General features: G+C 36.5%; 7 protein-coding genes across 7 annotated transcripts; 3 read left to right on the forward strand and 4 right to left on the reverse strand.

The window, feature by feature from the left end:
• Positions 1 to 12,289: 12,289 nt before the first annotated feature.
• Positions 12,290 to 12,591, forward strand: LOC115926537 (dynein light chain LC6, flagellar outer arm). Its single transcript, XM_030991330.1, has one exon. The coding sequence runs from the start codon at positions 12,305 to 12,307 to the stop codon at positions 12,572 to 12,574; it is 270 nt and encodes an 89-aa protein (XP_030847190.1). The 5' UTR covers positions 12,290 to 12,304; the 3' UTR covers positions 12,575 to 12,591.
• A 9,249-nt stretch (positions 12,592 to 21,840) lies between these two features.
• Positions 21,841 to 32,910, reverse strand: LOC579985 (2-methoxy-6-polyprenyl-1,4-benzoquinol methylase, mitochondrial). Its single transcript, XM_030992160.1, has 7 exons — positions 32,718 to 32,910; positions 32,045 to 32,197; positions 31,081 to 31,332; positions 30,450 to 30,556; positions 24,084 to 24,172; positions 23,464 to 23,575; positions 21,841 to 22,706 (listed from the first exon to the last, which is right to left on the reverse strand). Exons 1-7 carry the CDS (start codon positions 32,908 to 32,910, stop codon positions 22,605 to 22,607), a joined length of 1,008 nt encoding a protein of 335 aa, XP_030848020.1. The 3' UTR covers positions 21,841 to 22,604.
• LOC115926797 lies at positions 27,617 to 43,318 on the forward strand. Its single transcript, XM_030992159.1, has 4 exons — positions 27,617 to 28,178; positions 29,116 to 29,935; positions 36,788 to 36,791; positions 43,306 to 43,318. The coding sequence occupies exons 1-2, from the start codon at positions 27,768 to 27,770 to the stop codon at positions 29,887 to 29,889; spliced, it is 1,185 nt and encodes a 394-aa protein (XP_030848019.1). The 5' UTR covers positions 27,617 to 27,767; the 3' UTR covers positions 29,890 to 29,935; positions 36,788 to 36,791; positions 43,306 to 43,318.
• Positions 33,527 to 52,362, forward strand: LOC115926796 (HEAT repeat-containing protein 6-like). The gene is made up of 15 exons (XM_030992158.1): positions 33,527 to 33,696; positions 35,273 to 35,377; positions 35,902 to 36,042; positions 36,837 to 36,952; positions 38,323 to 38,437; positions 39,098 to 39,193; positions 40,222 to 40,445; positions 41,397 to 41,655; positions 42,958 to 43,154; positions 44,194 to 44,323; positions 45,357 to 45,456; positions 46,121 to 46,607; positions 47,328 to 47,493; positions 50,907 to 50,999; positions 52,132 to 52,362. Exons 1-15 carry the CDS (start codon positions 33,532 to 33,534, stop codon positions 52,345 to 52,347), a joined length of 2,610 nt encoding a protein of 869 aa, XP_030848018.1. The 5' UTR covers positions 33,527 to 33,531; the 3' UTR covers positions 52,348 to 52,362.
• Positions 52,363 to 52,565: 203 nt separating this feature from the next.
• LOC115926459 (transcription intermediary factor 1-beta-like) lies at positions 52,566 to 53,762 on the reverse strand. Its single transcript, XM_030991185.1, has one exon. It carries the CDS (start codon positions 53,760 to 53,762, stop codon positions 52,566 to 52,568), a length of 1,197 nt encoding a protein of 398 aa, XP_030847045.1.
• A 5,993-nt stretch (positions 53,763 to 59,755) lies between these two features.
• Positions 59,756 to 61,591, reverse strand: LOC115926460 (tripartite motif-containing protein 2-like). The gene has a single exon (XM_030991186.1). The coding sequence runs from the start codon at positions 61,589 to 61,591 to the stop codon at positions 59,756 to 59,758; it is 1,836 nt and encodes a 611-aa protein (XP_030847046.1).
• A 7,221-nt stretch (positions 61,592 to 68,812) lies between these two features.
• Positions 68,813 to 71,174, reverse strand: LOC115926461 (tripartite motif-containing protein 2-like). The gene has a single exon (XM_030991187.1). The coding sequence runs from the start codon at positions 71,172 to 71,174 to the stop codon at positions 69,345 to 69,347; it is 1,830 nt and encodes a 609-aa protein (XP_030847047.1). The 3' UTR covers positions 68,813 to 69,344.
• Positions 71,175 to 72,089: the final 915 nt, after the last annotated feature.

Below are 72,089 nucleotides of genomic sequence, written 5' to 3' on the forward strand. Positions count from 1 at the left end.
GGAAAGCAACAAAATCATAGAAGCAGACTGGTGAAACTTTGAATGGAATCTGACGGAAAAAATGAGAAAGTTATGATTTTTTGAAAGTTTTCAAAAACCTACATGCTCTTCAAATTGGCTGAATCGGTAATGTTTCTGTGATGGAGAGGCAGACAACTTTACCATTTGTTCCAACACATAAAATTACTAACATTTCAATTTTTCAAAAATGTTTGACTCGGGAGGATTTTTTTCTCTTTAGAGGATTTACAGTATGATAATATGCTATCCAAAATATATTTTGAGTAGTGCCAAAAAAAATGAGAAATACAGAAATTAATGATACTTTTGTACACCACAAATGGGAGAGTTATCTGAGAATACCACAATCCACTGACCAAAATGCCAATTTGAGATTCGCATACTCTAATACATGTAGGTGATCTCATATTTCAAACATTCATAACTTTCTTATTATTGGTCTGATTTATTTCAAACTTTTGCCATTCTGTTTATCTTAGATTTCTGCTTTCATACAAACGGCCTTAGATTGCCCTTTAACACATGTATAGTGTGTACTTTATCTTAAATTCTGAAGATTGACTTCAAAACTTGTACAATGCAAGTGCACAACATGCACAGAAGATGTTCATAAACTTTAACTGTAATACTGCTTCATAAACACGATCATTGATCAATGTCTAACCATGTATATATTTTAACAATCACAAATTTCGACTCCACAATGTAAGACATTCAGGTCATAAATCTCTCCTTGGACAACCTACATTGCTGACATTTAAATTTAAAAACAAGAAGCTGAAGTGTTGTATGTCTTTTTGAACCATATCACATGTTTATTTAACAAATAAATTACCCTTTTGTAATTTTTAATTATGTGCAAAATTTCTTTTTCTTGATTTACATGTGTGTTTCTTGAGAATGTGACATATTAAAGCTTACAACTTAAAAGTATTCAACAAAGGCCCTTATTCAACCAGTCCACCTTTCATTCTTAGATTACAAAAAACAAAAATACAAATTTACAAGGGGTATGAATTATTTAGTTGTTTACTGTAAGTTCAAGACTGAATCTATCTACGGTACATAAATGAAATTCATCCAAAACTCAACTGACCCACAGATCATTTTTTTAAACTCTTGAAGCCCTTTTTATCTTTTTATGAAATATGGTGGAAGGAATAATTTTTTTAGGGTAAAGCAGGATAAGGTCTTGAAAATGAATAGTCATAGGAAAGGAATGCTATCCCGGTGAGCCAGCTATTTCTTTCCTTTACTGGTATATATATATTTATATGGAATAATCCTTCTTTTTTGTTGGTATTTGTGGTTTGAACTGTCTATGCTCCCCACAGCAATGTACTGGATCAGCAATTATGTGGTTGAAAGGTGGCATGGTTGGTTTAAAACAAGAAATTAATGTTTGACCCTGAAAAGGCATCTGCACCATCATAGGGCAAGGGGGAGGGGGGACAAATGAATTATGAAAGATAAGATACAGGCTCAAACATTACTCTGCAACTTAATTTTAGACTGGTCTAGTGGTCTACATCTAAGGCATGGGATTAGATTGAACGGTAAGCCTACTTGTTTTACATGCTAATGCAGCATGACAAAGACAAAGAACTTGGCTTTTTTTTGGTTTTAAACTCATTCACTGAATTACATGTACCGGGTATGTCCTTTCTTTTGATACTTTATACATTATTTTACAAATTAAAAAATACATTGCTTTTGTATGCAGGGGTAGTGTTGCATTAACTCACATTTTAGTATTTCAATTTTTATTGAAATACATGTAATTATTTTGTCACACACACAATTTCAACTCATTTAGTTGGAACATCTGATAAGTCAATGATCTAACACATTATCATGGAAAGCAGATTCCTCGTTTTCAAAAAAATGCCTCTGTTCACCTCGGCCTAATGAACAGGTCGACTTTTGTCTGCACTTTTAGGGAAACTCTTCTCTGAATTTTGAAAGTGGTCATCATTCTTCCCAAAACTATGCCATGCCTTTATTAACCATTTTGTGATAAAATGACAAGAAAGGGACCAATCTTGTCACTAACATGTCAATAAATTAAACAATATTCCAAACTATTTTTAATTAAACAAAATAGTACTGAAAGAAGTGTTGGAGAAGTATGATTAGTCCGAGTACAATCCATGAAGTCCGGTGTCTTTTTTCCAAGCTATCCCACAGCATTTTAAATGGATGCAACATTAATATCCGCACAATGTACTTGGAAGTAAGAACAAACAAAGGGCTGCACATATATGATTTTGAACACAGAAAAAGCATGATGAAGCATAGTCAGTTAGTTGAACTTTGAAGCTGCATGCAAAATAACTTGAACAAACAAAACAATCCAACTTTGGTGAAGAACTTCAATGGAATGTTAGAGAATGAGGTGGCAAAACAGAAGCTCAGCGAATAAAACAATCATGACTGCATAGCCAAAAGCAAAGGTTTAGAGGAAGTGTTTGTCTGACCTTTTGGGCACAGATCTTCCCATAATCCTCCTCCTCCTCCTACTTGGTCTTTAGGTTGATCCTCTGAAAGATACCATGCAGTTTCCTCGCTTGATAACAAATTATCCATCTCCAGATCACTAGGCAAAGCGTTTTCAACCTTGCTATTTTTCTCATTGTTTTTTGCTGCTTGCGATTGTTGCGTTTCTCCCAAATTGAACTGTTTTCGCTGGATTTTTATCTGAGCTTGCAGGATTTCAAGAGGATGTGCCTCCTCGACATCTTTGTGTTTCACATTACCATTTACAGCGTGGGTGGACGTCGAGATAAACTGACAATTTGCTTCTCCGGTGGAAGATACGGTATTGTTAGACTGCGGTGGAAACATGTTGTGTTTATGATCCGCACTTAGAGGATGATTGTTGTTGAGATGCGGGGGACCGAGGGGGGATTGGTTATGATGCATGATGGGGGACGAACCTTGCGGAACACAATTTCCAGATTCTGGCATATCTTGATTAGTAGTACTCGACATTGTTGTATCAGGAGAAAACACGCTGTCCAACAAATCTTGCGAAACATGCTCGATTTGATTTCCATCCGCTATTGACATTGCCATACTTATGGAGTCTGAACACGACATTTTCACATCCATTCCCCATGAGTTGGGAGCAGAATTTGGCGTTTGGGTGGCAGAACGATATCCCATGTCGTCAGCTTGATGGGAACCATTCTCGCTGAGTGGTGTGAACACAACATTGTCAACAGAAAGTGGACCTTCCATGGATTCTACACTGGGCGGATTCTGAGTTGATCTCTTGCGGTACTTTCGCTTTGGTTTGACAGGATTCATGCTGCACGAGATGAGCTGTTCGGTGGAGAACTCGTCAGACTTTCTCCTCCTACGCCCCTTTCGTGGTTTCTCCTCCATTCTCCTACCAGACATCTGCATCGGTAGACTCTGCTCTAAAAAATCATGGTATTTCCCTTGAAAGTCTGGCATTGGCATGGGGTTAGCACCGTTGAAGTTGTTTGGAAATGCAGCGTAAGAATCCATTGGCATACAGTTTGGAGGAGCCGTCATCATGCAGCTACTTGGTGCAACAAATTGATCTCCCATGCTGTTTACTGAAGGGGGACCACTTCCAAAACCCGAAAGAGCATCGGATTTAGACCCAAACCCCGATGCCCCATCAAACTTGGGATTCTTTCCACCCAGTGGACTCTGAACTTTCTGCCCACTATTCTGTTTAGGCATGGAGCTGTCCATGTCGGCAATGATGTTACGGCAGGCAGCTGAAAGAGCAGCGATGCAATTCTGTGACCCATAATTATCGCTTGAAGAGTGGCTCAAATACTCAGCGTGCTGAGAATTTGCAACCTTCATCAAATCATCCTGCTTGCTGGTATCCTTGATAGACTGAGTCATTCGCTGTAAATGATGCACAGAATTTTCATTACCTTCAACAGCTTTGCCTTGATTTATATCACAGTCTTGAACTTTGTCACTTTTGAGGCGTGCTTTGTTCTGAGCAGACTTGCTCACGTTTGCAGTACTATTCGGCGTGTGAGGTGCTGAGGAAGAAGAAGCCCCTTGGTCCGACTGGCTTTGATTCGCTACAACTCCACTTCCTGATTGGAAAGATCCTGAAACGGACGTACTCGGGGACTGCATATGAGAGTTTGCATGTGAAAGGTTTACATTAGAGTTAACTACACACTGAGGGTTTTCAGTACCTGCTGAAGATGCAACACAGCCTCCACCATCTAATAACTCATCGATACTGGTGGGAGATTGGAAAGTACTGGAACCTGCACAAGAAGACTTCGCAGGCTCACCAGTACCAGACACAGGTGTAGCCCCTGTGGGGTCCGCGATGAAGTCTTCGGCTGTAGGATTACGCGACAGTCTGGCAAGCTTCTCTAATTCGGCACTGAAAATGCGATCCTGGTTCAATTGCTGAATCATCGCTTCGGTTTCAGCGGCAGAGATGTTGTTTGGGAATTCAGCCGAGGAAGAATCTACCTTTTCCGGGCAAGCGGTTGAAGGATACGGCGCAGAGCCAGTATTGGGCGCACTCGGTGCATACACCCCACTCGGAGCCGACAGATTATCCATCGAGGGACTAGGCTGTACTGACCCTGAGAAATTCTGCGGTTTAGGCGTTTGCTGCTGTTGGTTCGACATGCCCATGTTATTGTTGTAGCTCATTGGTTGTTGTTGTATCTGCATATTGCTGTTATGCGGAAGTCCATTAAAAGGCACATTTGTAGACATGTTGGTTTGATTCTGAGAATATTGGGCATAACCACTTTGTGACGCACTATTATTAGCTTGCCATCCTCCCTGCATCCCCATTGTATTCGAAGCACTGCCTGCAGTATTTCTCACTGTACCAACATTGGTTTGCATATTGCCTGGTCTAGTACTAGTCCTGGAATAGCCTGAACTGGAGTTTGGCATTGGTCCATAATGTCTCAGTTTTTGCAGTGACCCTGGTACTTGGTTTCCACCCGACATGGAGTTGTACATGCCTCCTCCCGACACCGACGAGCGTTGATTTGGCATTCTCATTCTCGCACCCATGGAAGAGCTGTACATTGCCTGATTGTTCCCATACGCCTGGCCCATCATAGCACCAGAATTCACACACTGATTCCCTCTAATTCCCAAATCTGACGATGTGGTCCCATCACCACTCATGTTCAAGCCGGCGGAAGAATGCATCCCAGATGTATTATTGGCAGCATACATTTGGGTGTTGGTATTTTGAGTTTGAGAAGATGGATACTGCATCCCACTGTGGTGATACTGGTTTGAAGCAGTTTTATGTGGAAAATGCGTGTTCACTGAATGAGGATTAGAAAATGAAGCCTGTCCCAATCGCGTTTGATTTGTTCTATCCCACATCTCACTGGATTTCATCATTGAATTTGTCCGATTATAAGCGGCTGACTGCTGGTGTTGAGAAGCATATGGCCCTGCAAAGCCTTCTCCATAATGTTGAGATTGATTAGACATGTTGGGTTGTGGATAAGAAGATTGTGCCATCCCAGAGTTTCTATTCGAATATGCAGGGTCTGTTGAAGAACCAGAGTACGAATTCGAGCGTTGCATATTCGACAAAGAATTGATGCCGACATTCGGGGGGACGGATGACCGTCGATTGGGGGTCGAGGCGCCCGTCGATGAATACCCCGATTGCATGGCTGTATTTGAGTGACGATTGTATGCGCTTGCTTCCATATTCGGAGCTGGAAAAGTACGATTATCTCCTCCAAGAATATTTGAGTTCATCCGCTGAGATTGATTCTGCGATTGTCTCTGATAAGAATTGAGAGGAGCTGCATAATTTCCCCCGAATTCGGCAGACTCGTTGATGGAAGGTATATGCGGGTATGCCATGGCTCCGTAACTGTGCTCGCTAGACGGACGGGCCGCCGCGGGATTAGCGTTCGTTGGATAAGAAACTTGTCCTCTCCCTCCACCTCCAGTAAACTGACTAGCCGCCCCACGTCCGTACGAGTAAGCTGACATCGCATCGGCCGGCCAAGGCGGGGCTCAAGAAAAGCAGAAACTCGCTACTACTTGCTCACGATCGAAAATTTCCGGCGCGGCCGAACCGCCGATCTGAAGCGAAATTGAATCATTTGAACGAGACGCTTCAATTTCGATGACTGACTGTAAAGATGATTGTACCTGGTCGACGCGTTCGTCTTCTAGTACTGTTCCGGGTGATGCCACTCAAACCTTAGGTTGTATAGACAAGGCATTATCTCTATCTCAATGCAATCAAAGTGCTATTAGCGGAGCTAAATCCCGATACACGGCAAGTCATTATCAGCTTGCCCGCCCGTGACAACTGGCCTTTGTAAAGCTACGGTGAGATATCAACCTTTGAATGCACGAGTCAACAACGGAGCCCATTCTCCGAGAAAGATTGGCAGCTAAGCGTAGTGTAGCGGAACGCGAGCGGGGCTCAACGAGAACCTTGAACTTTTTTGGTGGAGTCATTCAAACTTTTTTCCCCTCTTTGCTTTTGGTCTTTCCATGCACGTACTATTCAAATGGAAAGAGGTTTTGTTCCGCATTGCCAGTTTAACCAATGCAAGATAAAAGACTTTGGCGCATTTTCAATCAGCAAAAGTATGATTGCATTCAAAGACAGAATGTCTTTCGTCGTGTCAAATTACATGCCGTGGAATACACTAAAGTTTGTTCGAACCATTAAAACAATCAGTATCCGTTTATAACAGTGATACACTTTCAATTCGTGTTCCATGATTAATACATGCAACAAGTTTTTCATGTTAGTTATTCTGTTTCGTTCACGTTTCAATATATTCAAAATGAGTTGACATACATGTATAACTTGTTTGTGAATGCTATCATTTTTTATTTCCAGCCTCAGATTTGGGAGAAGATTATCCTATACATATATCAGTGGAAAAGTAGATAAGCATTATTTGAAGGTGAGGTCTTAATGCCTAATTGCCCCTCTATTCAGAGTTTGAATTGGAAGGGGAGGGATTTCTTCACCCCTCGGGGGCCAAATCAGCCCCGATTATTGTGGGGAACACAAAGGGACCCCCATCAGACGTGTATGGCAAAGAATGGCTTCAGTCGACGGTATGCAAATTCGATGCGCTGCTCAATTCAGTCCATTGTATCTTGGGACTTTACATGCAGAAAAGGGTGCTCTAGCATGCATTGGGATTTATATACGACAATGATATAAACCCATATCGATCTGTGTTATAAAACTATAAATACCTTCACCATACAAACTCAGTTGGCACCTCTCCAGAGCCAACGTTTTAGACATTGATTCGCGTCTTTACAAGACTTCCAAAACAATCATGATTTTTTTAAGTTCTTCAAAAGAAGGCAAGCCATGAACCATGGCAGGCCTATGATATTAGGCCTATATAAATAATAATCATGACTGTCATCATTGTCTCCCTCGGTTAGCTATGGGTTGGAAAAAAGATATTTTTGACTCTCATTGAGGCTTTATATTTTTGTTTAGTTATTTAAACGAACATTATGGGGAAGCAGGGTTTAGATATAGGGCTTTCGTTATTTGGACACCAAATGAGAAGCCACTATTATCATTATCATCAATGCTATTATCATTATTATTATCATTATTATAATAATTATTACCATTATCATCATTATTATTTTTGTTATTATTATCGTCATTATTGTTAATATTATTATTATTATTATATTCATCATCATTATTGATAATATTTTTACTATCATCACCACCATAATCATCATTCATTTCATGAAGCTTCAATTCACAAAGATCGTCGTCAGAACTCTGTGTGGCTGAGCAGTGAATAAATCGTTGCCACCTCATTTGAGATCAACTATACATGTATATATTGAAGCACATGAAATATAAAATAACGAAGGACCTAAGACAACCATATGGACATCTCGTAATAACCGTCGTCGGTCTAATTATCTATCTTCTGTTGATATCATCTACTACTACTACTACTACTACTACTACTACAATGTATTCCATGGACCATCTCCCTTAGCAGGTGACCCAAACTTGTCGTCTCCACTCTCCTCTATTCCATGTTTGAAACGCTGTCAGATTTAGTTCCCTCATATCTCTTTTGATGTCACCATTCATGTAGTCTTTCATATTGTTAATCATATGTATATATTTATAGAGAGGGAGAGAGGGAGAGATAGAGAGAGAAAGAGAGAAAGAGAGAATTGTCATTTATAAATAATTATGATTATATCGTCCTTCTTATCCTTCACTATCACGCTATTATCATTTTTTAGCAGTCGATTTATTTTCATCACACGGCAACTTCATATCTTTTTTCAATTGTCTTCCTTTCTACCTCCTCCTTCTCATTATTATCATCATTGTTCCCCCTGTTTCTTTCTTCTTCTCAATCCCAATCTCATATCTCTCACTATTCCTTGTATCCACTCCATTATCATGTATTCTCAGCATCTTTTTTTTTTTTTTATTCCCATGTGTCTTCCTTTTCTGCATACTTTGCTCTTCATTCATACCAATGTCATATTATATTCGAATATTTTGTAAAATGTAAACGGAAAAAAAATAATTAAAAATCACTATAAAACAAGAAATGTGTTACTTTGAAACGTCAAAATTGTGTTTTCTAGAACTGCACGCTTTGTGCTTTTGTTTTGTTTTCAAGGATATGAAAGACAGGTTGAGGGATGGCGCTCTTCAACTTCATGCCAATAGATGTTTGCTCTGCATTGTCTTTGCTTATGATCATAATTCGAATGAAGTTCAGTATAACATTTCTCGTAGGCTAATTGATTAATTTCGACCTATCCATAAAAACTGATCTAGTAACCGAGCTTCATGATTATACTAGAACTGTAACAAACAAGCATTCTAAATTATTAAGGAAGAAATAATAGTAACTATTGTTTAGTTAGCGAATCACCAGGAAGCTGTAACATATCCGACTTTCACCTTGGTTTTGCAGGCATACTTCGAATGGCTAGATGGCGCTCTTTCACATCATCATACAGATCCTGATACAGATCGGAATTCTCTTCACGTCTTAGAGATGAAAATATTCAGTTATTATTTCTAATATTATTTTTTAAAGGTGAATTTAACATGGATGCAATATCGCAATGCGTAAATGTCATTGATAACAATCACACAATGTCAAGATAGATGTTAAAAATGTCACAGAAGGGTCAATTTGTGATAAAGGTATTTTACTACATGTATTACTAATGCAAAGAGCATGTCGCAAATTGATTATAAGATGCCAAAAACATGTTCGCAACTCTTTTCGAAAAAATCAACTCAATTGCAATTTCAATATCATATGTACCATACCCATCATATTTGGATTATGTAATACATCACTGTCACGCTCGCATTTTTAATTAGGTGACGCACGCACAAGGCTATTCTATTAAAATTTCTATAGGGCTTTTAGGATGATTTTTCTAAAGGAGTTTATAACTTTCGTGTTCAATAAGTGATTTCAAGTTCGGTGTTGGTGTTGGTTTTTCGCAACACCAATATCTGCTTTCGACACCGAACTTGAAATCACCCAATATTGACAAACACTGGGTATTGTGACGTCAAAGCCATTGTTACGCGCACTTGCTTTTGTGACGAAATATGCGACGCTTTGTGACGTCAAACCTGACGAAAAGTTTGTCAACCTTTTGACTGTTAAAAGCTACTGTTAAAAGCTACGAAAACGCGCATATAATCCTGCGCACATATGCATAATAAATTCTCAAAATGCGCGCAATGTATGCATAGCGCATGTACTATGTATAACGTATTTAACTATGCTGAGCTGATTCGTAACTTGGAATTGGATGCATGAGGAACAGGTACCGTATCCTAGACTTGACTCTAGACAACAGCAAATAGAATTTCAAAGATTCGTTGATTTTACAACTTTTTACAAAGATCAGTTCAAAGGACCAGGCAGTGAGGTTTTTGCAATCTACAGTCATCTTAGCTCAGAGCTTATCATTGTCCATAAGGTTAAAGGTGAGCATAAATAAGCAACGCCAACAGCTTACTGCTTAGTTCATGACTAGCTGAGACTCAACCGCGCGACTCGACTAAGAAAACTAAAACTTTAGGGTGTAAACCTTTGGTGCAAACCTTCAATCTCATGCTGCTAGATAATGATCTGACTTTTGTTAGACGGTAGATCTAAAGTTAGTTGGTTTAATAAACCTTGGTCTTATTTATTTGTTAGAGTTTAATCACAACCAAGGCATGAGACCCGAAAAGTAACGGTAGGGGGTTTAGGCCTAGACTTAGACCGAAAACTTCAGTCTCTCTAATCGTCGGTTGTTCCACTGAGACTACGTCTGGCTCCACTAGACCTCCGATTACAGAATGACAACAAATGTCAGTTTTATTAAAGAAATGACCCAAATCAGATGGTTATTGCTGTCTAGCCTAGACTCTACTCTCTAGATCTATTGAATTAGGCCTAGGGGTCTAGAGTCTATCTATTCTAAATTTCTAGCGGATGACACCCGGATGAGATCGGCGCACGCCGATTCCATTTTTATTTGACTTTGAAGTTTGATGTCAATGAATGGCGCCGAAACTAAAAAACAAAACTAGATCTAGACCTAATTAAAAGCGCTAACGAAAAAGGAAAATTAATGATTTAAGTTTTAACAAAAATATGAGAACTGTCCAAACATGTCTGGATCTGGCTGTCTCTGTTGAGGTAAACCTAGAATAGATGTCAGTTCCACTTCCAGATTGAATTTGTTTCCCCTTTTCTAGAGATGTCGATTTGATCTAGAGTCTAGATCTAGGATATAGATCTAGATTTTTTTAGACTAGTAGATCTAGACTATAGGGTCTAGACCTAGTCTAGATCTAGACCTATCCACTTCAAAGGACAATGATAATTGATAATATGGTCGAAGGAGGCGATCTTGGGGAAGGGGCACATTCGTCCCAATTTTCAAAAAGTGCAAGTTTGTACTTCTCAAAATGTTCCCTTTAACTTATGAAAAGCCCCCTTTTTCTTTTCAATACTGGGTAGTCCTATTTGAAGGTTGGACCAACCTGTCGGCTGTTCGTGTTTATTTTGTTTGTTTTTAGAATTTAACGTTTATTTCAAAATGGGTCCAAATGGATCTTTAAATTAATTTCGCTCCTAACTGTTATTTTACTTCCTTTCTTATATTCTTAATTCTCTTTCCTCTTGATTTTCCCCTTTTTCTTATATATTATTTATTCTTCTTTTCCCTTTCTTTCCATTTCCTTTTCTCTTCTTGGCGTTGATTTTTTTGTTTTTTGTTTGGGGGGGGGGGGGGGGGTCAGCTGCCCGAATAGAACGCCCGGTATAAGGTGGTGTCTGTGTCTTGACAATTTTTTTTCTTCTTTTTTTCCTTGGGTGGCCTTGTTTTTCGAAATATTCACCTCTCTTTCAGTTTCATTTATTTACCTTCTCCCTCTTATGTATTCTTTCTCCATCCTGTCGCTTTCTCTTTTCTCCTGCTTTTTTCCCCTTTTCCAACAGAAATTTCCATGCAGTTTCTAAGATTAAAAAATCTTCTTTATCCTTGTGATAAGTGCACTCATTTTGAAATAAAACCCAGCACTTATCGGATGGGGAAAGGCACTCGTGAGAAAGGAGAATGGGCACTTGTCCAAAGTAACTTAAACAAGCACTTATCAGATTTGAATTGAGGCACTTATGTTTAAGAATAGGAAAGGGACACTTATCTAGATTCAAACAGAAAAAGGGGCACATATCAGAAGTAAAAGTAGCGCTTCTGGGGGATATTTGCGGTGACGGTACCTGGGGGTGTTTCACAAAGATCCTAAGTCGAACTTAACACTAAGTTGACTTAAAAATATGGAGAGCCATGAATTGTAGCCTTAAAATTAAATATTTCCAAAAACAAAAAGTATTTTAGACTTTTCTTAAATTCCACGTCAAGAACATGAAATCTCCATGATGAAATGAATAATTTGAATCAACATTTTATGCCTTTTGAAATAACTTTTACAAATTGTTTTTAAAGATGCTAATGGCTTTCCATAATTGTTAAGTCCAACTTAGGATCTTTGTGAACGCCCCCAGTTCTCTTAATACTCATACTTTCGTTTGGACTTATATAAATTGTCTTTTAATCTTGAACGATGTAACAAGTGGACTTGATGAAGTTAATCCCACGATTATTAGATCAGATTGCAGAAAGAAAACAAAATATCGTCCGACCGGAAAATATCCTTGATTATCATTTGTTCTTTTCTTTTCTCTTGGTCTCTACGATCAGCCTGATATTGACTGTCATCATGTCTGAGCGCAAAGCCGTGATCAAGAATGCTGACATGCCCGAGGACATGCAGCAGGACGCAGTGGACTGCGCCACCCAAGCCCTCGAGAAGTTCAACATCGAGAAGGACATCGCCGCCTACATCAAGAAGGAGTTCGACAAGAAGTACAACCCGACCTGGCATTGCATCGTCGGCCGCAACTTCGGCAGCTACGTGACGCACGAGACCAAGCATTTCATCTACTTCTACCTCGGACAAGTGGCGGTGCTTCTTTTCAAGTCGGGATGATGGCTTCGTGTCTTACTATACATTACACATAATGCTGGTTCATCTTTTGTGATGGAGTTGAAAACAGGATAAATACGTCTGTTGAAGTTACTTGTTTCAGTCTTAAGGCACTGAGGTTGTCCGAAGAACTGTAAGATGTACAGTTTTAGGTCGACTATTTTGTGGAGTTACTCTGGTATTCATTTTCAGATTGAACGTTATTGAGTACTTCACATGTCAATTGTTATTTTTTAATTTGTATTTCAGAAAAAATATATGATGCAGATTTACTGTATCATCAAATGATTTTGTTTCTTATCCAATGGTTTGGATCTCGTTTCAAGATGATAGCTCTGGGACTGGGTCCACATGTTACTGTTAGCTCTTAGTCTTATAGCATCCATTTGCATTTGAGCTTAGACCATCCGCCAAAGTACATCATAAATGATTTCATACTTGTGATTGTGGTCAGATTAACTCTTGAATGAATTTTCCCAACGAATCAGCACCATAACATATAATCCTTAGGCTTCAAGATTTCTTTTTTCTTTTCACAATTCTCTTCTAAAACGGCAGGATTCAGCAGAGCAAGACCTCGTTTCATTGGATTGTTATGCCACAAACAAATTATATAGACCTATTTTTGGTCTACATAATAATAATACTTATGAATAATAAAAGTAACATTTATATAGTGCTTAATATTACCGTGCGATACTATTCATTGTTACTCCGGCATAAGCCAAGCTACTCTGACAAGGCGCTCTGGCATTCAAGAAATGTCCTCCTATACGGAAGGGACAATTTTTTATTGAGCGAGTTGGAAAGGCGCATCTGAAAAGGTTTTCAGTTATTACATAATTAAGGACCTTTTCAGTTTTACCGAACAAGAAAGGTTGTGCATGATGTTTCATCTCCTCCGTCCTCCCTTCATTCAAAATTGTGCTGTCTAAAGTCTATCCCTTTTTTCCTTTTCTGGATTAAGATCCTTGTAATGCGTTTGATCCGAATCGAATACATATCCGAGTTTAATACCAAATTCATCGATTGGATGAATTGGAATTGTTCTAATTAATCAAAACTCTTTTACTGATGATGTGTATTCGTTCTTCTAACTGAACCTTTCTAATCCAGTCTGTTAGGAATTGTCATGTTTTCCTTTTTATTGTCTTGCATATTCCATATAGAATATTACAATTTTCATGCATTTGCTAAAGAATTTCACAATTCAAGTTTCATGAATTCACTTTTTATTTGTCTTGAGAAAAAAAAAAAGCGATGTCATAATGTATATGATTTTTTTAATATATATCATTTCATTAAAGAATTTCATCTATTGTACTGATCGCAATGTTGCCTTTTATTCATGATCAGTTCAGTCATTTGTGAAAAGAGCAAATAAACTTATCTTCCGAAGTGCCGTATTATATAGAACGTCTATTATTAAAGTTTTATAGTACATATCGAACGTCGTGCATGATGAAATAATAGTTTAAAAACTCCTTCTGTCTTATGTCTTCGTCATATTTACTAAAAAGATAAATAGATCAATTAATGAATACCAGTCGAAGAAGATGGTAAAATATTTGTGCCCGATGTGCTCTGACCATGAAATATATTACTTCTGGTATATAGTTTTTCTCGGGGTGTTATTTTATTTAAATTATTAAAGTGACATGTGATGGGAGTTGATGTATGGACACTTAAAAAGCACAAATCCTTCTCTTTTGCCTACAGATCGAAAAATGCTCATCAAATAGCATTAACCATTATGAATATTTGTCCTTTACAATATTTTCTAACTTATGCCTAAGATTAACGAAATATTGATTGTAAACTTCTTCAAAGTGCTCTTTTAAATCACAACCTGTCCGGACACAGTCTCGGTATACAGGAAGTGTGTTAGAACACATAACGCATAGAAAACACAATTCGTTTGCGCGTTCATCTTCCTTGATTCTGATGATGTGAGTTATAAACAATTTAATTTTGATCCATCTCTCCTATCCGGAGACTTAAACATTAATATAGTCTGCACATGTTTCAAATACAATTCCGTTGATACATAAAACCATTGCCAGATTACCCTTCACGTTTTAGACCTACTGTGGTTTATTGGTGTAGCACTTATCAGCATCATCATCATCATCATCAATATGATAATAATGATAATGATAATAATAATCACATTTATAGGGCGCTTTATACAGACGTTTCTAAGCGCACAGATGGTACTGTCTAACTTAGTTTAATTATTCAACATGTTCAATACCTTAAAAGCAAAATATATATATATTACTAATACAATACAATTGAGTTGAATGAATGAACTACTTGTGTGCACCTCCAGTATACTATAACTGATTAAAAAGGTGGGCTTTGAGAAGGGTAATAATAATAATCGTTAATATGAAAAATATTATTATAATTATCATTATCTTTTATCATCATCATTATCACAATAGGGAAGAGACACAATAGAGTGTGTGTATGTACGTGGAATGAGAAAGATGAGGAATAGTGAAGAGGTGATTTGATGCATCTAGTATGATAATATAGGATTTCCCGGCGAAATTCGCGAGTTTGTCATTCGAATTCATTTACTTTGCATTTAAGTTAGCGCAGATCGGCTTTGTCATGCCAATTATCATTCAATTTTCCCGTTTAGGTATTCAATTTAGGATTTTGGTCGAAGGATTTCATAGATCTGTCATTCAATTTATAAACTGCTCAACTAGCATTCAAAATAATCGTCACTTGTCGAGGCGTCATTTTTATCATTCAAATTAACGCCTGTCATTCGTATTCGAATTATGATTATTCAAGATAGGAATGTTGGGGCGAAGAAATGCAACACACGTTTGTACTTGTATTAAAAAATGCAATTAAATGCATGATTTGCCATTAAGGTCTTTTTTGTTATTCCATTTTTTATTTTTGAGACGATGCATATGGGTGTAGTCAGACATTAGGTAAAGAAGGGGCGAAATCAAGGGATATGGCATTTCTGCACGGACATGTTCATATACCCCGGAAAAGTGGGGATACAAAAATACCTACCCCAGTCACAATATTGTACCCTTCCTCCATAATGAAATTGGGATGAATTTATGATGAAACACGTCAAGACAAACAACTTCCTTACATGAAAATTTACAAAAATATTGAGACCATCAAGTTTGTAGATGATTAAAGGATGATGAATATCAGATAAATCTAAAAGTATATAAAGTGTATAAATGCAAGAAAATAAAATATAATGAAATACAAATGGAAAAAACAATCTTGAAAGAAAAAGAATGAGCTATAAAAGGTGTGTAATAAACGAGAAATGTATATTGACCATCAATTTGAGTGCACAAAGTGCTAATTTGAATGCTAAAAGTACACCTTTGCGATGTCAGAAATCGTGTTGCGCCAAATCGAATGACCAACTAGCGAAAGAAGCACATTATTCATTAATTTGAATGAAACATACATAGATTCTAACGAAAACCTCAAAGATTTGAAAACTAGAAAAGGAATATAAACCCAAGATATATCTGACACCACTAAAACCGTCGAATTTGAACGCAAGAAAAATTAATTTAAATGACAAATTCGCGAATTTGGCCGGAAAATCCTATATTAATGTCCGCCATTAGGCACATGAATATGATCGAGTCTACCATACAGAGCAGGTATGTGGTAGAGAATCATACTCTGATTAAATCCGAGTATACGCTTTTTGAAAGTTCTGATGAGATTTTTTCAATTGTTTGGTGCCGGTTTGGTGTTTTAAACTACAGCGTTTCAGAAATTATGGAAGGACATATTTAGTATTTGGGGGTGGGGGTTAAATCGGCGCTCCTTTATTTTAACCGAAACTTCATTTTGTTGTGTATACAATATAGTATTAATGACTGCTTTGAGAGAAATAGTTGTTTTATTACGCTCAAGGGAAGGTTAGAATTGTGCTATTCCCCGAGGCTTGCCGAGGGGAATAGCCCAATTGTAACCTTCCCGAGAGCGTATGAAAACAACTATTTCTCGAATATTAAAGCAGTCATTAATACTTTTATATGCCGAAAAAAAATAGACTAAAAAATGAAAAATTAAAAATATTTATCATTTCGTCGAAGACGGGATTCGAACCCTTGCGTACAACAAGAGGTGTACCTAAAACCAACGCTTAGACCACTCGGCTATGGCCCGCCGTTAACATGCATGGCAGTTTTCTCCAATATATACATTAAAATGGATTGAAACCGGCTTCGCGTGTGATGAATGCTTCGCAAAAGCTCCATATACGGACTCTTCTTTTACTTTTGCAATGCATATTGGCACGAACTTAGATCAAGATCTATCGGCAGATGTTGTTTTTTTGTTTTTGGAAGTTTATTTTCGTCTTCATGTCAACAATGCAAGATAAAATTGTCGGTAAGATCGATCGAGATTCAATTGTATTGAAATTACCGACCAATCCTTCGCACACATACGGCATCCTCCATCGCTCAAACCATTTTTTAACATGTAAACCTATGGGGTAACCATGGAGGCTGACCAACTTTTTTTAATAACCATGGTTATTAAAAATATTGAAATGTTTTATGCATGGTTACCGAGAATTTTACAGGAACAGTTGAAGTTTATGAATGCAATTCGACCAATCAGATGGCTGGATTTCTTAAGTGAGGTATATAACAGAATATAATAACGAATAATCCAGTCCACTTTAATAGCGAAGGTATTGACTGGTAAGGTGTGCAATTTAACATTTTTGGACAGAAAGGGAGTAGTAATATTTTCCCTATTGATCATATTTCCTTCGTGAATTTAACCTCCCTTTGGCGGTCAAAAAAAAAAGTCATATTACACACCCTGTCACTCAATACCTGTTTAATTCACCGCTATTGCACGCTGGGCCGTGCGTTATTTGTATAATATTAAGTCCACGTGTTGGGATAAGATGACGCAAAATCAAAATGATGAAGAAGAAAAGTTTTATGCTTTTAATACAACAATTTTAGTAGGTCACAATTTCTTGACGTATATTCACAGAATAGCATGAACCTTCTCTCACTAGATAGTGGTAATATACGTCCAAAATTCGCCCTGTAATAGATAAGTGAAAAAGAAATGATAAAACAACTGATGATCAGCAAAATATACGAATTCTCGGCTTTAAGCCTTTGTCAAGTAATGACAAATATATTCAATACCAGAGCTACCGTTTTTCAAAACTTGAAAAAGGGGTGCAACAGTTACCATGTGCGCAAAGTTCAGAAAAAAGGAGGAAATAAGTCTGCTAGAAAAGATGACGAACAAAAAGAAAAGACTGGGAATAAGCGAAAGAAAAGGAGGGAGAGATGCGCGAGAATTATGAAATAAGAAAAGTGACTAAAGATGCGCGGGAAAGGAAAAGGAGAACTCGTGCAAGAAAGAAGAGAAGGGGAAGGAGGGGGAGAAAGGGAGAAGAAGGAAAAAAAAGCGGATGAGAGAAAAGAAAAAACAAGGAGAAAGTGATACAGGGAGAAAAAACAGAAAGAAAAAAAAGACCTGTGATCGTGCGTACGATACACGAATGTTATCGCGGAATTGATTTTTTAGGGCTGGGGGGCATCTCCTAAAAAAGGTAAAATTAACGTGTTTTTATACATTTTTGTGGCCCCCCCCCCCTGGATCCGCCACTGCCATATCGTTCCTCATTTCTTCCTTCCATTCTCTTACTCTCCAGGCACATCCTAGATCACTTTCTTCACATGCATATGCGTTAGGCATTCTCTTTCTTTTCTCCTTCTCTCTGTTGTCGTTTCCTTTAGGCTTAACTTGAAATATGGAAGATGTATTCATAGTTTACATTGCATTATGTTCTAAATCACGCCTTCTCAACTAGTTTATTAGAAGTGACAAAACGAAAAGAATTTGCAGTTGAAGTGCCACCCTGTATGTTCGACTGTGCTGCGAGGGAGCGTAGCGACCGAGCCGAAAACGGATGGGGTCGAGGGGCGGAGACCTCTGAAGCTGGTAGATTTAGGGCTTTCTAAAGGCCCAAATGGGGCATTTTTAACACCATTTCATTCCACAATATAATCAAGCCTAATTTCTATTGATGTGAGAAAATTAGTACAATTCCTGGGTACAATTACACTGGAGTTGAATTTATATGCAGTTTTGGGGGAGCAATAAACACTGGAAATGTCAAAATAAAGTGAAAATCAAACAAACAAAAACAAGATGTTTCCAGAGATTGGCAATGTTAAAATTAGTAGCCCATAGTAAGCTAACTGTTGTTCAGAGATTAGGTTTAGAGTCGTATAAAATGGTAAAAAACGATAAACACCCCCTTTCTTCCTGTTTGTTAAGCAAGCATTTTGGGCTCAAATTCGAATGCAACTTCTTGATTTAGCTGAGTATTTAATTCTAAAATATATATCTTCTTTCTTTCTTTTTTTGGCAACAGTCGCGCGCCACTCCGACTGACCAGAAGCGCCACAAGTGGCGCGCGTGTCGCCAGTTGAGAAGGCCTGTTCTAAATGATGTGTTTATAAGTTGCCTTTAATTTATTATTTATTAAAAAAATAATACAAAATATGATTTTAGACCAAGTACATCGATCAGATAATGTCTTTTGGCTAAAATGCCCGACTCCCTTACTTCGGGGTCTGAGGAACCGCATTCGTGTTCCCCAAATCTCTGCTCTTGAAAGGGGTACTTTTCGCGCGACAAAGTCCGGCCCGAGAATTGTAAAAAAAAGGGGGTGTATTTGACTTTTCATCCGGAGATTTCTTTAAAAAGGGGGTGTATTTCTCTCTCGCTCTTTGGACTCCTGTCAAAATTTTAATAGGGGGTGTTTTTTCTATCTTTCTGTTTGGAATCATCGTGAGAAATTATAAAAGGGGGTTATAAAATATCTTGAAATATCATAGATACTAGGGGGTAGGCCTACATTTAGCAGTGATCCGGATTTAGGAGGGTCTCCAAGGCAGGAAAAGCCAGTGAAAGCGGGGTTCACAAATGTTGTAAATTAGCCACAAATTGGTGTATGGTGTCTTCTAGTGTTCAATATTAGGGGAAAACATTAAAATGTGTCCCTATCAAGACCTTTTTTCCCCGATTTCAGATACTCAACTAAATAAGATTAAGAAAGAAAGAACAAAGTCTATAAGTTAGGAAAAGTTGAAAATCTATTTATTTCGAACAATCTCCCACACGATTTCAGAAATTGAGTAATTGTTTTCCCGGACTCCATATTTTCAAATAAATTTTAAATTCATGAAGGAGTTATTGAGACATATTCATATCTTCCTACCCCCATAACAGGTTTATGTCTTTTATAAATGTTGAACTTCCAAAACGGAAGACAATATTTTGGGTTAACAAATTTAGGTACAAAATAAGAAATGAGGTGGCTCGTAAGAAAGATGAAAATAGTGTAAAAAACACTTTCTATATTCCTTCATTTAATGATAATAATATAGTAATATGTGTAAAGTGCATAATAACAATTCATTCTCTATACACTTTATAGAGTTTTTTTTAGCATTTACTATTCACAATCAATTGATAACCACATGAATAATCAAAGATTTAGATATAATACACAAATACATAATAGTAAAACATTCAAGGAGTTTGAATTGAATAACATTGTGAAAGCAATGCAAATTAAGATACAATTATAATAATGGTATAAACTCAAGACCAGAATCAAATAGCAAATACATGACAATTGAATAATCAGACAAAAAAACAACTTTCCATAATTGTTAAGTCCAACTTACGACATTTGTGAAACACCTCCATGGAGGGGTAGGATGTTTCTAAGGGTGTGTCTGCAGGCGCGGATTCAGGATTTCTTAGGGGGGGCCCAACTTTTTTTTTTGCTCCCGAAAATTTGAAAATCGCGTCGGCCGAAAAGTCGCTCAGTGGGGGGGGGGGGGGGGGGGGGGGGGGTAGTGAGCACATTTTGGTCCTCGAAAATTTTAAAATTTGCAACCCCCCAAAAAGGTAAAATTCATGTGTTTTTACATGATTTTTTTTCTCAAGGGGGGGGGGGGCGCCCCCCCTCCTGGATCCACCACCGTGTGTCCGTAGTAGCTTAGAGAACTCTCACTAAGTATGGATGCGTGAAACTTGAAGGAGGATTTGTTGTTAACTTCAATCATCCAAGTTGCCTCCATGATGGCGATCAGTGTCCATGGGGGTGTTTCACAAAGATCCAAAGTTGAACTTATCTCTAAGTTGGACTTAACAGTTATGGAAAGCCGTTAACATGTTTGAAAATATTTTGTAAAAATTATTTTAAAAGGCATAAAATGTTAATTCAAATCATTCATATTCATATTTTCTATTATCATGGGAAATTTCATGTTCTTGATGGGGAATTTATAAAAAGTAATACTTGAATTTTTGATTTTGAATATATTTTATTTTAAGGCTACATTTGGCTCTCCATAAATTTTTAAGCATAACTTAGAGTTAAGTTTGACTTAGAACCTTTGTGAAACACCCCCCCCCCCCATATTCACTTTCATCACTGCTTCAAAAGAACTCACTGGATCAGAACCCCTATTCAATTCCATATTTGAATTATGTCAGTATTTTACTAAGCATTTTGCTTAGCTAAGAACAAATGGATCAAGTCTTATTCAGAACACATCTAAGTATTTTACTTAACGAAGCCAACTTTAAGAAAATATATACTTAGTGATGGCCACTGTGACATCACTTAGCCAATCCAATTTTTTTCACAGTTACAGGCATCTTATTATAATATGCACTGACATAATATTGCATTGCTTATAATGACTGCATATGAAAACCACATGCCTAACAATCAAGGCCTCCAAAATAAATTGGCTTCAGTCAGATATGGAACTCTCTTGAACTAACTATTGTGCAAAGTATATTTGTAAAAGAATGAAATAAAAATCAGTTCATAAGATACATGTTTTAAAGATAATTGCTAGTTTTAGCCTTTATTATATCATATAGTAGGTGGTTAAAGAGAAAGTTGAGTTTTGGTCATGCGATTGCATTGTGAAAGAAACAGTGCGGAATCAATCAAAAAAGGTTGATCATCTAGCATATTGGTGTGTATTGCAAGGTTCTGGAATCATAAAATGATAAGAAATTTGGCCTAGTCTTGGTAAAATTACAAGCACTGTACACAAAAAGATGTATACGGGACTACACGAACATGTGGCATAAAAATCTGTCCCGATTTTTATGCTGTTACATGCCATATTTAGAATATTAAGGCATTTGATGAGCCACGCTTTTCAGGGAACATTTTTAATCTGATGTTCTTCCAAACTTGCATGATAACAATGATAATGCTCACAAATTACTGTTCACCTCTTCCCAGAACTCAACCTTCTCTTTAATGGTTTAGGCGAACATAAATCCATATTTACTATAATGTTAACTGTATGTCCACATCTGTAGTAGATAGCTGTAAAAAAACAATCCTTTATAAACAATGTTTTTCATTTTTTAAGGTAAAACACTTAGACAAAAGAAAGAAGCTTCAACTACCTACCTATGAAGTTGGCCAAGTATTTTACCTAAGCCGAAACCTGAGTAAAATACTCATATTTCTGTCATATTTGTTGAGTTTAACACTGGTCCTGAGGCTTGTTTTATAAAATTTGATAGCAGTAACAAATTCTGAAACTCTTTAACAAATTTGCTCTTAGCTAATCAAATGCCATGATTTTAGTAGCTTATAACAGTTACTCTAACTTTTTATTAAAACATTTTTTTATGAAACAGGATAAAGGGCTTTATGTTAGCTGTGTCACTTGTTTTTCAATATGACGTTGGCAAGTCTCCTTTCTTTGTTCGATTTCTAAACGAGTCTCTGAGAAATTAGAGAAGCAGATTGGTGAAAGTTTGAATGAAATCAACACAAACAGACTGAACTGTCGGGTTCTCTCCATAGACGTTGGCAGCAAGATAGAGGCGGAGCTCCTTGATATGCACATGCCTCGAAGTGACATCACAGGTCGCAAGATCACAGTTGTCGTGACAAACTGACAACTCACAGGAGGAATGTGATACTAGTGTCCTATAACTTGAATCCAGAGTGTATTGCAGCGATGCCCAGAGAAAGGTTTTCATGTCTCACTAAGCTAAAACCTGCATCCTCTATCATGGCAGAAAACTCCTTCTGAATAAGCAATGGAAAAGAGCAATATAATAAAGAATAGAAGTCTGTTCTTGTGTACATATAACACACTTAAACTTTTCATTTGGGAAAGATCATTCCTGTGAATATAACCGACTGAACATCAGTGAATATCCGTTTCAACTTCAAAATATACATATCCATATCTTATTTTTTAAGGTAGATTGAACATAATACCAGTAGCAAATATATTCTCTCAGTAAAATGCAACTGATACTTAATGCATTCTGAATGTGCATGCCAAAATAAGAAAAAGGCATGTTTATACTAAAATAAAATTGTATTCAATGGGTTAAGAATATCAATTAGAAAATTTCTAAGATTCTCTAATTTTGATGATACCCTAGATCATTTTCTGTGGATTCTAGATATGCCTTTTGCATGCAAAATGTCCCTTTTCATGACACTGCATTATGCTGAGCTATATTAGGTTGAATCATTGTTCTTTACATGACATTTTATATGGGGAAGAGATATTCTCTTTGATTTTCCATCGTGAATTCATAATGTATGTTTTGAGTAACTAAATTTCATTTCGTTCATAAAATCTTAATTACTGTTCCTTATTTGATTGTAACGATTTGTACGTTTCTTATCTGTTGTAATAGCGCTCTGATCAGTTTTTCTGTAATAGCGCTCAATAAGAATCAATCATACTATTATGTAAAGGTGTAATTTAGGACAGCTTTGGTAAAGCTAATACCAAAGTTCTTTGACAAGGTGAAAACCACTGATTTACCTGGTTTGGAAACTGTCTGATGCTCTCAACCAGATACTTGTATGATTTCCAGTCACCGGCGATGACATCACCAAGGACAGGTATCACATCAAAGGAATATCTGTCATAGGCCCTGATGTCAAAATCATTTCATGTAAAAAAAAACAAAGTAAATTGTTTTTGATATGGAAGAGAAAGTGCATCTTGCTGGACAAAGGCATGGGACATGGTTATACAAGGTGGATGAATAGGTTAATCTGTATTTGCCACTCTCCATCCAGGTTTAAACGGGCACCTCATATGCATCAGCACTAGTTACTTCCTTGGCTCGGCTATAACCAATGTAATCTTGTGTAAGCACCATGAGCATCACTGCATGACAGATATGAATGGTACACATGTGGCTATTAATTAAGGTTTCAATTTCATTGATCCAACATTCTATTGATTACTTACTTCATGTACAATCTTGTGATTGGTTGTTATTGTTTTATGGACTGCATGTCAGCCATCTTGGTAGCCATTTTGAAAGATGAAGTAAAAAATAGCAGTGCAGCTCAAGTCAACAATCACGTCAGACTAGTTTGTTCTTGTGTGAGTCTTATATTATTAAAAGTATAAGTTAAGCCAAGTCTACTCACATCCTCAGCAATGAATTCTGAACCTCACTGAACTCTAAGCAGAGGAATCGACCTCCTGGTTTGAGCACCCTGTAAGCCTCATCCAGAGCCTGTCATATAGAGAATGCACACACACATCAGAAGAAGGATCATACAACATATGATGCTATGGAAACAATAGACCAGTTTGTAATTAGCACATGGTTCAAGTGTCCCAGAATATCCACAAATCTTTTAAAGCCCATCTGCACTAGTTTGCCCAGGAGGGATTAGATCTTCCTGCATGGTCACTGACAGGTGGTTATCTCATCAAATCAGCTCTCAATTAACATAAGGAAAAGTGGACTATGGGGGACCAACGGTTACCGCTTCGGCATTGTTTGCTATATAGAGGGCGCAAGTAGCTATAAGTAGTGCAGTGGGGCTTTAAACATGAGGACGTCCCACATTGTGCATTTTAGGATAATCACTGCCAAAGTCATGGAGGGGCTTCATAATACTTTTTGTTTGCCCTCTTGTAAAGAATACTCCCACCAGTGTATCCTAGATTGAACAGCTAGTGCATAAGCCGATAACGATTACACAACCGTCATGAACATGCATCCAAATAATCCAACTTTTGTTTTGATGGGCTTTACAGTATTGTACAAATCACCTTGATAATGCAACAGTCATTTTAGTTTGCTCAGCACTGTGAGCATCTTCAAAATGGCGCTTGGTTGGAATATGCTCCCCAGTGAGTAGAAAATGTGCATACATTGTGTTCAGACAAGCCTGAATCCACTGAACAGGATAATCATATATATATATATATATATATATATATATATATATATGTGCCGACAACTATGATATTTTTATATCCATAGCTCCTCTCCTGAGCTTTACAACTATGTCAGGTAGACGGAAAGTGGTCGCCCTGCCGTTTTCCTCTTTCTCTGTTATATTAATTTATTTGTCATGGGTAGTTAGATTTGTATGTTTATTTTTGTTTGCCTATAAGTCTAGGCCTGAAAGCAATTCACAACATTTCTTATTTCGTTTTGTTTTGCTGTTTTTATTCTTCGTGTACTATATAATGTCAATTTGCTTCATTAACTTTAAAACAATTTCATTCGACTGTAAAATTATTTATGCATCAACAGATTATGGCTGACTATACAATTCATGTCAAAATATGTTCTCTCAATGTAAGGGGTCTAGGAGATAGATTAAAAAGAAGATGCATGTTTGATTGGTTTAGGAACATGCAATTTGATTTATTTCTTTTACAAGAAACACATAGTGTTAAAGAATCGGAGAGAATATGGGCAAGTGAATGGGGATTTAAATGTTATTTTTCTCATGGTACATCGTGCAGCGCAGGAGTATGTATTTTGTTTAAATCAAATAGTAATTTGAAATTTTCCTCAATCCACAGAGATGATCAAGGGCGAATTCTTTTATTAAATGTAATGCATGATAATACAAATTTTACTGTTGTTAATGTATATGGTCCCAATAGCGACGATTGTAATGTATTTAATAAATTACATGATATGTTAGGAACGTATGGATCCGAACCTCTAATTATTGGGGGAGACTGGAACACGGTGCAAAACCCCTTTCTAGATAGACACCCAACTTCAAAACAATATCACCCTAAATGCTATGACTGCCTTGAAATTTTAAAAGAGGACTATGATTTGATTGATATCTGGCGTGTTGAAAACCCATGTAAGATTCAATATACTTGGCAATCTAATGGCTCTCAGAGTAGAATCGATTATTTTCTTATTTCTAGTAGTCTACGGGAGTTTGTTAATGAATGTGATATCAAGTTTGGCTATCGCAGTGACCATTCAGCTATAACTATTGAAATCAATCGATCAGTTCCTAAAAGAGGACCTGGTTTTTGGAAACTTAATTCTTCTCTATTGATAAATGAAAAGATAAAAGAAGAAATTAGACTATCCATTGTCTCTTTTTTAAATGAAACTGAGGAAACAGAAATGGAAAGGAAATGGGAATATTTTAAATTCAAAATAAAGCAAAAAATAACCTATTTGTCTAAATTAAATAAAAAAGAAAATAATCGAAATATAGATGAATTAAGAAAAAGAATCGAAAAAACACAACAACGTTTAAATTTGGATCCTCGAAATGATGAATTGAAAGAATTGATTGATGTTTATGAAACAGAACTGATTAGTTTACACGAAATTTACATAAGAGGTGTAATGGTTCGTACAAGAGCAACTTGGATAGCTGAAGGGGAAAAGAATACACGATATTTTTTTAATTTAGAAAAACGGAATTTTGATAAAAAACATATAACAAGATTATCTGTCAATGGGAGACTAGTGATTGAGCCAAAAGATATTTTGTTAGAAGAAAAGAATTTTTATGAAAGACTGTATTCAACTAGACGAACGGAAAAGGAAAACAATGAATTTTGTTGGGATGAATATGACTTACCCGTTTTAGAAGAAGAATCTGCAGTGTTATGTGAAGGTCCTATTACAGAAGCTGAATGTTTTGAAGCAGTAATGTCTATGCCCAATGATAAAACGCCCGGATCAGATGGGCTTTCTGTTAATTTTTATAAAGTGTTTTGGCAAGAGTTAAAAGATGACTTATGTCAGGTATTTAATAAATGTTTTGAAAATGGTGAACTTTGCCCCTCAATGAGAAGAGGAATAATTACTTTACTCCCTAAACAAGGAAAAGATAATTTATATTTGAAAAATTGGCGTCCAATTTCTTTATTAAACACAGACTATAAAATATAGCTAAAATAATAGCAAATAGAATAAAAAAGGTACTTCCACTCTTAATATGTTCTGATCAAACTGGTTTTATGAAAAATAGATATATTGGAGAAAATATTCGTTTGTTTTTAGACATGATAGAATTTTGTAAATCACATTTTGTAGATGGTCTTGCTTTTTCTATTGACTTCGAAAAAGCATTCGACTCTTTAGAATGGAATTTTTTGTACATATGCTTAAAGAAATTTGGTTTTAAGGAAAATTGTATTCAATGGATAAAAACACTTTATAATAACATTGAAGGTTGTGTACTTAATAATGGATATTCCTCACCGTCATTCAATATAAAGAGGGGTGTAAGACAAGGTTGCCCTCTTTCACCATATTTATTTTTAATTGGTGCTGAAATTTTAGGGGTGATGATTAGACAATCAAATGATATTATAGGGATCCGTGTAAACGACTCGGAAGTGAAACTTAGTCAATATGCAGATGATACTGTTATTTATTTATCAGCGACCGAGGATAATTTAGAAAAATGTTGTAATATGTTATCACTATTTGCAAGTATATCAGGTTTGAAAATAAACATAGAAAAGAGCAATATCGTTCGTTTAGGTAATTTTCAGGGTACTTTATGTTTAGATAAGAAATTTAAATGGGTTTCTGATTCATTAATTTATTTAGGTATAAAAATACCTGTCTCAGATGAACTTGATCTATATGATTTAAATTTTGAAGACAAAATTAAAGAAACTGATAATTTGCTAAATGTTTGGAGTAATAGGAGTTTGTCATTGGAAAAATTGCAGTAATCAAAACACTTGTGATTCCAAAGTTTGTATATTTATTTAGTAACACTCCTAGCCCACCCAAAAAGTTCTTTGACACTCTTCAAAAAAGATTATTTAAATTTATTTGGAACAATAAAGGTGACCGAATAAAGAGAAGTATTATGTATAATAATTTGAACGATGGTGGATTAAAAATGACGCATATAGAGAGTTTTTGTAAAGCCCTAAAAATTGCATGGGTAAAAAGAGTTTTGGACGAACAAAATGACGGTCATTGGAAAAAGTTGTTTTATGCCAATACTAAACAAATAGGTGTAGTGTATATATTCTTGTGTAATTTTGTAGGAAGCGACTTGAACTGTAGCGGCATAAATGGATTTTGGAAAGATATTCTTTTTGCTTGGTCACACTATAGGTACTACAACCCCGTGAAATTTAAAGATATTATGAATCAATCGCTATGGAATAACTCTCATATCAAAATAGATGGAAAAACAATTATGTATAAAAAATGGTTTGATAAAGGAATTTTGTTTGTAAAAGATATAATGAAAATAGATGGATCATTTAAAGTAGATATTCATTGATTTTAAAAACTAACTTTAATTTCATTATTGCAAAGTTGAAACTTTGATTCGACAAGGTTATCAAAATTCAATGCTTGGAAACATTCGAAGTAATGATGATTATAAATTATAAAACGCTGAAATACAGCCCCGGCATAGCACCTGAAGAGCTCTCCGAACGCTGCTGAGATGTGTGAGATCACAGTATGGACACGATTTGCACAAGCAGACGATGTCCCATGACATCTCACACATTTTCAGTGCCTGTGTTTTCATCTCCTCTTGAGTTCTTTCTCTTACTTCACTACCGTCAGGCTAAATGTATAATCTATTGCCTCACTCTAAACCCCGCGCATGGTTTTATTTCGATGACAAATGCAGCGATACAAAAATAAAGAAATCTGTCGCTTGTAAACAAAATAAGACGCCATTAAATATTCAGCTGCACACACCGCGGTATGTTCGCCGTTTCAAGAGGGAACAAATGCCGTCTTTAATATCATTCAGGTTTTTTTTTCAATTTGAAAGTCTGGTTTCTTTGATTGTTAATTAACCCCTATACTGTGTATTTACAAGCAAAAGATTTTAGTTATCGGAATCGGGTCATATCCCCTTTTGAATGGTTTGACACGCCATTACATTTATATACACTAAACTCATTATAATTTGACAAATAATAGCCTCGCAATTATGTTCATTCTTTATGGGATGTCGTCTGCTTGGGTAGGAGTGGTCCATATAGTGACGTCATTAAAACATCGTTATTTTACGGCGAATCTCTTGTATATCCCAGCTGCTATGGAGGTGGTTGTATTTGTATTTTTATAAATCACCCGATATGTAGTTGACCTAAAACGTGTCCGATGGTCATCTGTTAGCTTACCAGTTTCTAGTGATACATTAGTTGACATATTTGTGATTTTCTTTGAATTTCACCTTTAAAACTTTTTTGGAGTTACAGGAAATTTTACAGTTGAATCAAGGATGCTACTTAGAATATTTTGCATTGCTATTTTGTATGAAAAAAGAATGGAAAAGAATATTGAAAATAGGTGATTTAGAACAAGAACGAGAAGAAGATGGATATATGAAATTTATTACATTTAAAAAAGTAACCAAACCTTGTTATGAAAAATTAGTGTCTACATTTTGTTTAAATTTATTGAATACGAATCAATGTGAAAAATGGTCATATGATTTGAATGTAAATTTGAGAGACTTAATTCAATGGCAGAATAGATTTGAAATTGTATACTGGGTAACGCTAGACACAAAGATTCGTGTATTTCAATTTAAATTTATCCACCGTCGTTTGGCGACGAATGATTATTTGTATAAAATCGGCATACACAACTCTCCAGTCTGTAATTTCTGTAAAAAAGAACCACAAAGTTTATTGCATTTGTTTTGTACATGTTCTAAAATTCAGCAATTTTGGTCTGATATAAATGCTTGGTTATTAAGAAACAATGTATACACTCAAAAATTTTCATACCTAGATATTTGTTTTGGTTTTGGCGAAAAAACTCACCATCTTATAAATACAATTGTATTTTATGCAAAATATTTTATTTATAAAACAAAGTATGAAGAAAAAAATCTTTCGTTTTTACGTTTTACAAAAGAACTAGATTTTCTTCAACAAGTAGAATATATAATTGCATTCAGAAAAGGAAAACAGAATACACACAAACAAAAGTGGAGACCTCTAATTTAATTTGATTTGATATTTGATATCTAATTATTCGTTTACATGTCCATTTGTTAACTTTAAATTGTATTGTATTGTATTTGTTATGCAGATCGAATGTTAAAATGAACAACTATTGTAAATATCTTTGATTTGAAGCAATAAAAAAAATATTTAAAAAAAAAACAAAAAACTTTTGTTTTGATGGGCTTTACAGTATTGTACAAATCACCTTGATAATGCAACAGTCATTTTAGTTTGCTCAGCACTGTGAGCATCTTCAAAATGGCGCTTGGTTGGAATATGCTCCCCAGTGAGTAGAAAATGTGCATACATTGTGTTCAGACAAGCCTGAATCCACTGAACAGGATAATCATATATATATATATATATATATATATATATATATATATATATATATATATATATATATATATATTATGCTCTATATAAACCCAGAATATTATTATTATTATCATCATTATTATCTACCCATGGGCAGAAAGTATCTCCAAACTTGCTTATCCCTTCCCCCCTGCCCCTCCCCCCTCCCAAGTCCACCACTGACATTCAACCCTGCATCTTACCTGGTCTACATTTGTTACATTCCTGATACCGAATGCGATGGTGTATGCATCCATGCTGTCATCTGCTATGGGAAGCTCCTCAGCATTACCACACACCCACGATATACCTGCAGACATGAATCAACACCAGTAACAAAAGATATATTTTAATTAGAATTTAAGGCTTTTAAAAAATTGGTGGTGATGGAATTCCTGAGGTGACTGGTTTAGAGATACTGAATGTTTATCACACAATGAATTGGAATCTTTGGACTAGCTAGAGACAATATCAACAAAAGCTCATTTACTGGAAAGCACATTTTCACATGAGACCATTTATTATGCACACAGTCTTGAGTTTCTTGACAAATGCCCCAGTCGAATTGCCAAAGCCAAAGCCAAAGGCCCCCTTCCCCCAAAAACATACAAAACAAACAAACAACAACAACACTTGTATCTAAAATGAATGCCAGGGAGGATTATTGTGGGGGGGGGGGGGGGGGGGGGTTGCAACAATAGCCATTGGGTATACTCTCTAGTCTGTTATGGCACAGAAATGTATGTGCCCTTTAAGCAGTTTCCTGCACCATATCTTAATTATGATCACATCGGCCTATAACTGCTGCTTTTGAAAATGAAATGACACCCTTACCACTCTGTATGCCTCTCTGCTTGGCTCTCTTCTTCCCGACTCTCAGCATGTTCTCATTGATATCACACACAGTCACATGTTGCTCCAGAGGCATAGTCTGCCCCGCCTCCTCTGACTCTCCATCTCCTCGCTGGATCGCATCCTCTCCCGTCTCCAAGCCTGACCATCTGATCTCCTCCGGCCACTCCTCGGTAAACTCTGGATCTTGCTTCAGATGGTTGATGTAGTCCAAGAAGCGGAAGGCTATGTCACCTAATGGTGGATAAGATAAGATATTTATTCGTCTTTCTTTCAAATGTCACATAGAACATAACATTAGATCATTACACATTTACAATGCAAAAAAACAAATTATGGCAATGATAAAAACAAAGTTAACTAAAAGAAAGACGAGGAGACCCTGGTAAAAGCAGAGCTTGTAAGTTTTAGGGTCCCCTCTGGGCCAAATAAACATGAAGGTAGTACATTTTGAATGATTAGAATTGACCCATTAAAAGTTTGAAGAAAAATGCCCTAAAAGTTAGAAAATGTCATAAATTTTTCAATTTTTTTTGGCAAAATTTCCAATGAGATATCTCGGGCTAGAGTTGAGTCTATGGAAAATGCCTCTTTTACCTATATCAAATTGAATCCCAAAGGTAAACATCCATCGAGATCATCGTGATCTGCAAAATAAATGCAGATGGCTTGATAAAGGTTTTTCTTTCTGATTACAGAACATGCGCATTATGATGAGTGAACGCTTTAAGTAGGACTGTACTACTTTTAGCTACTTGAGCCCTCTATGTAGAAAAGAATGCCTAAGCAGTACCCGTTGGTCCCCTTTGTCTTTTGTTAATTGAGACTTGAGAGCTGATTTGATGAGATAACCATCTATCAGTGACCATGCAGGGAGGTCTAATCCCTCCTGGCCAAACTAGTGCAGAACTGCAGATAGAGTTTCAGGTTGCAAAGACCAACTTACCTGTTCCACCAGCAACATCTAAAAGTCGAGTCCCAGGTGTGGGTTTGAGCACGGCCTGCATGAAATAGTCCTTCCACAGACGATGAATTCCAAGGCTCATAGCATCGTTCATGGTGTCATAACTGTCGGCAACGCTGGAGAACACTTGATGAACTGGAAAAAAAAGTTTTTGTTACTGCTGTTAGTTTATTGTACATAGGTGCGCTCGAGGAGTTTGCCAAATTCAACAACACTTAAAACAATTTTTTTTTTTTAAACACTTATCGCTATTGAGCATGTTGAGTATTGTCAACGCATAAATCAGCTGATTCTACTAGTAGTAGTACTAGATCTAGATCTAGTCGTTAGATTAAACAACATTATGATTATTAAAGATTATGCTGTCATCTTTGCCAGCCGACGCCTATGCTCGCGCGCGCGCCTAAGTCAGATTTGCAATAAGAATAACATATCATAAAATAACATCTTACACATGATACAAAGCGAAAGGAGATAATTATGAACATTACTAAAATGTAACAAAAAGTAGATCTCTATGGAAGAAGTTGCGACTTGCGCTGCCATCAGCACCACCATCAGCACCACGTCCACTACTCCACCGAAGGTCTAGACTAGACCGCTAGTGACGGGAGAGATTGTCCTGTCTGCCCGTAGGCTTCTATCATCATCTTACCCCTCTCAGTTTTCTCTGCTTTAGACACATTCTCGAATCCAAAATGTGTTTCATCTTCACTCTGTGGGGCTGTATCTTTGGAAGCAAAGTTTCGCGTGCCAACTGCTGAGATACGTGGTCCAAAAAGAAATTTTCGAGAGCGAGAGAAACAGGCACGACAAAGTTTCATGGGCGCTGCCATCTTGAATTCCATCCATACACAAGTTAGACCGAATTTTCCGTCTCTTTCGTTCGTTAGCCTCTTATTGGGGTAGGGTCGGCTCTCTCTTTAGAGACGGAAGCCGTTTATACACATGTCCTTGCTAACGCCACGGCCAGTTCTGGTCGTAGCGTTTTGCCCCCAAAATCCCCCAAAATGTCATTTTACCTCGAGCATGTTATATTGTAAATTAGGCCTAGGCTATAATAAATCAGTTCCACTTACCAACTTGACTGAAATAATCAGTTTAATAGTCCCTTTTTAGGAAATTATGGGTCAAAATCGGAATCCATGTTGAAAAAGATTTTCAAAATGGATTTCGATTTTGATCCATAATTTCCTAAAAAGGGACTATTAAACTGATTATTTCAGTCAAGTTGGTAAGTGGAACTGATTTATTATAGCCTAGGCCTAATTTACAATATAACATGCTCGAGGTAAAATGACATTTTGGGGGATTTTGGGGGCAAAACGCTACGACCAGAACTGGCCGTGGCGTTAGCAAGGACATGTGTATAAACGGCTTCCGTCTCTAAAGAGAGAGCCGACCCTACCCCAATAAGAGGCTAACGAACGAAAGAGACGGAAAATTCGGTCTATACACAAGTGTGCAACATGGATCGAAAATTCATCTCAGAAGAGAGGCAGAAATTCAGAGCTTGTGTTTCTAAATTACGGAATTTAGTTCCATCTCAAAATGAAGATAGTAGAAAGACACTTAATGCTCTTTTGGATGAATTCAATTCTCTAGATTATTCTATTTATGGATTGATCGACGAGGTAAGTTTTTATGAATTAGATTTGTCAAGCCCCACTCACTGATTTTTATGTTGCCTAGATTGATCACAAATTATGAATGATTATTCCTTTTGGCTTCATGCTTTATCATGTTATTTATCGTTTATTATAATCCTTTTAAACTTTGTAAGAAGAATTTAACGCCTAAATTCCTAAATTTACTTCAGATTTTTAATCAAATTCGCTTTCTTTTTCCTTTTATTCATTCATTAATTTTTTTAAAAGAGTTACAAGTCACAAAGTGTTTAAAGACGAGATTAAAGACTTGATTGGTTCAATTTTTGAATGGCAAATCATAATATCAATAGGATATATCTAGCTATTTAAAAAAAATATATGCCACCTTGTAGTTGTACGATTTCTGTGAAACCAGAAATGTTTGCGACAACACACTTTTGCAATATTTGATATTCATCTGCCTGAAACTCCATGAAATTGGCAAAAGTGTGATACTGAATGATGTAATCTCTCTATGAATCATGGGGGCCGTTTCTCGAAACCGTCATAACTACAAGATCAACGACATCTCGCCACTGTCGCGCAACTTGTCAGCTAAGTGTTTCACGAAGCCGTCTTTGCCAAGATGAGCGACAACATCCGCGACAAGCGAGTTGTCACTGCTCCAAACCTGTCATATCTTTTTAATTGCTGTAAAGCGCCATCACAAGTCATTTTGTTGCCATTCCATGGGCCGCGAAATGGACGATTAGTTTCTCTATCATTTTGAGAAAAATATACACAAGTTTGGTACGTAATTCTCTGGGATGCGAAATGCAAATGTACAAAAGTGAGAAAACAAATTATACAGAAACTTTAAAAAGCTGAATATAAACATTGAATCACAAATCATTAAACTATAACATATAAATAAGTTGATAGTCGATCCATAGTCTTTTCTTAGAATACCGTCATACCTTTGGGGCCTATGTGCATTATTATTCCCTCTCTAATTACTTCTTCCATATTATATTTTCAATATCAAATCAATTATATAACGAGTATTTATGAGACTCTAGAATAAAAACTGGCTGAGAAAAGACATTTTGCCTAAAATTCCTCGTCACGATAAACAAAAAAGTACGTATTGATAAACTATCACATTACGGTATCCTTCAACTAACTTTTGATTCGACTGTCAAAAAAAAAACACTCACCGGTTTTACTTCAATTTAAGAATCTTTACAGAAATATGCAAATCGTTTGATGATGTAAATATGATAATGACACTATTTATTATTTATTTTAGGAGAATTTATATGTAAATATTTCTTTTTGAACAATTTTAGCCCCAAAACTTGTTTTGGGTTATTCTTCATAAATCAAATGGATCATGACAAAGACATTCTTCTTGAGCTGCTAGTATCGCGATATATCGATATCATGTCTGTCATGGCTTTGTGAAACGGTTTATCCACTTCATGACATCTCCGTAGGTCGGCGACAAAGATATGACTGTCATGGAGTTGGTTTCGAGAAACGGCCCCATGGTCTAGCTTTCTCTGTCCTTACGTCTTGAGGTTGCCTTCATTGTTTATCATTTTTTTTCATTTTATGACAGGACGCTGGCCAGATCTTATGCCAAGCATGTCGTGTAGTCCCTCTTCAAGATAATTTGATGGTTACTAAAGTTTGCCAGCTGATAGTCATCATTACTCATCAAAAGGTAGGTTTCCAGGAAAATCTATCCTTGATTGCAAGTCAGTCTGGAGGAATCTATGGGTTTAAAACAAATTGAAATCATTAATCTTTTTCACTTTTTTATTTGGCAAATTGATAATGGTACTGTGACATTACAAAAGAATACTGGGTAATGATAATAATGCAGGCAGTGAGTGATTTAGCTCAGGTCGTCTGGATAGCTTTTTGAAAGCTTTGAAAAAGCTCTGAAATCTGGAAAAGGTTAGAATTATAACGATGCAAAAAGAAATGTTGCTAGGTAAACATTTCACTTTTAAATATGCAAATAGGTATTTAAGCTGTGATCCACTGCGAGTTAACGTCTCTCATGTTTGCTCCTGCTCTTCATCTCTTCTAAATCTCATAGGATCTTTTATTTATTGGACATATTTAACACATGCCATCCTTGACATTTCAATGCCTAGTATAGTTGTACTTATAAATTGCACATTTGGAATCCAAAGTATGAAGTGTGATGGTGTTCAGTTGTTGTTGTTCCTTTTTTTCCAGGTAAAGCTATCTAAACCCAGTACTACAGTGCTGCTAGAGTTTGTGATCGGAGTTAGCAAGCAATGTGTTTCCTGGATGCTTCCAGACACCCTAAGGGCTCTAGGTGCTGTGCTCTATGAAAATGGACCAAAGTGTGAAATGGTAAGCAGAACTAAATTTATAGAGGTGTTGTGGTCTAGCAGATAGGTCACCGGGCTGTAGATCGCAAGGTTCGGGGTTCAAATCTCAGCTCGGCACTAACTTTCTTTGGTAAGACATTAATCATCATTTGCTATTCTCCACCCAGGTGTTCAATGAGTACCCAATAGAATGGGAGTGTTAATGAAGTTTGCTCAGCATTGGGAGTGTCTGTTAAATATGGCGCCTGGCTGGAATGCTCCCCAGGGAGTGGAGAACATGCTTAGCTTATTGTGATGAACTGCAAATGTTAACAAAGAAATAAATATCCCAAATGGGAAATAGTCACCTACGTGTAAGTGCATTATAAAAATCTTGACATGTGCATCTGACCATGGAGCCATTCTTCCAAGAGTTTGACTCCTGGGGGGTGTTTCACAAAAATCCTAAGTCAAACTGAACTCTAAGTTGGACTTAAACATTATGGAGAGCCATTTGCACCTTAAAAATAAATATATTCAAAAGAGAAAATTCAAGTATTTTAGACTTTTGTAAATTCCACATCAAGAACATGAAATCTCCTTGATGATTCGAATCAACATTTTATGCCTTTTAAAATAACTTTTACAAAATATTTTCATAGATGCTAAGTTGCTAACGGCTTTCCGGACGGCTTTCCATAACTTTTAAGTCTAACTTAGAGATAAGTTCAACTTAGGATCTTTGTTTAACACCCCCTGTTTTGGGCTTGTGCCTCTCCTGTTAGTAGTGTTGTTATTTGATATTGAATCTGTCTTTTTTCCTTTCTCTCCTGTCAGTTTCTTGAGGAGATGTTGATGCCTTCTCCTCCAGGTCTCCTGCAGAAGATGGTCTTGTCCCATGACCTCGAGGTCAGACGGACCGCTATCCTCTGCATTGCTAATGCTTGTATGAAGTAAGTTATCAATATCAAATTATGTACTGTTTGATTTTCTATTTTTAATGATTTCTTAAATTATATTCTACACACCTGGAGAAACCATAAAGACAAAAAGCAGTCCAAAGCAAAAGCTCAATATCATTTATAGAGAAAAAGGTATAATCTGGCTGGAATGCTCCTCAGGGAGTGGAGATTGTGCACACAGTGTGTGCTGGCAAGTATTGAATTCAATGAACAGGGTAATAGAGACATCGTAGATGTATTAACCCTACGTTAACTTTAGGGGGGGGGGGGAGGGGTTAATTTGACCCCCCCCCCCCAACTGTAGAAGTTTTGTGACTATTCCGAAACCGTGGCAGATATAAAATTTTCCTTTCATGACTTTTTTCTTTTGAGTCTTAAGCATCTTTTAAAACAATTTTTTTTGAAAATCGATCGTATAGTTACAAAGTCACATGACCTTCTGTCTCCGTATGTCAGCCCGAAAATCGCTCATTTTTGTGATTTGTGTACAAAACATATGGAAATGTCATTTTTCCTAAAAAGAGATAAAACATTGGTTATGTAGTCTTGTTTAAAGTTTAGGTGTTTGTTTTGGGGTCAAAATAGTTGAATTGTAGTTATAAATGAAATAAAACAACAAAAACAACAAAAACAATAAAATACATAAGTTAAAAAAACAATGAAATACATAAGAAATTATAAAAACAAGAGATAACATAAGGAATAACCTGGCTCTTCCAATTTTTTGTGTTGTATTATTATTCCAAATGGTCTAACAAATTTATGTAGTGAAAAAGAATGCTTAAATATGAATAATGTATGATTTATGGGCAAAAATGTGAATTTTATGACCTTATTTGCATAAATTACCATAAAAATGCAAATGAGTGGATTTAAAAAAAAATTGAAATTACCATAGTATTCTATACATTTCACTTGACATGTATGCAAATTTTCACAGCGATCGGCAGTGAAACGGCCGAGATCTTAAGGGGGGGACCCCCCCCCCCCAGTAAAAACCTGGTCTGAAATAGCCCAGTTAAAATAGGGTTAAGCACTATACAAAAGCAGAATATTATTTATTATTATGCAAAATAACCAAAATGGCATGTATTATTGCTCTTAAAATTAAAATGCATGTACTGTATGCTCATATTTTCTGCATAAAATAGGCCCAAGTTCTCAAAATTCAGTAGTCAATGTTTATGCCTCCAAAAAGTATTTATGAGCCTCAGTCAAAATCTAGTTGACATGATTTTTAATTACTACTGGCCAGATCTTTCACCAGGCATACTCCTGATTTTTCAGGATTTAGTTAAGATAATTTTCCAATTAATTTAGAGGAACTTCTTATTTTTCAATTGCTGTTTTTATTGAAACAGGAGTGACGATGGGAGAGTAATCAGTGAACCTCTTCTTAGTCTCAGTTTTGATGTAATCTTATCGGCGCTTCATACTCCCAAACCAGCTGGTTGTGATGACTACACACAGGTTAGAGTAAGTACAAAAACATAGTCACCAATCGTTCCCATTTTGCAGGTATGCTTACAATTGTATATTGATGTTATGAGCCCTATATCCCAGTCTCTACTGAAAAACTTATTTCATAACATCATACAAAGTATACCTTATTCTTGCTTTTGTGTTGAGAGATTGAGAATTTGTGCTGTGGTAAATTACCAGGTACATGTTAATAACTGGGCATCAGCATGCTCACTAGAACATTATACACCTGTCAGGATTTGAGGGATTTTAAGCTTCAGAATAACTGTGGAGGGAGGGGGGTGCCACAGTATTTCAAAAGGAAGACTAAATTGTACATATGCCAGTTCATGTATGTACAGTAGTTTTAATACAGTGCACACCTGGAACCCAATCAAGTTTACTGAATGAAAGTTTCAAAGTTTTATTATGTGCAAAGTGTATTTGTATAGTTACCAGAAAAAATGAATTATGTTTGAACAAAATGTAATACCTCTGTTTATCTTTCTGTTGGAAATGAAATAAATATAAATTTAATTGAATTGAAAGGAATTAAACAAAACTACAGCTTGATTTTCTCTCTTTCACTTTTTAATCAGGAATGCTTATAATGCTTTTGAAGCCCCTTCGTTTGATCGTACCATTTAATCACACATTAATATTCTCTTTGTTTAGTTCTTATTAGGAGCTCTTCGTGGTTTACAGAACCTTCTGTCTGCCCAGAAGAACATCCATGTTGACCATCTTGGCTCCGTCTTGGCAGCTCTGAAGGTGAGTGAGTTACACTACTCTAATAATAGCTGATAATAGCTACATGTAGTTCTTACATATAGTGCTTTTCAGGACCGAAGGCCCTCTCAAAGCGCTTTATATATATTACTACCCCGGTCATCATATTCAGGCTTACCCGCACACAATGTATGCACATTCTGCACTCCCTGGGGAGCATTCCAGCCAGGCGTCATTTTTACAAGCACACACTCCCTAATCTAAGCATCCTACCAGGTACCCATTTAACACCTGGGTGGAGAGTGGCAAATGTAGATCAATGTCTTGCCAATGGACATTAGTTCTGCGGCGGGACTTGAACCACGGACCTTGTGATCCACAGTCCGGTGACATATCCACTCGTCCACGACACCTCTACGAGATTCTCATAGTCAAAGGATTTGATTGCAATAGGACGGGATGTTTATGTATACCACAGGATGAATCATAAAACTTGGCCTTGGCTCACTAAACACGTACCTGATTAACCCTTTGACTAAGGGGACCGGGTGGCTACTGTATCAAGCCCTTGGGAATGAATAAATTCAGGAGTCAATGGCTTAATGAGCAACATTTAAACATATATATATATAGTGGAAAATAAATCCCTTCTTTATGTTTCTCTGTTTCTTTAACTTCATGCATTTGTATGGACCTGATTTTGAAATAGTTTATCTTTCTTTCAAGTGCATTTTTATAGTTTTTGTTATGAACCAAAATCATACCTTGCAGTCTAAACCCTATGTACCTTTAACAATTAAAGTAATGATATTCTTGTTTAATGAAAACTTTTGCTGTCGGAAAAGGGAAATTTTCTTTATATAGCTGTAAATTATATTGTGTTTTTAATAATAATAATAATAATTAGATTCTTATATAGTGCACGTATCGACCTTGCAAGGTTCTCAAGGCGCTCCAACATTACCAGAGCCCTTCAGATCTTCCCAGAGTTTAACAATTCTCCGCTCCTCTGCATTTGTTATTACTCCTTGTATACAACATCAATATGATTCCTCTCTATTTATTCCTAGAGCTATTCCCTGTACGGTCTACCAGGCATTGGTACCAACCTGCAGATCCCTTCCACCCTCTTCCCTTCCTCCCTCTACCAAACCAGCCCATCCCCTGCCAAACCCAGCACACAGCAGAAAGGGGATGATGTTTCAGAGGGGAGGGGAGCACAAGGTGTAACACCCAAGTCATCTACTGGAAGGAAGAACAAGAAGAGAGGAGGCAAGAAGCAGCAGGAGAAAGAGTGAGTGTGGAGAGACCTCCTCTCGTCCTCTCAAACCTCATCCAGTTTAAAGGGGAAGTCCACCCTGATATTAAGCTGGTTTTGATAGAAGTAGAAAGATGAAAGAAACGGGTCGGTAAAAGTTTGAGAATAAAAACGATTAAAACAAGAAAGTTATGCATTTTTGAAGGTGCGATCAATCAAACACAAATTCTCAAATCTGTGACGTATCTTGCGAGCTCTCCTCCCATTTGCCTTGTACTAAGAAAATAAAATTCCTATTTTCCCTTCAGAAAATTTTCAATCATACATTCACTCTAAATGTATGGTAATTATTGCAAATACGGGTATCTTTTGATACAACCCCTGTGTGAAAAAATCTCTTCCATCATCAATAAATAAAGAAAAATAAAAGTTTATGGAATTTTCTGTACAGAGCAAATTTGTGTTCCACTGATGATAACTTTAGATATCCATAACTTTCCTATTTTTAATTGGATAATGCTCAAACTCTCCATCTTTTAAATCCCATTTTCTGCTTCCATTAAAACCAATATGATATCAGGGTGGATTTCCCCTTTGAAGGGTGATTCTGTGTGTTGTGTTCCACAGGACATTATGTCTTTTATCCATTTAATTCATTTAAAAAAAAGAGAAAATCCTTTGATATTGCCATTTACTAATGGTTCTTTCTGGGATTACCACCTTTAGTCAATGGACATAGCAAGAGATATTACATTTTTGAATCCTACTCCCCTTAGGGGCTCTTGGTCCTTGAATTTCATATATGTTATTTCCTTCTTCACATATTGATTTACCAGTGTTCACTTCAGTTGTTGATATAGCTGAAAATTCCTGAAAATAGACTGGAAATTATACAGGTTCGCTCCATTGAATTTTAGATGCTTGATTGCTTACTTGCATAATACAAATTCCTGTGTATATAATGAACCATGTCCTATCTTTGTGTAGGCAAGCAAAACAACAGCGAGAGAAACAGGAAGAAAGTCCAACAATTTCCATCAAACAGGGAGGACAACAACCTGATGGAACAGCCACAGCAGATGGCTCTTCCAACCCAGACACACTCTCCTTCTGGCCGAGCTGGGGTAGAGTGAGCAGTTCAGAGTCAGAGTACTCTGATTCAGAGGGAGGGCAGGTATCAAAACTAAGATCAGCATCCTCCAAAGTGAGACAGGCTTCTCTAGGGTGTCTGCACAGTGTGGTGAAGGTGAGAAAGAGTTTTTTTAAAGCCTGTCTGTAATAGTTTGGCTAGGAGGGATTCGACCACCCAGCAAGGTTGCTGAAAGGTGGCGATCTCAACAACTCAGCTCTCAATTAACGTAAGAAAAAGAGGATCATGGGGGACCAACAGGCACCGAATAGGCATTGTTTTCTATATAGGGAGAGCAAGTAGCTTCAAGTGGTACAGTGGGCCTTTTAAAGAAACTTAGAAACTTAGAAAAAAAGAGATCTGTTAGGGGTTGGAGGTTTTATTTGGTCATGAGAACTTATCTTACCCATGGGCCCATATTGAGAATTCAATTTCATAGTGATGTAATTTTTGTTTGTTCTTTTAATTACAGAATTATATCAATTTTATATGATGAAGAGGTTCACACTTAGCACTCTGTAAATCAGTGGATTAACTTCATCCAGTTAGTAGGGTTTCGAGTCTGGTTATAAAGAAGTTGTTATGAGTACTGGCTAATGAGTCTATGTAAGAGACAATGTACATGTGTATGACTAGTAACATTTAAATGCATGTCATACTCTGGCACTCCCTCCTAATGCCCCCCCCCCCCCCCCCCCCCTCAGTAGAAGTAGCAGGTATATTACATGTAGTTACTAGTATCAATATCAGTACAAAACTGTAACTTGAAGACAATGAGGTCAGCAGATAAATGATTGTAGGTAACAATAGAGAACGTTCACCATACCGGAATAAGCAAAAATTGCAGTTTGATAGAGAATATCGTCACTTTCATGCAGTTTGCATGTATTACAGTGGGGGCTTTAGTGCTTGCTCCAAAATTATAGGGTTAACCCTAAAAATCACTCATTTTGTGATTTGTGTACAAAACATATGGAAATATCATTTTTCCTAAAAAGAGATAAAACAAAAAAAAACAATGAAATAAATAAGAAATTATCAAAACAAGAGATAACATAAGGAATAATCTGGCTCTTCCAATTTTTTTGTCATGTTATTCCAAATGGTCTAACAAATATATGTAGTGAAAAAGAATGCTTAAATATGAATAATATATGATTTATGGGTAAAAATGTGAATTTTATGACGTTATTTGCATAAATTACCATAAATATGCAAATGAGTGATTTTTTTCAAAAAAATTGAAATTACCATAATATTCTCTACACTTCACTTGACAGGCATGCAAATTTTTGCGGCGGTCGGCAGTGAAACGACCGGTAAAAACCTGGTCTGAAATAGCCTGGTTAAAATAGGGTTAAATCATATTAGCTTGTAAAATATTAAGAACCTGTCATTTCTTGTTTGCTTTCTTCCCAGAACACGGATAAGAGACAGATGTTTGGTTTCTGGTCAGCCTTCGTACCAGACTCCCCTCCCACAGGAGGTCACAACACACAGACCCTCTTCACCTGTATGTTAAAGGACCCCTCCCCAAAGGCCAGAGTGGCAAGTGTTGCAGTCATCATGGCTCTCCTGGATGGCTCCAAGCAGTTCCTTATCGCAGCTGATGATAGGTAAGTACTCAAATTTTATCAGGATACCTTTAACCCTATGTTAACTGGGGGGGGGGGGGTGGTCAATTTGACCCCCCCTGTAGAAATTTCGCGACTACTCCGAAACCGCGACAGGTATAACATTTTTCTTTCATGACTTTTTTTTTTCGAGTCTTACACATCTTTTAAAATGATTTTTTTGAAAATTGGACGTATAGTTACGAAGTCACATGACCTTTTGTCTTTGCATGTCAGCCCGAAAATCATTCATTTTTGTGATTTGTGTACAAAACATGGAAATGTCATTTTTCCTAAAAAGAGATAAAACATTGGTTATTTAGTCTTGTTTAAAGTTTAGGTGTTTGTTTTGGGGTCAAAATAGTTGTATTGTAGTTATAAATGAAATAAAACAACAAAATCAATAAAATACATAAGTTAAAAAAACAATGAAATACATAAGAAATTATCAAAACAAGAGATAACATAAGGAATAACCTGGCTCTTCCAATTTGTTATGTTGTATTATTATTCCAAATGGTCTAACAAATATATGTAGTGAAAAAGAATGCTTAAATATGAATAATGTATGATTTATGGGCAAAAATGTGAATTGTATGATCTTATTTGCATAAATTACCATAAATATGCAATTGAGTGAATTTTTAAAAAATTTGAAATTACCACAGTATTCTATACACTTCACTTGACATGCATGCAAATTTTCGCGGCGATCGGCGGTGAAATGGTCGAGATCTTAGGGGGGGGGGGGGGGGGGGGGGGGGGGGTCAATTTGACCCCCCCCCCCCCCCCCCAGTAAAAACCTGGTCTGAAATAGCCCAGTTAAAATAGGGTTAATAGGAAGAACAAGAAATCTGAATATACAGGGTTTTGGCTGTAGGTTAGGTTTTATAGGGTTATGTATAGTGTCTGTTGAAGTTTGGAAGTTTAAAAATTGGTGAGAAATTGGTTACTAACAAGTGGTGCAGGAGCATATGTAGTAGATCCATACGTGTGTGTTCCCATCTGTAATATAATTTGTTTTTCTCCCCTCTATGAACAGAGTCCAGAAGAAAACAGCATTCACACCTTTCTCCTACACACTAGCATGTACCATCAAGGAGGTCCATAGAAGCCTTCTATTGGCTCTATTAGCAGAGAGCTTTCACACTACAATCACCCAGATCATCAAGGTATGAACACGCACCAGGGGGTGCTTCACAAAGATCCTAAGTTGAACTTATCTCTAAGTTGGACTTAACAATTATGGAAAGCCATTAGCATCTTTGAAAATATTAAGGCATATAATGTTGATTCAAATTATTCTTATTTTCTAGTATCAAGGAGATTTCATGTTCTTGATGTGGAATTTATTAAAAGTCTAAAATACTAGACTTTTTGCTTTTTAATATATTTTATTTTAAGGCTACAATTGTTTCTCCATAATGTTAAGTCCAACTTAGAGTTAAGTTCGACTTAGGATCTTTGTGAAACACCCCCCTGTATTGATACCATCGAGACGATTGTCTGCACAATTTTATGTGGAAGTATTTGTAACTGTCAAACCAATGGCATTCACAACATGAAACCTGAAACCGGTGTACAGTGGCCCACGCAGTACACGTATTATGCATGCGCGTTGTATGTAAGTGTCCGAAAGCTATTTCCAGGTTCCTCAATTTTTGTGATGGCAGCAACGGAAAACAAGAGAAAGATACTCCATGTCATATCAGCGACCAGACTGAATTAAACAATAGAGGGCCCTTAACTCTTGTAACTTAAAAAAAATGACGGGCTTAGCTTTAGAATACCCCACAAAAAAACTAAGCATGTAGTGATGTCAATGTATCAATTATCAATTTACCTCTCATATTAATGCTTCTTCCACCCAGGTAAAGTAAATGGGTACCCGGTAGGAAGAAATTCCTAGAATGCTTTAGCGCCTTATTATGGCATGGCAGCTCAGCTACGGCTGAGTTAATGATCTGATAATAATATTTGGCTTATATATATACGGTAGCGCTTAATACATCAACAATGTGTCTAAGTGTTTTATAGATATAATATTACTTTGATGAAATTACTATGATACTTTGTATTAAGTACAGTAGAGTATATTCTTACAGTGGCTGTGCTATATAAATGGACCTATTATAATCATTGTTATTATTCCTGTTTTGCTATATCTCAAATTACGATCTACTTTTTATCTTGTTTTTATTACAGTGTCTTTCCATGTTAGCTATGAATGTTCCTTACAATCATCTTGAAGCTGGCCTCCTCACCAGGATCATCAGAGCACTCAAACCATTCTTCTGCCACAGAGGTAATACCATCATCACTACTCGATATCTAAAATATTTGTATTATAGCCCCTACCCTCCTCCAATCACTGTGTTCCTGATCAGATCTTATATTTGAATTTCAGAAATATTTGTGAATTTATTTGCTTCCGTGTCATTTATTAATTTCTCTGGGACAATTTCTGAAAAACTCATCAAGAAAACTGCAAACATGTATGTTCACTTAGTTGTGCCAGTTCAACATTGCAAAACAGCAATATTTACAATGAAATACATGTGATAATGCTTATTCATGTCTTCTTCTTTTGCAATCTGACAGTTATGTAAATGTTACCTTAAATGTACATGTCCTGTTTTAATATGTTATTATTAAAGGCAGTAATATGACAATCGAAACACAAACCAACTATGTGAGCTATGTGTGTATGTTTATTTGTAATGCCTAATTGCTATATGGTTCGGTGATATTTATGCCAGTGCATATTACATCCACAAACTGCCATGATGAGTATAATATGTAGGTATGCAAGGATCATATACATATCACATAGAAACACAATGCTTGAAATGTCAAGATGTTCCTAGATTCTATACGTACCAGATATGTATGAAGAGAATGTACAGTTTAGATGAGAAATGAAGATTATGAAGTCACAGTGTGTCTCGTTTGGAATTCTCCCTATATAGATAGCAACGTAAGGACAGCCTGTCTGACATGTGTAGGAGCTGTCCTAGGTGCCAGCCCCCCGCTGGATGAAGTCACCAAGCTCATGGAGAGCAGCGAGAGACCAAAGGCAGGTGGCTCCGGAACCCTGATGCTACGGCTCCAAGCCAACCGGTCATCGGACAATGCTGAAAGTCCCTCGGACGAAAGCAGAAGAGACGGTCCTGGAGGATCAGGAAGCCTTGCTGACATGGTGGGACAGGATCCAGAACAGGCCTCAGGTGTCCCCAGTGCAGGAGGAGCGGATGTAACTGAACAAGCCTTGGATAGGTTGTCATTGAGAGATGGACAAAGTGCCTCTGGAGGACCAGAGGTCTCTGAAGACAGGACGGTGAACTCTGCTGCAGAGACTGATAGTGGTGTCCGTATGTCTTGGTTGGTGACACTGTGTAGTGACATCTGCTTGCCTGCTGACACATCAGAGTATGCAGCCAATAGTCTCAATGAAAGGTGGGTTGAAAAAACGTGGTAACGATTCTTATCATAGAAACTTTTTAAAACTCTTATTATTAGAGGACATAAAAACGTCTTAAAAGTCCACTTTAGAGAATGAAAATAAGATTTGGATAAAAGGCGCATATTCATTGTTTTAGTAATGTAGACATATTTTTGAAAGTGTTGCATGTCTTCATAGTCTTTATTGAGTGTTACACTAATTGATTAGAATAGTAGGGATGAAAGGAAAGTCATTTGATTGTATCAGAATATGAATACTAATCCTTTCGATTGAATATTCTTCCCCTCTCTTCTTCTTCTTCTCTGTCTGTCTGTCTCTCTCTCTCTCTCTCTCTCTCTTGCTGTCCGTCTCTCTCTCTCTTCCTCGTGGTCTATCTTACTCCATCTTTCTCTCTTATTCCCTTTCTCCCCTACTTTCTTACTTTCCCACTGTCTCCCTCTTTCTCTTCCTCTAACTCTGCCCCTCTATCTCTGCCCCTCTTTCTCTGCCCTTCTATCTCTGTCCCTATTTTGTTCTTCTTTTCTCTCTCTGTCCTGCCACCCTCTCTCTCTGCCTCTATCTCTCTTTCTCTATCTCTATCTCTGTATTTTCATCTCTGCCCTCCTCTCTCTGTCCCTATTTTGTTGTTCTTTTTTCTCTCTCTGTGCCTCTATCTCTCTTTCTCTATCTCCATTTCTGTCCTTGCATATCTCCTCTTTTCTCTGTGCCTCTAGGTACAGCATAGAATCTCTACCAGTGCGGATTGAGTCCCTCCAAGTGTTAACCCAGATGGTGAAAGGATACGTTCATATCATGAGAGGCATCCTCATGCACCTTAGTCATATCATCATTGAATGTCTGTCAGATAGAGACTCACAGATACAACTCCACAGTCTTAAGGTACTACTTTATTGATCCTTTCGGGAAATAGACTTTTAAAAGGGCTGAATAGAAAAGCTTTTCTTCTTCAAATTGAATCAAATCATCATTGAATGTCTGTCAGATAGAGACTCACAAATAAAACTTCACAGTCTTAAGGTACCACTTTATTGATCCTTTTGGGACAAAGACTTTTTAAAGGGCTACAAAGAATTTTTTTTCTTCCAACATGTTCCCAACATGTATTTCTTAAATTTGTTTTAAATGCTTATAATTGATTTGTAATGTTTTGTTGGAAACCTGAATAAATTTGAATTAAAAATTTGAATTGAATTGAATTTGAATTGAAATTAAATTAAAAGGCTACACAAATCATCATTGAATGTCTGTCAGATAGAGACTCACAAATACAACTTCACAGTCTTAAGGTACTACTTTATTGATCCTTTTGGGACAAAGACTTTTTAAAGGGCTACAAAGAAATTTTTTTCTTCCAACATGTTCCCAACATGTATTTCTTAAATTTGTTTTAAATGCTTATAATTGATTTGTAATGTTTTGTTGGAAACCTGAATAAATTTGAATTAAAATTTGAATTGAATTGAATTTGAATTGAAATTGAATTAAAAGGCTAAACAAATCATCATTGAATGTCTGCCAGATAGAGACTCACAAATAAAACTTCACAGTCTTAAGGTACCACTTTATTGATCATTTGGGACATATACTTTTTAAAATTGAAAAGCTCTTCTTCAAATTGAATCATATTATCATTGAATGTCTGTCAGATAGGGACTCACAAATACAAGTCCAGAGTCTTAAGGTACTACTTTATTGATCCTTTCGGGACATAGACTGTTTAAAGGGCTAAACAAATCATCATTGAATGTCTGTCAGATAGGGACTCACAAATACAACTCCACAGTCTTAAGGTACTACTTATTAATCCTTTCGGGACATAGACTGTTTAAAGGGCTAAACAAATCATCATTGAATGTCTGTCAGATAGGGACTCACAAATAAAACTCCACAGTCTTAAGGTACTAGTTTATTAATCCTTTCTAGATATAGACTATTTAAAAGGCTACACAAATCATCATTGAATGTTTGTCAGATACAGACTTACAAATACAACTCCACAGTCTTAAGGTACTACTTTATTAATCCTTTCTAGATATAGACTGTTTAAAAGGCTACACAAATCATCATTGAATGTTTGTCAGATACAGACTTACAAATACAACTCCACAGTCTTAAGGTACTACTTTATTAATCCTTTCTAGATATAGACTGTTTAAAAGGCTACACAAATCATCGTGAATGTTTGTCAGATACAGACTTACAAATACAACTCCACAGTCTTAAGGTACTACTTTATTAATCCTTTCTAGATATAGACTGTTTAAAAGGCTACACAAATCATCATTGAATGTTTGTCAGATACAGACTTACAAATAAAACTCCACAGTCTTAAGGTACTACTTTATTAATCCTTTCTAGATATAGACTGTTTAAAAGGCTACACAAATCATCATTGAATGTCTGTCAGATAGGGACTCACAAATAAAACTCCACAGTCTTAAGGTACTACTTTATTAATCCTTTCTAGATATAGACTGTTTAAAAGGCTACACAAATCATCATTGAATGTTTGTCAGATACAGACTTACAAATACAACTCCACAGTCTTAAGGTACTACTTTATTAATCCTTTCTAGATATAGACTGTTTAAAAGGCTACACAAATCATCGTGAATGTTTGTCAGATACAGACTTACAAATACAACTCCACAGTCTTAAGGTACTACTTTATTAATCCTTTCTAGATATAGACTGTTTAAAAGGCTACACAAATCATCATTGAATGTTTGTCAGATACAGACTTACAAATAAAACTCCACAGTCTTAAGGTACTACTTTATTAATCCTTTCTAGATATAGACTGTTTAAAAGGCTACACAAATCATCATTGAATGTCTGTCAGATAGGGACTCACAAATAAAACTCCACAGTCTTAAGGTACTACTTTATTAATCCTTTCTAGATATAGACTGTTTAAAAGGCTACACAAATCATCATTGAATGTTTGTCAGATACAGACTTACAAATACAACTCCACAGTCTTAAGGTACTACTTTATTAATCCTTTCTAGATATAGACTGTTTAAAAGGCTACACAAATCATCGTGAATGTTTGTCAGATACAGACTTACAAATACAACTCCACAGTCTTAAGGTACTACTTTATTAATCCTTTCTAGATATAGACTGTTTAAAAGGCTACACAAATCATCATTGAATGTTTGTCAGATACAGACTTACAAATAAAACTCCACAGTCTTAAGGTACTACTTTATTGATCGTTTAGGACATAGACTTTTTAAAGGGCTACAAAGAAAATCTTTTCTTCTTCGAATTGAACCATATCATCATTGAATGTCTGTGAGATAGAAACTCACAAATACAACTCCACAGTCTTAAGGTACTACTTAATTAATTCTTTCGGCACTTAGACTTTATAAAGGGCTACACAAAAAATATTTTCTTCGTTGAATTGAATCATATTATCATTGAATGTTTGTCAGATAGAAACTCACAAATAGAAGTCCAGAGTCTTAAGGTACTACTTTATTAATTCTTTCGGCACTTAGACTTTTTAAAGGGCTGAATAGAAAATATTTTCTTCTTCAAATTGAATCATATCATCATTGAATGTCTGTCAGATAGAGACTCACAAATACAACTCCACAGTCTTAAGGTATAAACTTTATTAACTTATTCAGAACAAGCTGGAATGATCAGCCTTTCTTTTTCAAATTGGCAGCACTGTTATTGTTATTTTAATGAACAGCCATGTAGATGTATCTGAGAAGTTCCTTTGAGATATTCACAATTGAATGATTTTGCCACAAAAGAAAGTTTTTGGGTGATACTCAGATTCTAAAATATTGTAATTGTGTGGAAATGCGTTTCAGAGCAAATTTAGAGATTATTTTCTGCCATCAAAGGCATAAAAATTAGGACAGTACAATTTGTTTAAGTCCTTCACCTTTTACCTGCAATGTGCATTATCTGTAATACCATATTTGCCGGTGTAAAGGCTGCAGTATTTTTGGAAGAGAAAATATCAAAATGTATAGGTGCAGCCTATGCGCAACAAGAGTAAAAAAAAAGAAAATAGCAAGTCAAAACCATAAAAACAGCACAAATTCGTACATATGAGACTACAATGAATGGTACTGGACATTTCTAGAATAACTGTCTAGAATAACACATGTCTTACCGACAATTTTGTGTTATATTGTTGACGTGAAGGGCAAAGTTTTGTCAATCTCGTAAATAAACTTCATAACTTACCAAACAAAAACTACTGGTAGATCTAGATCTAAGTCTGTGCCATCACTAAAGTAATCCTCACTGTCATTTCTTGGTAGGTTCTTGAAGAGCTTGGGAAGGCTCTGTTAGAGCAGCTTGATCTTGAGGTGGATAAATCAGTGAAACTCAACCCTCCTCTTCAACCCCAAGAGGTAAGTTTACAAAGACGTAGTAGAAGTAGTATTAGAATGGTTTTATTAGAACAACTGCAAGTTGGTAACCCAAGAGCTAAATTACATTGCAAGTTTTACAAGCTCAGTTTTGAAAAGCATTTCAACAAAACTTAGATGTAGACAAGTACAAATAATACACAGTAAAATAGATCACAACTTATTACATATTCCATACTTGCAAAAAAATGAAGATACAAATAGAATAGATTCGTCAATATTTTTATTTTTGTAATTATTGTAATGTGAGAAATATTCATATTTTAAATAGAAATTGAGGCAGATTTATTGAGTTTATGACAAGTAAATACCAAAGATTTGTAGTCAAGTGGTTGACTTGACTGTGGGTGGGTGCAGAGGTTGGTGATTCAATGCTCAGCACAGCACGCTTATGTTCTTGAGGAAGGAATTATATCTACATTCCTCATCTCCACCCCGGTGTGTTAAGTTGGCACTGGATGCGGCATGAATGCCTCTGGTTAGATTATCATGTGGGTGCCTGTTAAAAACACTCAGTTGTCAGCTCTCATGAGGAATTTGAGAGAAAAGGGTGTTTCTTGGTGGACCTACCGGTTCGCTGTGTGCAGACTTGTAAACACATTAATTGTATTTCCACCAAGTTTGGTGTCAGCGAATTATGGCCTTCTACACATGGAAACTGATGAGCCACTCCCTTTAAAAGCCAACTCACTGGAATGCCCCCCAGTGAATGAGCACTGGAGGAGCAGAGTTCTAAATGAATCTGATGACTAAGTTGGGTAAAAGATGCTTTCTATACTACAGATAGACATGGTTTTTAATCATGCAATAGGTTGAATCTATTTCTATTTTCAATTTATCTTAAAATTATTCTTCCACTGCTCCACTCTAACCTTTTTTTGCAGCCCAGATTGCCACTTTAAAGTAGGTTTGCTTAATGGCCCCTATTAAGTTTCACTTTTTAAAATTGTATTCACAAGTGAATTTAAGAGCCCAAGTGCACAAGGAGCCTGTTAGTTTGAGCCTCCTGCTTCACATAAAGTGGCCCTTGGCAAGACCTTATGGTATCGATGTAACCCACATCCATCAATTACCATTCTTATGGTTTTAAAACTCTAACTCGTCTTGATTACAGGCGGTTGAAGTGTGGAAGAAGCTGTTATCAGGGGCGTTACCCAGAATCCTCCAGGACTCGTCAAACAGCGTCCTCCAGTCTTGTGCATGTGACTGTCTCTCTACCATCGGAAACCAGGTCTTTGAACTACTGGAGGTAAGCTCTTTCTCATCATTCACGTCTCAGACAAATACCATTAGGGATGTCGTTGTAAAGGAGTTGTCAGCAAATGTTTAAATTTTTTTATAGGCTGTCAGCAAATCACTAGAATAGTGATGACCAGAAAGTCAACAATCTAAGGACTGATCTTTCCTCTTATTTTCTTCTTTGCTAGTTGAATAGAAAAAACAGGCCTGTTAGAAGGTTTCGAAAAATTGAGCGGGGATGGGTCCATTTCAAACAAAATATAATGATTTTCTAAATTTTTTGGCCTGTTTTGACCAGATGAAATAAATCTAAATGCACACATTGCACCCGGTTGATAGATCTTGCATTGTGTACCGGAAACCGTTAAATGTACTATAAACCATTGCATTCATGCTATTCTGAGTAGGCAAAGCAATGTTCTTTGCAATTGCACTTACAATCTTACCGAGATCTAGCTCATCCATTCCAACGTTTCTCTTAAAACTGACACTTTTTGCTGTCTCGCTCGATTGCCTCGGCTGCTTGTAGTCAGGATCTTCTTGTTTTAAAGCCTCTTTTAATTCTTGGCATAGAGTGTCGTGTGCAGCCAAAGCATCCATATCTGAAGGTATCTTTGTCTTATTGGTTACCACCTCAGCTATAGTGGTCAAGTGAGTGATGTGCACCTGAGCCGATTTCTTCATTTCGTTCAGTTCTTTCTCTATTCCTTCAGTCATAACCTTTACTTCACCAATGAGGAGTTCTTTCTTCTCAGTCAATTGCCGGACTGATTCTTCAAATGCTTTGTTGATATCATCTGTACACTGCTTCTGTACATTGCGGACACCCTCCTTCTGTTCATCAATGAAATCAATGTATTTCTGAAAGCAAGAATGTTTATTGTCCGCCTTGGATTTGAGGTCCTCGATACTCTTCATATGGCTGCTTTCATAAACAGCTGCCTCGATGACCTGATGTCCTTCGTTTGTATGCTCCATAACAACACACCTGAAGCAGGCAAATCTCCTGCAATTGGAACAGAAGCACTCCTCATCCTCTTTAGGGTGTTTCCTACATTTACGGTATCTTCGTACTGACACCTTTCCTGATACGATCTCACTCATTGCTAGGACCTCATGACTTATGAAGTCTTGCCACAGAGAATGTGCATTGTGGCAAGGAATACAGAGATACTTGCCACAGTCTTGACAGTAGACAACAGCTCGGGGCTTGTCCTCGGATTTACAATTTGTGCAAAACTGATATTGATTCTTCACGTCCTCTATGAGAGACTTCAAAGCTAGATTTGCTGGTAACTTGCTGACATCTTGGTTTGGGACTTTAGTTTCAGCTCTGCAGACAGGGCATTGGAGCATCTGGTTGTTACCATGGCATTCCAAGAGGTTGTCCAGACAGGCCTTGCAGTAGGTGTGAGAACAAGACAGGATCTTGGGATCGGTGAAGGTATTCAGACATACAGGACACTCCAGACTCTGAGCAATGACATTCTTTAATGCTTCAGCCATGATTTTAATTCTACAGGAATACAAGATAAAAGAAAAGAAAATAAACATAATGATTAGCATAGCTTCAATTCATCTTAACGTATTAAAGAGGAGTGTTTATCATTTTCGTCACCCCTTTTCACTACAGAATATAATGCGTACAAAATATCAAATTTCGTTTTTTTATCTTGATGAAAAATATTTAATGTTATTCAAAAACTGAATGTAATAATGAAAAATGAAGAAGAAAAAAAACCTATTTCGTTTGCCTCTCTTTTGTCAATGTACATTATAATGGAGAAAGATGATAATGATAATAATAATGATAATGATAAAAATAATAATAATAATGATCAAAGTAATGATGATAATGAAAATATTAATATCAATAATAATAACAATAATCATCTTAGTAATATGATGCCTTGTATGATGCCTTGTTTACCCAGATCCTCATCACTACATATACGGTTCTCCCCGAGGGCCCTGCAATCTTATTACTACCCCGGCTTTTCCAACCTACCATTATAATGCGCTCATTACCCATTCACTATACACATGGGATGGTTGAGAGTGAGCAATGTAGAGTAATAATAATAATAATAATATTTAATTTTTATATAGCGCTTAATACAAATGTCTCTAAGCGCTTTACAAATATACAAGAGTACTGTCTTGCCAAAGGACATTAGTACCGTGGTGGGACTCAAATTGCAAACCACATGATTCACAATCAAGCAAACTATCCACTAGAATAGACCACAACACCTTTACATGTATCGCAACTAGTCATGCTAGTAACGGTAAACCGTGGAAAACAAAACAAAGATTTATTTAACATAATTCTCAGAAATGAAATTTACCATTCACATTTCAGCATTTTGGCATTGGAAAAATAATCATTACATTATTTCTTAATCTATAACCAAGTATTAGAAACTTGTGACCTTTGAACGAAAACAAATATGATCCGTAACCTACCTTCAGATATGATGCAAATAAACAGACCTTATTCTTAACATGGAGTTTAGGCTTTGAATAACTCTAAAAACTTAGTACCTGGTAGGCAAAATTTCTAATTAATTATTAAACCTCTGAAGTACCAAAAGCAGTACTATATACAGTGTACATGTATGCACACTGGAATATTATACAAATAGTGAAAGGCCATGAGTGCAATGGTACAAGATTTCGCACGATGTGAAAGAAAAGAGACGCTATATTCAACGAGGCGCAGCCGAGTTGAATGGAGGGTCTCATTTTTCACCGAATGCAAAATCTTGTTTCATTGCACGAATAAAGACCATTCACTATTTGTATTATACAACACCTCAGATGTTAATGGGCTTCAAACAGTTTTCCTGGGCCTAAACTCAGCGATTTTTTGTTTGTTTTTCTATTGATGAAATTGCTGATAGTAAGCGCGCACATACCATGCGCCGCGCGTACCAAGCTTTTTTATTATTGTGACGCGGAGTGCAATTTTGTTTGATCCATTGGTACCATTGCTACGGCAACATTACTTACCGCACCATATACCTCACCATGTATATCGCTAGTGACAACAGCGTGCAATGGTGCGAAAGGATCAAACGGAATTGCACGGCTGGAGAATGATGCCGTTCAACAGTACTTATAGCGCATGTCATGTGATCAATAATTGACCAATGAGGTTGCAAGAATCTTAGTAGGCATTGTATAAACTATTTTTAATTAAAAAAAAAAAAATCATCATTTTTGTGGAGAGGAAATTATATAGATTGCTCTGGCTTGGCAGAACCACAAGCTGAAATATTAGCTATATTAAGAATCACATAATAACCTCAATATTTACCATGTGCATTCATATCTACATCACAAATAATAATAATAGTCCATGACAAATTCAAAATTTGTAATTTAAATCACTGAAACGTATCACAATTGTTATTTTTGCGATGGGCAAACAAATAAGTTATACTTCGTTGCCTCTTGGCCTGAGCTCAATTGCTCTTCATACACTGTATATCACCTCAATCTAGACATCTAGACCCAGTCTTAACTATTTCAGTCTATAAGGAAAACGATGATTTTATAAAGCAGATACAAACAAAACTTTTGGGAGTCAGCCTAATAAATCTAAATACAACCATATTGAATGAAAATATAGAAATATGTCACTGTATTTCTTTTGGAAATGACATGGACATTTCATTTCACTCACCTCTTTTTCCGTCACTACGTATCGATCTAGGTGCTATATGAAATCAGTAAACATGTATACTCTTTGCCTTTACAATGTACCCGGTAATGGTACACTCTTCATAAGTGGCACTATATACATGTATGTATTCAGTCTCTCTGTCTATTTCTAGTGACTGGAAATTCCCAGCAACCTTTGAGCGATAACCAGATTAAATTCGCCCAATGAAACCTCGATCTCGTTTTGTCAAGTGTCTGTCGAGCAAATATATGTCTGTGCCAAACTTTTAAATTTTAAACTTTTCAAAATTCTCTTTCTGTTACCCCCCCCCCCCCCCCCCCCCCATTACAAAACATTATAAATTTAGAGTTCAAATTACTGTTGCTAAAGTCTTGTGGAACGGTCCTCCTTCGAGATTACAATTGGAATGTTGGAGATGGCGCTAAACATGCTAATCATATCCGGAAAGGAGAAAAGTAAAGAAGATATTAAATATTAGACATTTTCCTTTATTGCACTAACCATCATCTGGTTGAGAGAGCTAAGACGTTGTTTGATTTGCAACAGTTTTGGGGTTATCAACGGACAATGTTGCCTTAATTTCATAGGCCTACATGACAGAGGGCTGAGGGAGCTGCAGCCCCCCCCCCCCTCATTACCTATTCTGGCATGGGCAACCGCCACCTGATTGTGGCAGTTGATTAATATTCAAATAGTCTAGTATTCTGTTTATATGTTCTTATATAAAATATAAAAAAACAACCCAATTCAATTCAATTCAATTCAATTCAATTCAGTTTATTAAATTCCAATAAAATATACAAAACAGATTACAATCATGACAGAATAAGAGTATAAATCGATCAAAAGTACTAAATAAGGTAAAATGATAAAACAATAAAGCGATACATCGGATAACAATACAAGATAGAGCATTATTGGAATTGGGTGGCCATACAAAACAATGAGGATTTGTCGAGACGACCACCCTTAATGAAGGTAAAATAAGTTTCATTGAACATTCAATATGACATAGAAAATTTAATAAATAAAGTACTGTAAAGGAATAAACAATTACGAATATATGACATATTTTATTTTAAAAAATACATATTACCGCACAAACCCACCACAGGACAACACAAGGCAGTAAAACCATCATTTCAAAATTTCAAACACTTGTGATTAAGTACGATTTGAGTTTTCTTTCAAAGATATTCATGGAGTTAAGTGACTTTATTTCTAGTGGCAGATTATTCCAGATAACAGGAGCATGATGTCTAAAAGAGAATAGTGCGTAATTTTTATTAACAGTCCATAGATGATATTTTTTTCTGCTTCTTGTATTATGGTCATGTACAGCTGCATTAAAAGTGAGCATTGATGATTATGATTTATGGAGCTTATTCTGCTTATGTTTAAAAAGTAAGATTGCACAGTAGTAAGAAATAAGTTGAAACACAGTAAGAACATTAGATTTAACAAATAATTCTTTGATATGGGTGTGTCTCCAAGAAAATGAACATATACAAAGAGCTCTTTTCTGTAATATATACAATGGTTGTAATTTCGTTGGATATGTGTTTTCAGTTGAAAGTAACAATTGTTTTCTTTTATTCTTTCATTATTTGTAATATCTACAAAAATGCATATTCTATAGAAAAAAGAAGAAGAAGGTGTATGTACATAATTGTAAAAGCCTGTTCAGTTTTGACACAATAAAGAAGGCATCAATCCTAAAAGGATATAGCCTTGTGTCGGGTACGTCCTATAGAATGATACACTATAAATATCAGCACAGCAGAGATTAATAGACGACAAAAGAGAAAATAAACTTAAGAGTAAGGAAGTTTGAAACGTACTGCAATAATTACATAATAGCTTGGGTATGACCGAGCTGTGTAAAAAGTACTACATTGTATATACAGTGCATCCCAGAAAAAACGAAACCGAGAATTATCAATGTTTTATTATAACTTAATCACAGTTGTAATTAATAAATGACACATATTTGGAAAGCTTAGATCATCCTCTTTCACTTGATACCACTCCTATGATGCATATTTCATGCATGAGTGATTAAAATGAATTTGAAGAGAGGAAACCAAAAAGTCGTTTGGCGGACGGTATCTGAATTTCAAAGAGAAAATCACATTTCTGGAAAGTTGAGTTTCTGCCCTTTTATATGACACCTCAGTCAGGAAAAATGAGCTAGGATGAACAAAGTTCTGTTTGGTAGTGCCTGCATTGCCATAATTTTATCAAACAAATTCGTTTTTACTGGCTGCCTGCCGTAGCAACAAACGGAATTAACAAAACATTAACTCCGCTTCGTTGACAATCAGTCGTAGACGAAAGATTTTGTGCAAAAACTAAGAATGAATGCAATTCTAACGTTTTTAAGCCCCTTATAGATCGGCACACCTAAATGCGATCACCTCTCCATTTGTTTTGTACATGTGTATGGAAAATGTCCAAACAGTTTTGATGATAGTGTATTTGTTGTACACACAGGAGCCCACATACATGTAAGAACATGTTAACAATTTTATATTTCGGCCACATACAAGTTTGACAAAGAAAATGGCAGGGTGATGTTTAATGAAATCTTTAGTACAAGGTGAACAAAGAGTAATGTAAAATCACAATTTTTCAGATATTTCTAAAATATTACAAATACCATTTGCTCTCAATGGAAACACAGACAAAACAAAATATCTTTAAAAAGTAAATAAATAAACCTGGGGGCGTTTCACAAAGATCCTAAGTTGAACTTATCTCTAAGTTGGACTTTAAAATTATGGAAAGCCGTTAGCATCTATGAAAATATTTGGTAATTTTTTTTTTAAAGGCATAAAATGTTGATTCAAATCATTTATATTTTCCATTATCAATGAGATTTCATGTTCTTGATGTGGAATTTATAAAAAGTCTAAAATACTTCAATTTTCACTTTTGAATATATTTTATTTTTAGGCTACAAATGGCTCTCCATAAAGTTTAAGTCCAACTTAGAGTTAAGTTTGAGACTTAGAGTTAAGTTCGACTCAATATCTTTGTGAAACACCCCCCAGGTATTTCCGACAAGTTCCATGCCACTTCTTCCATGTACTTTGCCAGACGGAAAGTGAACATGGAACACAAAAACAAAACATCACAGTCAATCATATTCAAACAATAACCTTTACTTTGTTACTTGCTTTTACAACACTTTTACAGCATATATCATACAATCAATAGGTCGACTTTAATAACTCTTTAACTCTTTAGTACACAACTAGAGAAGTTGTAAGAAGTAGAAATTATTATGAAAAATGGCACATCCTCTCAAGATTCTAGGTTTAAAAAAATCTAGTTGATTAATATTGGACAGTTATCTGATATGCATTGGATAAAATAAAGAAAAAAATATTCAGTGTATTAAACAGTAATATACAAATAATATCTTGAAAGATAAACACATCAGAAGTATATTACAAGAAACGTTACTTTTTTAATTTTAGAAAGGTTCAATCATTCAAATTGATCTACATGATCTAGGAATGTCATTTCTAAAACATTCACCAAAACTCCATATTTCATCTAGGTAGTTCAAATATAACTGATTCCACTGGTTTCTTTATGAAGTCACAGAAAAACAGGCCTGTTAGAAGCTTTTGAACAAGGGGGTGGGGAAGGGTCCATTTTCAACGAAATATGTTGTTCTTAGTTTTTCAGCATGCCTGTTTTGACCAGATAAAATTGGTCTAATGGCAAACATCGCACCTCCCCCCCCCTGCCTACGACCTGAAGACAGTGTTGTCATACAATGTAAGAATTGGGGAGTCATCCATCATTTTCTGTCGAATATATAGAGTTTATCTGGAGTGCAGAAAGCGATCTCTCCTGATCGATACTGCTGGAGATAGTACCACCATCTCTCAGGCTTCTCAATCTTGTAATCAATGACGAGGTTCTTGACATGCTTCAGCTCGTTAGTGTACTCTTCAATGCTGACAAAACCAACATCGTGCTTCACGGTGGCTATCAGGATTGTATTCCCTTGAGACACCGCAGGATATAGATCATCACCTAATTTTGTTAATTTGTATATTACAACACCTTGTTTGTCAATCAATCGTATTGTCTCAGCAGATGTGATGATCAGGTAATCATTATAACTAGCAATCTGCTCAGGTTCATAACCATCACATGGTATCTCCCGGATCGCCTTCCCACCTGCTGGTGAGAATACCTGGATCTTGTCAGCTCTCCTGTAGCTAACATAGATCTGATCATCACCGTCTACAGTGAGATTAGAAAATCCACCTTCATCGTCACTCAGAGTCTCAAACATTACATTCAACTTTGTGTAGTCTATTGTGTACAGTGTGAGTTTGTTTGAGCCATCAAGTATAACACACTGATCGTCAGAGAGGAACCCTACTCCACGAATCACCGCATGTTTGAGAACTGTCTGCTGGTGCTGACCATCAGCAGAGAAGATCTCCACGCCACCTTTCCAAGATCCCACTGCCATCCTACCGTCTGGCGTACCAACCATGGCACTCATGCTATTCTTAGTAGGCAAAGCGATGTTCTTTGTTGCAACTGCACTTACGATCTTACCAAGACCTAGCTCGTATATTCCAACGTTTCTCTTAAAATTGACACTTTTTCCTTTCTTGCTCAATTGCCTCGGCTGCTTGTAGTCAGGATCTTCTTGTTTGAAAGCCTCTTGTAAGTCTTGACATACAGTGTCATGTGCAGCCAAAGCATCCATATCTGACGGTATCTTTGTCGGATTGGTTACCATGTCAGCTATGGTGGTCAAGTGAGTGATGTGCTCCTGAGCCGATTTCTTCATTTCGTCCAGTTTTTTCTCTACTCTTTCGGTCCTACCCTTGACTTCACCAATGAGGAGTTCTTTCTTCTCTGTCAATTGCTGAACTGATTCTTCATATGCTTTGTTGATATCATCTGTACACTGTTTCTGAACATTGCTCACACGCTCCTTCTGTTCATCAATGAAATCAACGTATTTCTGAAAGCAAGAGCGTTTCTTGTCTGCCTTGGATTTTAGGTCCTTGATACTCTTCACATGGTTGCATTCATAAACAGCTGCCTCGATGACCCGATGTCCTTCATTTGTATGCTCCATGACAACACACCTGAAGCAGGCAAATCTCCTGCAATTGGAACAGAAGCACTCCTCATCCTCTTTAGGGTGTTTTCTGCATTTACGCCATCTGCGCACTGACACCGTCCCTGATACGATCTCACTCATGGCTAAGACCTCATGACTGATGAAGTCTGGCCACTGAGAGTGTTTGTTGTGGCAAGTGCTACAGAAATACTTGCCACAGTCTTGACAGTAGACAACAGCTCGGGGCTTGTCCTCTGATTTACAATTTGTACAAAACTGATATTGATTCTTCATGTCCTCTATGAGAGACTTCAAAGCTAGATTTGCGGGTAATTTGCTGACATCTTGGTTTGGGACCTTGGTTTCAGCTCTGCAGACAGGGCATCGAAGCATCTGGTCGTTACCATGGCATTCCAAGAGGTTGTCCAGACAGGCCTTGCAGTAGGTGTGAGAACAAGACAGGATCTTGGGATCGGTGAAGGTATTCAGACATACAGGACACTCCAGACTCTGAGCAATGACATTCTTTAATGCTTCAGCCATGGTTCGAATTCTACAGGAATACGAGATTAAAAAAAGGAAAAAACAATGCTTAGTGTAGCTATGATTCATCTGATCGTATCAAAGAGGATTTTTGTCAAGCCTGCATAGTAAAAGCGAGACATAGACGTTGCTTTTCTGGTGACGGCGGCGCCAACATCCAAAACTTAACCAAAGGTTAAGTTTTTGAAACATTAATATAATTTAGAAAGTTTAAGTGCTTTTTCAATGAAACATAGACTAAAGGATTACCAAGAATCCCCAATCATGTGAGTAGACTTTCAGGTCACAAAATCAAGGTCAAAGGTCGTTTCAGGTCAACAAACTTAGACTATGTTGTGGCATCATCATCAAAAACTTAACCTCAGAGTAGTTTTCTGTGATGAATGTCAAGCCATTGTATTGACATAAAAATATAATGAAAGTAATGATGAATATAATGGTAATTGTTTAAATTATTATAATTTTATCCTAATATGTGTTTATTATCTCACAAGTTTAGTATTCACAATCAAGCAACCTATCCATTAGAATAGACCACAACACCTCTACATGTATCGCAACTAGTAGAAATTTGTGAAAATCTGACATAAACAAGTCATAACACATTCCACCACTTGAAGCCCATGGTTAAAGGTAAACCGTGGAAAACAAAACATACATTTTAAACATAAGTCTCATAAATGTAGTTAACCATTCATATTTCAGCATAACGTAACATTTTTTCTTAATTAATCTAAAACCAAGTATTAGAAATTTGTGACCTTTGAACGAAAACAAATATGGACCGTGATCTACCTTCAGATATGATGCAGATAAACAGACCTTATTTTTGACATGGATTTCAGGCTTTGAACAACTCTAAAACTTAGTAGGCTAAATTTCTTATTAATTATTTAACCTCTGAAGTACCAAAAGCTGTACTATATACATGTACTAATGCACACTGGAATATACTATTTAAAAAAAAAAAAAAAAAAAAAAAAAAAATCTATCATTTTTGTAGAGACGAAATTACCGGTATATAGATTGCTCTGCTTTGGCAGAATCACTAGCTGAAATGTAAGCTACAGGGTGCTACAAGAATTTTTTTCACCACTTGCCCTGTCGGGCAAGTGGGTTTTCAATTTACTTGCCCAAACAATATTTCCACTTGCCCAAAACTTTAAAGCGAAAAACCATGAAAACAAAACAACAACGGCTTATATTCTGGGGGTCTCGATACTATTATCAAAATGACTCGCTCGGTCGGATCTTGAGACCGCAGTAATAAATTGAAAACGAGACAAAAACATTCATCTGATTTATATGAGCAGCGAGTTTTAAATAATATGTTCACAATCATTAACAGTCATTATGAATAAATATCAAACATTTGACTTTTTGTACTTACTAGAAAATCCCTGTTGTTTATTCCATTCCGATTCGCACGTGTTCATTTCCCTAGAATAATGACGTCATATTTGGCGTGATTCAACCAATCGGCAATCAGAGAATAGCAAAGGCCTGTCGGTGCGGCCTGCAGAGCTAGAGAGAGAGAGCGCGAATAAGCTCGCAGCTGGTACGATCGCGCTAGCTGTCTCTAGCTAGCTCACGGCCGGCCGTGCGTGGAGGCGGAGCGGCATTCATGGCTTGAAGTGTCACTGTTGCATGCGCGCTGAGCTAGCTGAGCTGGCTAGCTGTCTGTGAAGTTTTTTCGAAATCGGAACGATCGCTTTTTATGCCTCCGCCACCGAAGGTGGTGCCGGAGGCATCATGTTTTCGGGTTGTCCGTCCGTACGTCTGTACGTCCGTCCGTACGTCCGTCCGTACGTCCGTACGTCCGTCCCGTTTGACCGTTATCACAATATCTCAAGAACCATTTAAGATTTAAACTTAAGACTCGGGAATAGTATTTATCACCATAGGAAGACGATCTGATTAGATTTTGGAGTACGTAGGTCAAAGGTCACAGGTCACAGAGGTCAACTTATGAAATTCCTTGTATTGAGTTTGTTAGCGCGATATCTCAAGAACCATTTGAGATTTAAACTTCAAACTTAAGGATAGTATGTATCACCATAGGAAGACGATCTGATTAGATTTTGGAGCACGTATGTCAAAGGTCAAGGGTCACAGAGGTCAACTTATGAAATTCCATACATTGAGATTGTTATCATGATATCTCAAGAACCACTGGAGATTTAAACTTCAAACTTAGTGATAGTGTGTATCACTATAGGAAAACAATCTGATTACATTTTGGAGCACGTAGGTCAAAGGTCAAGGGCCATAGAGGTCAACTTATGAAATTCCATACATTGAGATTGTTATCATGATATCTCAAGAACCACTGGAGATTTAAACTTCAAACTTAATGATAGTGTGTATCACCATAGGAAGACAATCTGATTAGATTTTGGAGCACATAGGTCAAAGGTCAAGGGTCACAGAGGTCAACTTATGAAATTCCATACATTGAGATTGTTATCATGATATCTCAAGAACCACTGGAGATTTAAACTCCAAACTTGTTTAAATTGCTCTATGGCGGAGGCATCATTTTCGACTGCGCGCAGTCAAAATTCCATCTAGTTTGCTTCTGGATTTTGACGACGGGTAAGAAGTTGACGGGTGAATGGTAGAGTTCTTGGACACTAGGAAATTACTGTAAAAGTATCACTTGCCCGAATCGGGCAAGTGATAATTTGATTTACTTGCCCGACGGCTCAATTTGGTTGCCCCGGGACGTCGGGCAAGCGGGTTTGTCGCGCCCTGAGCTATGTTAAAGGAATAGTTGAGTTCTGTTGCAGATTTTGTTGTTGTGAGATAATGAAAAACTGAGTGTCAAATTTGAAAGAACATACAATTTAACTGACAATTTGATTAAAAATCGGTTCAGAGACGGCTGAAATATCCATAAATATAACTATTTCTAATATTTGTGTATCACAATAATTTGAAAAAGCCGTTGAAAAATCAAAACAGCGCCTTTTACTTTGTATTTCAGCCAATGCCGATGTTGAATTTTTTGTTGGCTTTTTTGTGTTGGTTATATTAAGCCCAACCAGCCGGCCCATGTATTGTTATTATTAATTAATTAATTAACGGTCACCGTATTGTTTTGAAAATGGAGCTGAATTGGTATGATCCTATTTGCTAAATTGCACACATTTTGGGGTCTAAAATTACCTTCATAGCAATTTTAGGTCCTCAAAAGGCACTAGAAATGTCATAGATAAGAATAAGAGCAATAACCATGCACTTTGAAGGCAATTGCGGTCTGAAAACAGAACTCAACTATCCCTTTAAGAGTCACATACTAACCTGAAATATGTACCCTTTGCATTCATATCTACATCACAAATAAGAATTGTAATTTATGACAAATTTGAAATTTAAATCACTGCAACATACCAAAAGCATTATTTTCCACAGGGCACACAAACAAGTTATACTTGGTTTAATTCTTGGCCTAAGCTCAATCACTCTTCATGTATCATTTCAAAGACATTTCTAGACCCAGTCTTAACTATTTCAGTCTATAAGGAAAACGATGATTTTATAAAGCAGATACAAACAAAACTTTTGGGAGTCAGCCTAATAGATCTAAATACAACCATATTGAATGAAAATATAGAAATATGTCACTGTATTTCTTTTGGAAATGACATGGACATTTCATTTCACTCACCTCTTTTTCCGTCACTACTTATCGATCTAGGTGCTATATGAAATCAGTAAACATGTATACTCTTTGCCTTTACAATGTACCCGGTAATGGTACACTCTTCATAAGTGGCACTATATACATGTATGTATTCAGTCTCTCTGTCTATTTCTAGTGACTGGAAATTCCCAGCAACCTTTGACCAACAACCAGATTAAGATCGCCCAATGAAACCTAGATCTTGTTTTGTCGAGTGTCTGTCGAGCAAATATATTCCTGTGTCAAACTTGAATTCTATTTCTGTCCCCCCCCCCCCCATTACAAAACATTCTAAATTTAGAGTCAAATTACTGTTGCTAAAGTCTTGTGGAACGGTCCTCCTTCAAGATTACAATTGGAATGTTGGAAATGGCGCTAAACATGCTAATCATATCCGGAAAGGAGAAAAGTAAAGAAGATATTAAATATTAGACATTTTCATTTATTGCACTAACCATCATCTGGTTGAGAGAGCTTAAACGTTGTTCGATTTATTACAGGTTCGGGTTGTTAGTGGACAATGTTGCCTTAATTTCATAGGGCTAAATGACAGGGGACTGAGGGGGCTGCAGCCCCCCCCCCCCTCATTACCTATTCGGGCATGGGCAACCGCCACCTGATTCTGGCAGTTGATTAATATTCAAACAGTCTAGTATTCTGTTTATTTGTTCTTATATAAAATATCAAAAAACAACCCAACCCAATTCAATTCAATTCAATTCAATTCAATTCAGTTTATTCAATTCCAATAAAATATACAAAACAGAATACAATCATGACAGAATAAGAGTATAAATCGATCCAAAGTACTAACTAAGGTAAAATGATAAAACAATTAAGCGATACATCAGATAAGAATACAAGATAGAGCATTATTGGAATTGGGTGGCCATACAAAACAATGAGGATTTGTCGAGACGACCACCCTTAATGAAGGTAAAATAAGTTTCATTGAACATTCAATATAACATAGAAAATTTAAAAGATAACAAAGTACTGTAAAGGAATAAACCGATAAGAATACAAGATAGAGCATTATTGGAATTGGGTGGCCATACAAAACCATGAGGATTTGTCGAGACGACCACCCTTAATGAAGGTAAAATAAGTTTCATTGAACATTCAATATAACATAGAAAATTTAAAAGATAACAAAGTACTGTAAAGGAATAAACCGATAAGAATACAAGATAGAGCATTATTGGAATTGGGTGGCCATACAAAACCATGAGGATTTGTCGAGACGACCACCCTTAATGAAGGTAAAATAAGTTTCATTGAACATTCAATATAATATAGAAAATTTAAAAGATAACAAAGTACTGTAAAGGAATAAACCGATAAGAATATATGACATATTACCGCACAAACCCATCACAGGACAACACAAGGCAGTAAAATCATCAATTCAAAATTTCACAAATTTGTGATTAAGTAAGATTTGAGTTTTCTTTTAAAGATATTCATGGAGTTAGGTGACTTTATTTCTAGTGGCAGATTATTCCAGATAACAGGAGCATGATGTCTAAAAGAGAATAGTGCGTAATTTTTATTGACAGTCCATAGATGATATTTTGTTCTGCTTCTTGTATTATGGTCATGTACAGCTGCATTAAAAGTGAGCATTGATGATAATGATTTATGGAGCATATTCTGTTTCGGGTAGCCTTGTTTTGGGTACGTCCTATAGAATGATACACTATAAATATCAGAACAGCAGAGATTAATAGACGACAAAAGAGAAAATAAACTTAGAGTAAGGAAGTTTGAAACGTACTGCAATAATTACATGATAGCTTGGGTATGACCGAGCTGTGTAAACAGTACTATATATAGTGCGTCCCAGAAAAAACGAAACCGAGAATTATCAATGTTTTATTATAACTTAATCACAGTTGTAATTAATAAATGACACATATTTGGAAAGCTTAGATCATCCTCTTTCATTTGATACCACTCATATAATGCATATTTCACGCATGAGTGATTAAAGTGAATTTGAAGAGAGGAAACCAAAAAGTCATTTGGCGGACGGTATCTGAATTTCAAAGAGAAAATCACATTTCTGGAAAGTTGAGTTTCTGCCCTTTTATATGACACCTCAGTCAGGAAAAATGAGCTAGGATGAACAAAGTTCTGTTTGGTAGTGCCTGCATTGCCATAATTTTATCAAACAAATTCGTTTTTACTGGCTGCCTGCCGTAGCAACAAACGGAATTAACAAAAGATTAACTCTGCTTCGTTGACAATCAGTTGTAGACGAAAGATTTCATGCAAAAGATAAGAATGAATGCAATTCTAACGTTTTTAAGCCCCTTATAGATCGGCACACCTAAATGCGATCACCTAATTTGTTTTGTACATGTGTATGGAAAATGTCCAAACAATTTTGATGGTAGTGTATTTGTTGTACACACAGGAGCCCACATAAGAACATGTTAACAATTTAATATTTCGGCCACATACAATTTTGACAAAGAAAATGGCTAGGGGGGGGGGGGGGGGGGGGGGGGGGGGGGGGGGGGCGTTTAATGAAATCTTTAGTACATGGTGAACAAAGAGTAATGTAAAATCACAACTTTTCAGACTTTTCCAAAAACTTATAAAGAACATTTGCTCTAGATGGAAACACAGTCAAAAGGAAATATCTCCAAAAAGTTAATAAATAAATTGGGTATTTTAATTTCCAGCAAGTTCCATGCCACTTCTCCCATGTACTTTGCCAGACTGAAAGAAAACATGGAAAACAAAAAACAAGATATCACAGTCAAACATAAATCCTTATTTGCTTTTGCAATAATTTTACAACATATATTATACAATCAATATGTTTTCTTTTAAAACTCTTGAACTCTTTAGTACACAACTAGAGAAGTTGTAAGAAGTAGAAATTATTACGAAAAAGTGGCAAATCCTCTTATGATTCTGGGTTTTAAAAAATCTAGTTGATTAATTGGACAGCTATCTGATATGCATTGGATAAAATAAAGAAAAAATATTCAGTGTATTAAACAGTAATATACAAATAATATCTTGAAAGATAAACACATCAGAAGTATATTACAAGAAAAGTTACTTTTTCAATTTTTAGAAAGGTTCAATCATTCAAATTGATCTACATGATCTAGGAATGTTATTTCTAAAACATTCACCAGAACTCCATTTCATCTAGTTCAAAATATAACTGATTCCACTGGATGTTATATTGTTAATTTATGAAGTCATAGAAACAACAGGCCCGTTAGAAGCTTTTGAAAAAGGGGGCGGGATGGGTTCATTTTCAACGAAATATTATGTTATTCTAAGTTGTTCAGAGTGCCTGTTTTGACCAGATAAAAGAGGTCTAGTCGCACACATCACCCCCTTCCCTTGTCTTCCTACAGTGGTGTCATACAGTGTAATCAATCAAACGATATTTGATATAGCGCCTTTTCTTTGCGGTTAAAAAGGGCTGCACACACCGCTCCACAATGTTTGGGCCACTTCTAAACAAAAGTTGGTCCCTTCTCAGAGATCAGTTATTAAAGTACATGTACATGTAGGCTGATAATAAAGTAATTTCTAGCAGAATAGATGTGACTTTAGTAATTTCTTGAAGTGGTCAACTGATGAGGCCTTCTGCACAGCAGTAGGTAGCTGGTTCCAAATTTTTGCAGCAACCGATGGAAAAGACAATTCACCAGCATGTTTCTTAGAGAGACTCTGAGTGAGCCAGATGGATGATGATGAGCGGATATTTCTGACTCGAGGACTACAAACCAGGCAGGCAGCTATGTTCTGGGGACATCGGTGGTTGAGAGACTTGAAGACCAGTTGTAGGTTTTTAAAAGCTATTCTCTGTTGTACAGGCAGCCAATGAAGTTCAAGTCGAAAAAGGTTGTTAGTAAGTCCGAAGAGGAGCAGAAAAGACAAGCCTTGCCGCTGAGTTTTGGAGTCTCTGAAGGCGATCAAGGTCCCTCTGGCTAAGAAGAGACTGTTGCAGTAGTCTAGTCTGGAAAGGACAAGAGCCCTCACCGTGGCATGTTGACTTACTGATAAATGTAAGAAATAGGGAGTCATCCATTATTTTCAGTCGAATATGTAGAGTCTATCAGAAGTACAGAAAGCGATCTCTCCTGATCGGTACTGCTGGAGATAGTACCACCATCTCTCAGGCTTCTCAATCTTGTAATCAATGACGAGGTTCTTGACATGCTTCAGCTCGTTAGTGTACTCATCAATGCTGACCAAACCTACATGGTGCTTCACGGTGGCTATCAGGATTGTATTCCTCTGAGACACCGCAGGATATAGATCATCACCTAATTTTGTTAATTTGTATTTTACAACACCTTGTTTGTCAATCAATCGTATCGTGTCGGCAGATGTGATGATCAGGTAATCATTATAACTAGTAATCTGCTCAGGTTCATAACCATCACATAGTATCTCTCTGATCGCCTTACCACCTGCTGGTGAGAACACCTTGATCTTTTCAGCTATCCAGTAGTTAATATAGATCTGATCATCACTGTCTAAAGTGAGGTTAGTCAATCTTTCTTCACAGCGACTCAGATTCCCAAGCATTACATTCAACTTTGTGTACTCTAGTGTGTACAGTGTGATATTGTTTGAACGATCAAGTATAACATACCGACCATCAGAGAGGAACCCTAGTCCATGAATCTTAACATCCTTGAGAACTGTCTGCTGGTGCTGACCATCAGCAGAGAAGATCTCCACACCCCCTGTAATACATCCTACTGCCATCCTACCATCTGGTGTACTAACCATGGCATGCATGCTATTCTTAGTAGGCAAAGCAATGTTCTTTGTTGCAACTGCATTTACAATCTTACCAAGACCTAGCTCATCCATTCCAACGTTTCTCTTAAAATTGACACTTTTTCCTTTCTTGCTCAATTGCCTCGGCTGCTTATAGTCAGGATCTTCTTGTTTGAAAGCCTCTTGTAAGTCTTGACATACAGTGTCGTGTGCAGCCAAAGCATCCATATCTGACGGTATGTTTGTCCGATTGGTTACCATGTCAGCTATGGTGGTCAAGTGAGTGATGTGCTCCTGAGCCGATTTCTTCATTTCGTCCAGTTCTTTCTCTACTCCTTCAGTCCTATCCTTGACCTCAACAATGAGGAGTTCTTTCTTCTCAGTCAATTGCCGGACTGATTCTTCATATGCTTTGTTGATATCATCTGTACACTGCTTCTGAACATTGCTCACACGCTCCTTCTGTTCATCAATGAAATCAATGTATTTCTGAAAGCAAGAGCGTTTCTTGTCCGCCTTTGATTTTAGGTCCTTGATACTCTTCACATGGTTGCTTTCATAAACAGCTGCCTCGATGACCCGATGTCCTTCATTTGTATGCTCCATGTTAACACACCTGAAGCAGGCAAATCTCCTGCAATTGGAACAGAAGCACTCCTCATCCTCTTTAGGGTGTTTCCTACATTTACGGTATCTTCGTACTGACACCTTCCCTGATACGATCTCACTCATTGCTAGGACCTCATGACTTATGAAGTTTTGCCACAAAGAATGTGCATTGTGGCAAGGAATACAGAGATATTTGCCACAGTCTTGACAGTAGACAACAGCTCGGGGCTTGTCCTCGGATTTACAATTTGTGCAAAACTGATATTGATTCTTCACGTCCTCTATGAGAGGCTTCAAAGCTAGATTTGCTGGTAACTTGCTGACATCTTGGTTTGGGACCTTAGTTTCAGCTCTGCAGACAGGGCATTGGAGCATCTGGTTGTTACCATGGCATTCCAAGAGGTTGTCCAGACAGGCCTTGCAGTAGGTGTGAGAACAAGACAGGATCTTGGGATCGGTGAAGGTATTCAGACATACAGGACACTCCAGACTCTGAGCAATGACATTCTTTAATGCTTCAGCCATGATACGAATTCTACAGGAATACAAGATAAAAGAAAAGAAAATAAACATAATGATTAGCATAGCTTCGATTCATCTTAACGTATTAAAGAGGAGTGTTTATCATTTTCGTCACCCCTTTTCACTACAGAATATAATGCGTACAAAATATCAAATTTCGTTTTTTTATCTTGATAAAAAATATTTAATGTTATTCAAAAAACTGAATGTAGTAATGAAAAAAAGTATTAAAAAAAACTGTTTTGTTTGTCGCTCTTTAGTCAATGAACATTATTTATAGGGAAAGACGATGATGATAATAATAATAATGATAAAAATAATAATAACAATAATAAAAGTAATGATGAAAATAATAATAATGATAATGATGATAATAATATCAATAATAATAACAATAATCATTATAATGATAATGATGCCTTGTTTACCCAGATCCTCATCGGTACACATACTGTTCTTCCCGAGGGCCCTGCAATCTTATTACTACCCCAGCTTTTCCAACCTACCATTATAATGCGCTCATTACCCATTCACTATACACATGGGATGGGTGGAGAGTGAGCAATGTAGAGTACTGTTTTGCCAAAGGACATTAGTGCCGTGGTGGGACTCGAACCGCGAACCATGTGATTCACAATCACGCAATCTATCCACTAGAATAGACCACAACACATCTACATCTATCGCAACTAGTCATGCTAGTAGAAATTTTGTGAAAATCTGACGTATACAAGTTATAGTACATTCCACCCACTTGAAGCCAATGGTTAACGGTAAACCGTGTAAAACAAAACAAACATTTTAAACAAAAGTCTCAAAAATGAAGTTTACCATTCACATTTTAGCATTTTGGCATTGGAAAAATAATCATTACATTATTTCTTAATCTATAACCAAGTATTAGAAACTTGTGACCTT

Source organism: Strongylocentrotus purpuratus, unplaced genomic scaffold (assembly GCF_000002235.5).
Source record: "Strongylocentrotus purpuratus isolate Spur 01 unplaced genomic scaffold, Spur_5.0 spur5_scaffold_2, whole genome shotgun sequence".
Taxonomy (NCBI): Eukaryota; Metazoa; Echinodermata; class Echinoidea; order Camarodonta; family Strongylocentrotidae; genus Strongylocentrotus; species Strongylocentrotus purpuratus.

Bases quoted from the DNA above. Each gene is read 5' to 3' on its own strand.
- LOC115926537 (XM_030991330.1), top strand. From the start codon at position 12,305: ATGTCTGAGCGCAAAGCCGTGATCAAGAATGCTGACATGCCCGAGGAC.
- LOC115926797 (XM_030992159.1), top strand. From the start codon at position 27,768: ATGTATAATAATTTGAACGATGGTGGATTAAAAATGACGCATATAGAG. The intron at 28,179-29,115 runs GTAGATATTCAT...TTCACCTTTAAA, and splicing joins AAATAGATGGATCATTTAAA to ACTTTTTTGGAGTTACAGGA.
- LOC579985 (XM_030992160.1), bottom strand. From the start codon at position 32,910: ATGGAATTCAAGATGGCAGCGCCCATGAAACTTTGTCGTGCCTGTTTC. The intron at 31,333-32,044 runs GTAAGTTGGTCT...ATCCACCATTAG, and splicing joins AGATGTTGCTGGTGGAACAG to GTGACATAGCCTTCCGCTTC. The intron at 23,576-24,083 runs GTGAGTAGACTT...TTTTGACATCAG, and splicing joins CAGAATTCATTGCTGAGGAT to GGCCTATGACAGATATTCCT.
- LOC115926796 (XM_030992158.1), top strand. From the start codon at position 33,532: ATGGATCGAAAATTCATCTCAGAAGAGAGGCAGAAATTCAGAGCTTGT. The intron at 33,697-35,272 runs GTAAGTTTTTAT...ATTTTATGACAG, and splicing joins TTTATGGATTGATCGACGAG to GACGCTGGCCAGATCTTATG. The intron at 41,656-42,957 runs GTGAGAAAGAGT...CTTTCTTCCCAG, and splicing joins GTCTGCACAGTGTGGTGAAG to AACACGGATAAGAGACAGAT.
- LOC115926459 (XM_030991185.1), bottom strand. From the start codon at position 53,762: ATGGCTGAAGCATTAAAGAATGTCATTGCTCAGAGTCTGGAGTGTCCT.
- LOC115926460 (XM_030991186.1), bottom strand. From the start codon at position 61,591: ATGGCTGAAGCATTAAAGAATGTCATTGCTCAGAGTCTGGAGTGTCCT.
- LOC115926461 (XM_030991187.1), bottom strand. From the start codon at position 71,174: ATGGCTGAAGCATTAAAGAATGTCATTGCTCAGAGTCTGGAGTGTCCT.